Consider the following 71642-nt stretch of genomic DNA (forward strand, 5'->3'; position numbering starts at 1 on the left):
GTGCTGCACAGCAAGAAGAAAAATACTTCAGCAATCAGGATGGAATTGTTTCAAATGCATATGGTTTGTTTGGGTTAAATACCTACTTTTTCTTTAGAATGATTTATGCTGGCTTTGAAAATTTGGAAATGTTTTTGATGTATTCATTTGTTGTTGTGTTTCTTTACATAAGGACATAGGATGCTTCCTTAAGCTGATCTTGTTTGTATAATCAAAATACACTAGCATAGCCTATTTAAGTCATGGCATATGTGGGTGCAATTTGTGTAATCACTGCCTTGTCATTGCATCCATATTTGCTTGACTTGATGGAGAAAGAAATAACCCTCCAATAACCCATAGGTTGTTTGTTTTGATTGCACATTGGTTCATACAATCAAAATGTAGACCCATTGAGTCAAATCATGGGTCCATATAGCTCAGTATTGTATGACTGGCAACAGCTGTCCATGGTTTAGGTGGGTATTTTCTCAGCCCTGCCTGTGGGTGCCAGAAATTGAACCTGAGTTTATCTGCCTGCATAGCATCTGAGTTACAACCCTTCCTCTTTACTTAAAGCTCTTAAGCTGCACTGTGGGGTGACTTTAATACCCCAGACACACATGTGTACTGTAATTTCTACATGGGTAGCCCTATTAACTCATTCTTTACAGCAGTGTCACCAAATGATCAAAGGTGTCCTCAAATTTCAGCTTCCTTACTTTAAATTTCTTTAATACAGCTTGGTCTTATTTTAAAGGTTAAGATTCTATGCTAAACCCTCAAGCAAGCAGAATAAAAAATGCATTAAGGGAAGGCCATGCTGTGATCTTTTTAAAGTTAGTAGGCCAAACTATTGTTATGCAGAGAGAAGTCAATGACCCTGCTATTGTTATGCAAATTTTCTCAGTTTGCATAGCCTCAGGAAGGAGCAATTCTTACATTACTTTTACCTGCTGAAAGCCATTCTTGATTGCAGTCCCTTGAGGAGAAATTTCAGCCAAAATACAGGTGTTTAGGATTTTGCATTTTTACAGCTACAGACACATTTTCCTGGGGTTATACAGATACCTCAGAAGCAGCACTTGTTGGAGGTGTTGTTGCTGTTTTAAGAGGGACTGAGAAAAGGGCATAGGAGTATAATACTTGAGAAAAAAAGCTGCAACCCTAGATTGGTAGCAGGTGTTTCCCTGAACAGATTGCTCTCTTTAAGTTTCTAGTCAAGTGCCTGCAGAGGTCCTTTTTGGTATGGGACTAGCAAGGTTAAGTTGTATTATGCTACATATTTGTGACTATACTTATGAATAGATTTAGGGAAAATGGAATCAGGCTTTTAATTGTTCTTCTTCAATCATGGCATCCTGTGGTAAGTACCTTGTTATACTAGGTTTACTTCTAGTACACTTGTATAATAATTTTGTCTCTTCCTTCCTCTTTGGTGAATAATAGAAGCTGAGGAAACTGCAATACAGCATACCTTTACCTTTATCTGAAGTGCATTAGATAATCATATATATGTAACTACATAGTCAAAAGCATGTTTACTCAAAAAAAAAAAAAAAATCCCACTGCATTTAAAGGGCCTTTCAGGGAGCCTTGTGTGGTTAGGATTGTATTTAAATACTATTATGATATAGTTATGGACTAATGATCCTAATAGGAAGTCACATGTTTGATTATCTAGTAAGAGCTTTACATTCCTATGTATGCTTACTCAGCAGTAAGCTCAACAATGTTTGATGATGCTTAATCTGAACAAGCTGCACATAACCTTACAGCCATAATACAAAAATTTGTTTTCCTGAAAGCAATGGAAGGTAATGTAAGGCAACATTTCCAGAAATAAGGGGTAAGGCTGCAACCCACAAACCATATTCTTCAGGGTAGGCTTGTGTGATTCATATTATCATTCTGGAGCGAATGGGTGGTTGACTCTGGTTCAAGAATTTTAATTTATATCTGATATTGTGGGGCTGGACAAAAGATAAGTTGGGATATACTGGTGATCACCAGGTGGTTTGCACTTGATCTGTAAGGGTTCCTGACTCCCAATTGTCTAACCATAGCACCAACCCTAAATAATGTTGCTGAAAATGGACTAGGAGGAGAAAATGGGAGTGGACTTTTGTAAACATGGTTCTAATGCTGATCATAAATTCATGGGTTCAGGAGTACCCTGTTCCCTAATTCTTGGCACTTATTACTTTGAACCATGTTTTACACCTGGCTGCGATTGGTGAACCACAAAGGTGGTTGCAGCAGACTTCAAAGGTACTTCCAATTGATGGTGTTTAAGATCATAGAATAGAGTTGGAAGGGGCCATGAGGCCATCAGGTCCAACCCCCTGCTGTTGCAGGATGGTCAGGTTATACATTATAAAGAAGTAAATTTTATTGCTCTTCTGTTCTTTTGTTACATGTCTTCGAGTATGTATTTCTATTGTAGAAATATTAGATTTTCACCAGATCACTCAAACAGTATTTTGGGATAAAATAGTATTCCCTAGAGAGTATATTTAATTTACTTTGATTGCTACATAGACTGAACTTGTAACTGTATGAATGTGGTTAGTATCAAGTGACACACTGTTCTAACCGTGCCTACAGCAGTCTTCTTCCATTTTTAAAACTTTATTTGAAGATTATGCACTATTGCACTGACAAAAACTGATGAATGCACAAAAAATCCTAAAGCAAAATGTGGTGCAACTGAAGTTCTGTACCAAATCTTAGAGGTGATGATGACTAGAAGCTGGCTAGGAACCTTTCCATATCTTTGTCTGTAAATTTGCTTAGATAAACTTTAAAATATGATGATGCCCTCCTCAGCCTAAGTTTAAGTTCAGAATACATGGGTTCACTACCCTGAAAGACTGAGTACTTCCTTTCTAGTCTAGTATAAGACAATATCCTGTCTTTTGCTGCATTGTCCAGGCAGCTTCTATGTTGGGTAGAAGAGAAGTGTAATAAATAAAATTATCCTAATTATTTAGTATTATATTATATAATAGCCTGACCTATATACATGATGCTTTCAAAAGGGCATGTATGACATGTCCCCTTACAATCTGTAATGCACAGAAGAAAGCAACAGAGAGGGAAAATATACACATTCATATAAGGAGGATCAAGGACATGGAGAGTATTGAAGGTAATAAGTGTTTCTTCTAATTGTTTCCCATGAATGTGTGAGCCAGTGTGGTGTAGTGGTTAAGAGCATGGAACTGGGACTCAGACAATCTGGGTTCTAGTCCCCACTCGGCCATGGAGCCAACTGGGTGACTTTGGGCCAGTCAAAGACTCTCAGCCCAACCTATCTCACAGGGTTGCTGTTGTGGGGATAAGATGGGGGAGGAGAATGATGTAAGCTGCCTTGAGCCCTTTGTTGGAAAGGCAGGATATAAATCGAAAAATAAATAAAAAGAGCGTGCTGTGCCAACTGTTGTGAATATCATACAAAGGATAACATCTGATAGAACACTGCTGCTAATGTGCAATTATCACAAAGGATTACATAAAAGCAATGATGTACAAATATTTGAACTTTGTTGTGTTCAAACTACTAGCACTGAATGAGCACTCTAGTGCTGGGTTTGAAAAATTGATAGTACCATATTGTACAGCCACTAAGTTAAAATTACGGATTGGCGTTGGAACTGAAGTAGGAGAAGAATTGCTTGCAGAAAATGTCAGACAATTACCAGTAGATTCCTTTGATGCAACTATATTTCACACAGTCAACACACTAGCAATCTTAGTACCATCTAAGAGATGGACCATAACTCCTGTCATTCCTCTCCAGTGGTTATGCTGATGGGAGTTGTAGGCTAAATTTTTTGGAGGGCCACAAGTTGTTCTAGGCAAAAACTCAGTCACATTTCCCCCAGTATGAAGTATTCTGCACCCACCTGTGAACATGTAACAACACTCAAGAAATATGCAATCTTTGCATAAAGATTGCACAGCAATTGGGCAGATTCTCCATGTAATACAGAAATATAAAGGAATAAACAGAAGAAAACTGTTTGCAGAACAACCACTGCCACTGTGTATGTGAACAACAGCCATTGGTGTGTTGCCGAGCTGCATCAGGGAAAAGGACAGGATTAAAAGCGTCTACTTGGCATTGCATAGAAATATGTTTGGATTGTACTACTGAGATCCTTTGCTTGCTTGCTAGTTGCGGAAGTCGCATCTAACCTATCGCGACCCCATGGACAACATTCCTCCACCATCCCCCAGAGTCCACTTAAGCTCATGCTGACTGCTTCAGTGACTCTAGCCACCTCATCCTCTGCCATCCCCTTCTTCTTTTGCCATCTATTGTTCCCAGCATTAGGCTCTTCTCCAGTGAGTCCTTCATTCTCATTAGGTTGCCAAAGTAGTTTAGTTTCATCTTCAGTATCTGGCCTTCTAAAGGGTTGATCAGGGTTGATCTCCTCTAGGACTGACCAGTTTGATTGCCTTGTGGTCCAGGGGACTCGCCGGAGTCTCCTCCAGCACCACAATTCGAAGGCCTCAATTCTTCAGTGCTCAGCCTTCCTTGTGGTCCAACTTTCACAGCCATACATTGCAACTGGGAAAACCATAGCCTTGACTATACGAACCTTTGTCAGCGGTGTGATGTCTCTGCTTTTTAGTATGCTGTCTAGATTTTCCATAGCTTTCCTCCCCAGGAGCAAGCATCTTTTAATTTCATGGCTGCAGTCACCGTCTGTGGTGATCTTGGAGCCCAGGAAAATAAAATCTATCACAACCTCCATTTCTTCCCCATCTATTTGCCAGGAAGTGAGAGAACCAGATGCCATGATCTTAGTTTTCTTGATGTTGAGTTTCAAGCCAACTTTTATGCTCTCCTCCTTCACCTGCATCAAGAGGCTCTTTAGTTCCTCTTCACTTTCTGCCATTAGAGTGGTATCATCTGCTTATCTGAGGCTGTTATTTCTTCCGGTAATCTTAATTTCAATTTGTGATTATATTGGCCCCTTTATCATTGCCTTTATTAGTGAGGTGGGTTTCCTGTGCATGGGCATTCTGAGAACAAAAATAGAGAGAGCAATGTTGAAAGAAAGTCTCTGAAGATAGAAAGCAAAAACTGATATTAATCGCAAAAACCAATTAAAAGAACCTCCCTCCATCCCCAAATAGCAGAGACTGAGTGCTGTATATACTGGCTGCTTAAATGCTGTTAGCAAACATTCAAACTGGCAAAAGCTGTCTCAGTTTAAAAGAATTGTGAAGAACTAGCCTTAGGGAATGGCATCCTGGTACATTTATTTTCCAAGCAAAACTACGCTCAAGTATTCTTTAAACTGCAAGCTGGCCTTTCCACTCAAAATTGTAAAAATGAGGGAGGGGGCTGAGGCAAGAGAATAGTGACCATCTGTTCCCACTGTGCCCTTTATGATCATAGCTTTTCTGCTAACTCTCCTTTTTCTTCTGAGGAAGAGTGTAGTAAACCTCAAAATGATTCATTGCTATGAATGGTATTTAAAATACAACTTATTTTAGTTGCATTTTGTTCTAAACAAGTCCTCAGCCGTTGTGGATGCTTGTGAATTGTACTGACTTGCTTTGGACTAGAACAATGTTAATTACATTTGGAATTTGGGAATTCATTTCTGAGAAATCTGTTTCCTATAGACGTTATGATTTCACTCCTGAGTGAAATTTCCATATAAATTAATCTTTGTGGATACAGGGTATGTTTATAGCATAGCTGTTTAGACTTTGCTTTAAGAAGCTCCAATCATCATTTGCACATTGGCTATATGGCTTGTAATCAGGGTTGTATGCTTTTATTATCAATGTATGTTACAAATATTTTTGTTTATTGGTGGCTGTTACCGTTTTTATTGTTTTTATATTTGCCTATAAATTCTAACTCTATAAACTGCCCAGATAGCCCTTCTGTCTAGGGGGCAGTATATAAATGTAATAAATTTTAATTGCAATGTAGCTCCTAAATGAATGTACCTATGTAGTCAAATTCAGTCCAGTGGCTTGTTTAGATTGGGTCACCTCACCTGAATAATGCATGGTTAGCCAGCCAAGGATCTTTATTATTATTATTATTATATTTCTATGCCGTCCCTTGCCGAAACCTCGGGGCGGCTTACAACACAATAAAATACATTGAAATACAATAGAACATAATAAATTACCATTAAATACAAAAATACAAAAAATACATTGAGTTACAAATATAAAATTAAAATTATCAGTATAAAATAAGTAAATCAAAATATAGGAGGAGAAAAGAGAAGGAAGAAGAAGTTGCCCTGGCCAGATCATATGTTTTAACAATTAAAATGATGTTTAAATAAAAAGGTCTTTACCTGGCACCGAAAAACCAGTAACGACGGTGCCAGGCGGACCTCTTTGGGGAGTGAATTCCATAGGTTGGGCGCCACCGCAGAGAAAGCCCTCCTCCGAGTACTTACTCTCCTAATTTCTTTCATGGAGGGTTCCCGGAGAAGGGACTCTCCCGCAGATCTCAAAGGGCGGTCGGGCATATACGGACGCAAGCGCTCGTTCAGGTAGCCAGGACCCAAGCCGTTTAGGGATTTATAGGTCATAATCAACACCTTGAATTGGGCCCGGGCTTCAATGGGAAGCCAGTGAAGCTGACGGAGGACTGGAGTCATGTGAACATAACGCCCCGTCCCCATCAGCAACCTGGCAGCTCTATTTTGCTCCAATTGAAGTGTTCGGACTGTCTTCAGGGGAAGCCCCTTTACTTTAGTGAAGGTATGTGCTGCACTGGTGTGTTAACATTGCACACAGGGGAGCTGAGGCCCACTTAAACATGATGTAGGTAGAAGTGTACCAGTGCCATTATCAGAAGTTCCTTCTTGCTTATCTGCATCATATTTAAATCAAGCCTTAACCTTAAGAGCATAAGTGATCAGGCTATGGGTCCATCTAGTCCAGCATTCTGTTCCCAGAGTAGCAAACCAGCTGTCTGTGGAAAATCCTCAAGTAAGACATATGTGTGAGAGCGGCCCCCTGTCCATGTTCCTCAGCAACTGATGTAAATAGCACATTGCCTCCAATCCGAGAGGCAAGACACAGCCATAACTATTAGTTGCCACTGATAACTAATCTCAAGAAAGCTGCCTCACTTGGCATAATTAATTTTTATTTTGGTTTTATTTTTTATTTAATGATTTTTGTGTTCTGTCTTTTGAGAGTTTTAATTTTTGTGAACCATCCAGAGTTTTGGGTATGGGGCGATATAGAAATGTAATATATAATCTTTTTCAGGATGGATTTCTTCAAGGTGGGGTTAAAAGTGTGTTTGATGCTGCACACGTATGGGCATTTACACGGCAATATCAGCGGAGTGATGACTCTTTAGAGACGTTAATAGCACAAGGTGTATTTTTTAAATAGTGCAGGAGTAGAACATTCAAAGGTATGTTGATAACCTAGATGCTTGCAGGCTACACCTTTAATATAGAATAGTTTCAAATGGTAGAATTCGTACGTGGGTGCTCGTGGAGTCAAAAGTGTATGCGCGCGCGCATCCGTAAACTGCAGAAGGCAGAGGTTCCGCTTTGCAAGAGCGTTCAATAGGACTTGAGAACCCACGCTTCACTTAAGCGGATGAGATTCTGTGTTCAATATGTAACCCAAATTGTTTTTACTGTAAAATATGTATCACGTGCTTCAGTGCAGCACACTTCCAAGTCTTCGACTGCTGGGGCCATGCAGCCCCATCTTAGAAGGGCAGCCTCAATATATCCAGAATTCTGATTTGCTCCTTGGCAACTTTTGGTGCGCTGACTGTTTACGGTAAAGCTGTGCGAGAACTAGTACTTACGGTAGCGAGGCTGGGGGGGCGGGGGAGAGGGATGCGAGGGTATATTAGGCGCGCGGCGGGGGCGGGGTGAACACAGCGTTTACGTGCTCGAGCCCGTGAGGCGCGTTCACCGTCCCTGCCTCGCGAGCCTTGGTGAAAGGATTTGGCGCCAGGCGGGTCTCTTTCTGCAGCTGCCGCAGACGCACGAATCACCTACGCCCAGACCGCATCGAGTTTTTTCCGCCGTCGCCGCTGCCGCCATGAGCTGCTCGCCGGTGAACGTGAAAAAGTTGAAAGTGTCGGAGCTTAAGGAGGAGCTGAAGAAGCGGCGCCTCTCTGATAAGGGCCTGAAGGCCGAACTCATGGAACGGCTGCAGGCCGCGCTCGACCAGGAGGAGGCCGGTGGGGGAGGCCTAGGCAGCGCCGAGCCCGGCAACGGCAACGCAGAAGAGATGGGGGAAGCCGCTCCAGGCGGTGGGGGCTCCCAGGAGCAGCTGCCTCTGGGAGGGGAAGGCTCTGACCAGGCCGCGGCCTGCGATGACGATGAGGAAGCCGAATTCGGCGCCTGCCAAGGGGAAGAGGAAGAGGAGGAGGGCATGGAGTTAGGCGAGGAGAACGGCGAAGGGGTGGCCGCTGGCGAGGAGGAAGCGGCCGACGATCTGGAGGACGATGAGAACGGCGATGACCAGGGTTTCCAGGAGGGTGAAGATGAGGAGGAAGATGCCGCCGCCGCTGCCACTAGCAGCGGGAACGCTAACGGCCACGGCGCCCAGCAACAAGGCGCTGCGGCGAAAGAGGTGCCCGGAAAAGGCGCTGGCGGCGCCTCGGAGGCCTCGGCCTCGACACCTGCACCCGCGGCCCAGCCGGGCCCTAAACAGCTTTCGCCCGCGCAGCAGCAGCAGCAGCAGCAAAAAGCTGGAGGGCCTGCTCGCCCTGGGGGTGAGTCGTGCGTGGGACCCGGATGGGCGGCGGCAGTTGGAAGCCCAGGAGCGGGGTCAGGGTGCGCCGCCATCTTTTTTTCCCTGGCGGCGGCGGGGGAAAGCTCCTCCGGGGATTTCCAAGGCCTTGCGCGCCGCGTGTCGCGGAGGGGGAGGGGCGCTTGCGCCATTTCGTGAACGTAGTGAGGAAGGGGCGCGTGAGGGGGGGAGGGGTGGCTCGCAGGAGCCGCTGGGGCGCGCTGTGGAACGTGCGAGGAGCGTTTGTGCTGTTCTGCGTCACATCCGCCCATGGGGCGCTGTGGGCTCGAGTTCAAATACTGAGTACAATGGAGGCGGAGGAATCGCTTTCCCGGAGCCTAGGCCTGGCGCCGCAGTTCGAATCTTGGAGCGGGGAAGGCGGAGCAACCAGCCATTCTGATGAACGTGGGTACAGATGCAAGCCGAGACTTAACCTCTGTTCCTAGTTGGCTAAATCGAACGCGGTCGATGGTGTCGCATATATATTAGTGCTTAGGCTGTTTGCAGGACTGAAATTTTTAGTATCGTGGGGATCGTTAATGTAAATGCAGGATACTTTGCTCATAAATCGTACATGTTCTGTTATATACTGTTTCCAACTTACCTTATTTTTCCTCCGAAAATGCTAAGGAGAAGCTAAAACTGAACAAAAGCCTGGTGAGAAAAAAAGGGGAGTGAAAAGGCCACGTGAAGATCATGGACGAGGGTATTTTGAGTACATTGAAGAAAACAAATACAGCAGGTAATTTGGTGTTTAAATTTTTAGTTATGCAAAATTGAAAGATACTGTGGTACCAATTCATTTTTTTTATTAATTAGGGCAAAATCTCCACAACCACCTGTTGAAGAGGAGGATGAACACTTTGATGATACTGTGGTTTGTCTTGATACTTGTAAGTAGAGAAAGTACTTTTGTTTCTTAATACTTCTTTGAGGCACTTGTTTGGATATGCTCTCCCATAAGAGGAATGGTGCGTGCTTTAGTTTGCAACTTTAATATTTTAATGTGAGTCAGACTTATTTTTAATCAAAATAAAGCAGATATATGTTTAAGCAGTGTGTGATAAAAAGGTGATGCATAAAGCCTTGAATCTTAAGAGTAGTAATCATCTGATTTTAAAAGTTGGAAACTAATAGTTTTGAAGAAGTCTGTTTTAGATCTTACCTTTTAAAAGGTTATAAAACAATTTAGTTTCTATGAATTCAGTGGGTATAAGGTACAACTGTTACATGTTTAAATATTTATATGGAGAGCCTTATTGGTGCATTTCTACTATAATGTTTTTAAATTTAAAGGACAATTGAATAGTATGTTTTCATTTTATATTTACATCATAACGGGAGAGTACAAATCATAAACTCTGTAATATTAGATTTTTTCTAATATTAGATTATTGCTAGGGCGTTAGTTTTGACATTACCCAAGCTGAATGGATATATCAGCAAGTATGTTACTACATGTTGTGTAACAGTAGTAGAAATGGAAATTTTCAGTGGAAAAATACCTTAGTGGAATTTTCTGTCCCATAATATAGTGGGTGGTGAGTGTGGATGTGAATCAAAAAATAGGAGAAGCTGATAAGGAATCATTTTAGAAAGGTGTTCTGTGCTTAAGTTGGTCACGTTTGTATTAACCTATGGTGACACAGACTGCACACATCCTATATGTAGTTGTTTCAGATTGATTTATATATTCAAAGATTTAGGTTGTGGTTCAAGAAAAGTCTAGTTCTTTTTTTTCCAGAAAGACTTGAATTCATAACACTGCTATAAGGAACAAGGAGACTAAAAGTAACTTAGATCTTAGTTCTGTACTCCAGGGCTCAAGCTAGCTATTTTGACATATTTGCACTATTAATAAGGAATCTGTGCACCTCTTTTGCACAGTTTGCTTTACAGAGCAGTTTAAGAATTTCAATTGGTCAGTTTTAATTCATGCGCACTTCTAGGTGCACCCAGGATTATAGCTGTGAAACAGTGACTTTTGGTATGCAGAACATCAAGCCTGTACTAATTAGCCTGTTTTGTTCCCTAGGCCTAAACATCTTTGTGTTAAAACCCTTATCTAGATTTCATGAAAATAAATTGTACCCACCACATGGAAACAACTGCCACTGAAGTTCTTTGAGATAGTAGGGAATTACAATAATAAATTTCCTTACTTTAAAATATGAAGAGGAGAATGGGCAAATTGTACTTTCTTTTCATGGCATTTGATGTTACCTATTACGTAGAATACAAAGATTGGTATAAATACATAAAGGGGAAAAGCCAACTAACTTAAGATTTTGAAATTGCTTTCAAATAGTTTACAATAGCAGTTTCTGCTTGTGATAGATGAACTTTATACTTCATGTCTACAAAGTGATACAGTTTGGCAAAGCATTTGGGGGTACTGTTTGCATTGGTCTATCTTGCTCTGATGTGCTCAAAGACTTTGTATAAAGCAGTAATCTGTCCAGTTGGTGAGACATTTGAAGTGCATGGTTGCTGTATGTATCGTGCACTGTCATTCTAAAGCCTTTCTTAAATCTTTAGAGGCAGATTGTACCGTGCTTGCCTTCTGTTTAGATCATACTTTGTAAAGCACAGGCATATTTTAAAGCACATGTGGGCACGTTTCAAGCTCGTGTCATCTTTATTTACAAGAACAAACCAAATTAAGTTGCAAAATAGTGGCGGAGGAATGCATTATGTAGTGTTTTTTATTTAGCATGTTGAATTAGGGCTGGGGAGACCTGAATATAAATCCTCTCTGCATGGCTGAACCAGTTCCTAACTCTCAGCCTGTCTAGAAGGTTGTGAAGATATAATAGGGAGAGAATCATATACACTGCCTTAAGCTATTTGGGAGGAAGGGTAGTATAACAATGTAAGGACATTAAAATTATTATGGGAAAAGACATTTGTTTTGGGTCATTAGCTATAGATTGGGCTGACTTCATTATGCACATCCACATACATGTTATTGATAAGGAATTCTAATAAAACTTTAAAGCTGGGTAGCATAGTTGTAAAGAAATTGCTACTGTGTGTTTGTACAAGTGAGGAAAATGAAAGCTGGGAGATAGATGCTATAGCAGGCAAGTTAACATTGGGTTTTATTTGCAGTGTTGCTTCCTGTTAAGGTACTGGAAGTCAAAATCCTTGCTGACCAGTCACATTGCAAATCATGTCAGTTGTTCTCACTTCACCATCTGCCTGTGTCTCAACCATTTTGACCGTACAAAAGATATAATTAATGAAATTAACCTTTTATAGAAGTGCATGGAACTGAATACCTTTTGCAGCCAGACTTAATAGAAAACATGTTGATTCTAGAGTGAATAAAGACGTATCTTGCATAAAAGTTGATTTCATTTATTTGCCTGAATTACAGTATAAGATCTTTTTAATTTGATTATGATGTTTTCTCCAGTGATACAGTTCTAGCAGTAATAACACTAAGCTAAAATAAAGCTTTGTGTGCCTACTTGGTTCTTGCAAGTGCTACATATTTTTCAGTGGAACGTATAGGTTTCAACTGTGGGGTTTTCCTTTTTTGGGGACAGATAATTGCGATCTACATTTTAAAATTTCAAGAGACCGTTTTAGTGCTTCCTCATTGACTATGGAAAGTTTTGCCTTTCTTTGGGCTGGAGGGAGAGCCTCCTATGGAGTTTCCAAAGGAAAAGTCTGCTTTGAGATGAAGGTAAGTCAAATTAATATTAGCAGTTGTTTAGTAGTGTTTCTAAAAACTGTTTCATCTGAAATAAAGCTTAGGAAGGATAAAAGCTGAGTAGAAACTTTGCATAGTTCTGAAAGTACTCTGATCAATACATGCAGCTTATATGAATTGGGTTCATTTTCATATTTAAAGAGTAATGAAAACCATCGGGCAGTGGCAAAATAACAATGTTTGCCCAAATTTATTTTAAGTTGACCAAATAGGTCTGTTGAGGAGAAAAATTGTGTGGTCATATATTTTAATAGCAAACTAATTGTCCCAAGTGTGGATTGTTACCTATACAGGAGGAGAGGCATCAATAAGCTTGAATTATCCTCAAAACTTTGCAATACAACATTTATTTAGGGAAAAAAGCATAACTGGGATTAAATGGGGTATATTTAAATATGGTTGCATGAAGACTGCATTCAGTGGGGACAGAATGCTTGCTGATGTGTGTTGAGTGTTATTGAAAGGGGGAGTAGAATAAATAGCCTGGAAAAGGCTCAGATTTTTCACTGCTGCATCTGTAGTCAGTTTTTTTTCTCTTTCCTCATGAAAAATAGGTAACTGAAAAAATCCCTGTTAAACATCTGTACACAAAAGATATTGACATACATGAAGTGAGAGTCGGCTGGTCGCTGAACACAAGTGGAATGTTGCTTGGTAAAGTGTTTTTCTTGTGGAAGTAGTAATTTGTGCCACAATTTTAAATTTTGTGTGCTTATTCCTGTGTCATTCTGATACTAATTTTATAGTAAGTTAGGTTTAATAGTTATATTGAAAGGAAGCTTTGTGAAGCGAATTCAGAAAAGCTCTACTTCTACCACTGTTTCCTTCTTGATGATTGCCATTATGAGATAGGGAACCCAAGACCAATGGAAAACAGTTAGAATAAATGTTTTCTGCCTAGAGTATCTACTATATGGGGGTGGGGGTGTAAATCTCCTGTTAAATGCATGTTTCTCGGGATAGAATAGCAGTGCACATTCATTTAGTGATAGTACCTTCATTTTTGAAATGCTCAGCCATTCTCATTAATGCATCTGTTTGAACCCAATTCAGGCGAGAATGGGCCTGAAACAAATATTGGGGCCATGCTGGCATTGTATGTTTGTCTTAATAGTGGTTCAGAATTTGGTGTAGCATTTTGTGAAACCACTTTGTTTTAGAAGTATTGGGACTTGTCCATCTGAACTAGCTACTGACATAAAGAATGAATGATCACACAACTCCATGTTCTGCTTGAGTGTTCATTTCCTTATTAATTTCCTGTATACCTACAGTACTAAGGTTTTGTGGGAGAAGAAATAATTTACATAAGCACCTATATAAGTACTCCACAGTTTAATTGCAATTGTGCATGTTTTTCAGGTGAGGAGGAATTTTCTTACGGATATTCCTTAAAAGGCATAAAGACATGCAATTGTGAGATTGAGGACTTTGGTGAGAAATTTGATGAAAATGATGTGATCGGATGCTTTGCTGTAAGTCTTCATTTATTTCATTATCTCAGTTAAGAAGCTTTACTGTTCACTGTTGTGGCTTTTTTAGTCTACAGTTCAAACAATTGCAACTTTTTGTGACTGCTAAATGGCTTTCATGGTCACATCTTAATTACTGATCTCACTAGTTCAGGATTTGTTTTTAATATGTGAAGGTGTTTTACAACTTGTTCTGTTAATGAAAAACATTTTGTACAACAGAATTTTGATGGTGATGAAGTGGAGCTCTCCTACTCAAAAAATGGACAAGAACTTGGAATTGCCTTCAAGATCAGCAAGGAAGTCCTTTCTGGAAGGCCTCTTTTCCCACATGTTCTCTGCCATAACTGTGCAGTTGAATTCAACTTTGGCCAGAAGGATGAGCCCTACTTCCCCATACCAGAAGGGTATACTTTGATTCAGAATGTTCCCTTGGAGGATAGAGTTAGAGGACCCAAGGGACCAGAACACAAGAAAGACTGTGAAGTAAGTATGAGTCCTTTCAGAATATCAAAGCATACTAATTTGAGTGTTTTGTTTTGATGTATGCATTAATGTGTTAGAATGCCAACTTGCCCCATTGTGCCTTGAAGGAGTTATTGGTTATAGTTTAAACCACTTGACCAAAGTAGCACAAATGACAGGCATGTCTGCTTTGCATTTTGGCTGTAGAGGAAAGTTGTTTGTATTTTAAGGCCCCACTTAACTAGGAACATGGATAAATCCCCATTAGGTGGTGATGATGATTGGCTTGCCTGGGGCTGGGAAGACTACATGGGTCACTAAACACGCAGCAGAAAATCCTGGAAAGTACAACATCCTTGGAACAAATACTATTATGGACAAAATGATGGTGAGTTATGACTACTGCAAAAAGGTAATTTGTAGCACAGTCCTATATATGTCAACTCTGTTAGCGTAGCAGTTGTATGACATTTGGAATGTTTCAAGTGTAATTAAAATTGACAATCTTTAACCCATTTAAGGCTTATAAGTTGTTAGTCTTCCCTTTCCCCTCCAACTTTGATTGCTTCTACTATCTGAAATGCCCATTTTTAAATTTTAAAAAATTCATAATGGATGCTTACTCAGATCCTTTTACTTAGTTACATTGCAGTTTTGAAACTTCCAATAAAAATTAGATAAACCTGATCAGGTGTTTAAACATTACGCTGTTCAGGTGAGACAACTGTTTTTATTATTTTGCATGCCATTCCAAAAGTAGATAGCATCTTTGATTATTGAAAACTTTGCAACAGGGTAGTTAGAGGATTGAAACATTGCATGAAGAAAAGCACTTCTCTGAAAGGTGGGATGTATTGACTTTCTTGTTTAAGAAAGGGGCACAATTTAAAGCTACTTAAAAACCTTTTAATGGGGGGCAAAGAAGTATAGATAGAAAATTGGAAAGAAATTACGGCCATGCATGTTAACTCTGATTCTTATAGGTTGCAGGTTTTAAGCGGCAGATGGCTGATACTGGAAAACTTAACACACTCTTGCAAAGAGCACCACAGTGTCTTGGCAAGTTTATTGAGATTGCTGCTCGTAAGAAACGGAACTTTATTCTGGATCAGGTATGGGGGCTAGAGTTCATTGTATAACAAAATGCAATTAATTGCAATTTGTGTAAGGGGTTTAGATTCTAAACGTCAGTGGGAGATGCAGTATATAGTTGAGGCATAAAGATGAAATTGAAGCAAATGTACTCAGGTCTGTAATGTACTTGAAATCAGGGGGAGAATGGTTACCCTAGAATCTAGGGCCTAACATGTAGATAAATTCTACTTGTAAACTTCATTGCATTATACATGTGGAGGTGAAATCTAAGCACACTAATTTAACTTAGCTCTAACAATGACAGCTACGTGTAGTAAGTTACTGCATTTTTTTCAGACAAATGTGTCTGCAGCTGCGCAGAGGAGAAAAATGTGCCTGTTTGCAGGCTTCCAGCGCAAAGCAGTTGTTGTTTGCCCAAAAGATGAAGACTACAAGCAAAGAACACAAAAGAAGGCAGAGGTGGAGGGAAAAGATCTTCCAGAGCATGCAGTGCTCAAAATGAAAGGCATGGAACATAATCTATACTGTGTTCTAGGATGTTGAGTATCTGTTTAAAGGAATAATGTAAAATCTAAAGATTCAAAATTTCTTGCCTTGAAACAGTTAATGCCTCTTTAAAAAACAAAACTGGAAGACTTCTGTAACTTTGTAAGACAACACTATATTGTGTTCCCTCTGCTGCAGCCCTTAACACTACTCAGTCATGATATGCTTCATGCAGATGCACAAAGCTGTCTTGGCATAAAGTGCCCTAGAAACGAAGCTTAAACGTGTTTAGCAGACATGTGTTCCCGGTACAACTTAATAGGGAGAATATGTCAAGTTTTCAACAATCTTGTTCCTAAGTATCATGAGTGACCATTACTTGTCTTACATTTCTTTTATATAGGAGGGGAACTTTGGCTTATTCTAATAGTTTCAAAAATAAATACTAAATATTCAGGACTCTCTATTTTGTAGGAAATTTTACTCTGCCAGAGGTGTCAGAATGTTTTGATGAAATAATCTACGTAGAGTTGCAAAAAGAAGAAGCCCAGAAGCTTCTGGAGCAGTACAAAGAAGAAAGCAAGAAGGCCCTTCCTCCAGAAAAAAAACAAAACACTGGTTCAAAGAAAAGTAATAAAAAAAGCGGTAAAAACCAGTTTAACAGAGGTGGACAGAGAGGACGTGGTGGATTTAACATGCGTGGAAACTTCAGAGGAGGAGGTAGACTGTGTTGCTCAAGTTTGCCTCAATATTTTTTATTTTGCAGGAAAAGGACAACAGGTCCAAAGAAGAGAAGGGCTGTGGAGTTATTAGACTTTCATTAACTGAAGCTGTGTCACAGTTTTTTAGAAAATCCTGTGCATTGAGAGCTTTTTGAAAATAAACACTTGAAGGCATGTTTTTGAGGGGAAAGGACAGTGATAGTCACCCACCTGAGCTTTCAGTAAAACACATAGCCCCTTTCTCCAGCCATTGTGACTATCATATTGAAAGTGTGTGAATAGCACCTGGTAAAACTCGCAGGGGGTAGCTGAGCACATTTCCAGTGAGCTGGGGCTTGTCACTCCCACAAGACCTTAAGGTTAGATTACGAATTTTGCAGTTGCCTTTCTCAATGCTTACATAGAGCTTGTTTTGAGCTGAGATTTGAATTCTGGCTTCCATGTTCATCCTCTTAAAGAGAACTGGCACTTGGACAGAGACTGATTACTGAAGCCAGGTTTAGTTGTTTTCTGAAAACCTCAGGGTAATGTAAAGAAATCTATCATAGAACCACCTGTGCTGTTACTCTAACAAACCTTTCCCTACAGTCCCTGGAAATCGTGGTGGATATAACAGGAGAGGTGGCAATATGCCCCAACGTGGAGGTGGAGGAGGTGGTGGCAGTGGCGGAGCAATAGGCTATCCATACCCTCGTGGTCCTGTCTTTCCAGCCAGAGGTGGTGGTGGTGGAGGCGGATATTCAAACAGAGGAAATTACAACAGAGGTGGAATGCCCAACAGAGGGAACTATAACCAGGTAATGTATTGTTGTAGCCAGAAAGATAATAGTTCTATTTGAATTGTATGTTTACATGTTTTTGGCAGTTGATTTAAGCCCTGCCTGTGCTTGCATGTATACATGTGACAGTAGGAAAGGTACTTTAGCATTCCTGAAGCTCTTAACATGATCCATATCTAACAAATATTACACAAATAAGCCTTAAGTTAATATCTTACTAAATTTAAAAACACTCTAAATTATACTTGGCACTGCTTTTATGTGGGGTTCCCAGTGGACTTCCACCTGAAGAACTTGTGTGCTTGCCATTGGCAGTGGGACAACCTCAAGCAATTTCAGGCAATCTGTTAAGCTTCAGTATAAAAGTTCTGAAGCTAAATGAAGCTTTCTTCAAAAGCATTTATAGGTTAAGGAGGAGATAATTTTAAATATAGTGACTAATGAAATTCTACAACCTAGTCACAGGTTCCTTATACACTTCACTGAATATCCCAGTTGGACTTGTGAAATTTTGTATGCAGTCATTCAATAAATCACTTGAAAAAGAATTCGCATTATTTACACGAAGTCTTGCCTAAGCTTCTTGCATATGTTTGGAAGCAGTATTAACCTTTGTCACAAAACTTTGTATTGACCAGAAAAATGTTGAAGGAAAAGATAGCTTTAACTTCCTTAGAATGATGCCCAAGTAGTTAAGTATTATAAGGATTTTTAATAGAAGTTGATGTATTAATCAACTATCAGTGGAAGCTGATAAAAACTGAAATTTGCTTAATTGTTAGACAGTACCATGGTAAGCCTTTGGCCAGTGTTTTCTCCAGTGTTCAGTGATTAACTGATATAAATCCTTTTGTTTTGTTGCAGAACTTCAGAGGAAGGGGAAACAATCGTGGCTACAAAAATCAATCTCAGGGCTACAACCAGTGGCAGCAGGGTGTAAGTAGATATTCTCATTTTGTAGATAATTCTGTGCATGCCTAAAAAGTTTTTGCAGGACTTCAGTTACACCTTTATGTAGGAAAAAAGAGTTGATCTATAACTGTTCAGCACTGAGTCATAGGTTAACATTGGAACATCAGATTTCCATGGTCTTCTCATCACATGCATCAGAGCTTTCTGTAATTTTTGTGCTACAAAACATTAGTATGCACTTAATCATTAAAAATATACTTGACAAAATATCTACCTTTGTTCTTTTGCAGCAATTCTGGGGTCAGAAGCCATGGAGTCAGCATTATCACCAAGGATACTATTGAATTCCCAAATAAAATGAACTGATCCATATTTCTTCAAAACCTTCACAAGAAGTCGACTGTTTTCTTTCGTAGGCTAACTTTTTAAACATTCCACAAGAGGAAGTGCCTGCAGGTTCCTTTTTTAGAAGCTTTGTGGGTTTTGATTTTTTTTTTGTACATTTTTAATTGCAGTTTTAAAGTGAATCTTAAGAGAACCTCAGCGTTGTGCACGATAAGCGAATGTGTCAGTATTTCAGGGTTCTACATTTTATCTGTAAAATGTGACTTTTTTTTACCACAACAAAAGTAAAATGTTGCTTTGTATCTGGTGTCCTCTTATTAAAGATTTTCTTTCTCTTCTTTCCCCCTTCCAAATTTCTAAGAAACAGTCGCGAGTCATCACAACAGAAAAGTTAGCAACCAGGCTTTTTGTGCCCCCCATAAATATTAATACAATGTAAATAATGCTCATTAACACTCCATCTTCCACTCCATCCTCTCTATGCAGTTTCTAGGTATGGAAGAGGGAAAGGAAATCAAAATAGTCTTTTGGCAATAAACTAGGGTGTATTTTTGTTTTTTAATTTGGCAAATGGTTTTTGAGGGGGGCAAAGCAAACCTAAAGCTAAATAGTGAAGGTGGAGTGCATGTAAAACCTGGTTGCAATTGTCTGTGGAGGCTCAACTTGTGAAGGTATGCACCATCAACTTTTTCCATTTGTTCTGCATTTTGATTCTGAAAAAGCTGGCTCTGCCCATTTCTTATTAAACAAACTTGTTGTAAATCCAGTTGTCTAATGGGATCTATATGAAGTTAGCTGTGTGTCTGTAACCCTTTCCCCACAAATACTGTGTATTTAGTGTGCTTGTAGTAGTAAACTCCACCATTTTGTAAACAAATGAAATTGTGATTCACCCATTTTATATCTAATTTTTAATCATGTTAGTTCTCAGATGGGTGTGTCTCCGTAGCCTGCTGATTTACTTCTCTAAAGAAAAGTGGGTGGAGAAATTAACTTTAGCCGTTTGTTTGCAATAAAATAAAATCATTTTACTCTTGTTTTGGGATTCTCACCACATTGGTCTAAAATCCCTTTAATGACTGAAAAGCAGGATGCACAAATGTAGTGAGGTGTATTTACACACTACATATATGCTTTCACACAAGCAAAAAAGTTGCTACAATATTTAAGCAGTGTAACTCCTGACAGGCCATCTGGAATTGTATGCTCCTGTAGGACTCCAGTGACGCTTAAAGAAATTTCTGATTTTCATGAAATAGATGGAAAAACACTTGTTATACAGCAATTTTAACAAAAGGATGTTCACTACTGTTCCTTTAGTATGGTTTGGTGCTGAGCCCAATAGTGGCTTGTCTTACATTCATTAGAATTCAGCAGAGGTCAGATTTGAGCATCATAGCAAGTTGTCTTTGATGAATCAAATTCTATATTGGATGGGTATTCTGCAGAGAATTGAGTTTCTTGTAGATACCATTTAGAACAAAACGACTGAATCTCAGGCAATTCTGCTCCTGGTAATTTGATAATGACATAGTTGTAAACATGTTTTAATTCTGGCATTTTAAAGTTGCAAAGTTAAGTATCATGATTAAGAAACTTGCAGCCAGCAAAGCAACAAATTCCTGACTACCTGATAAGTAAACCTGATTAGCTTTTCATGGATTTGTTTCCAGGGTAAGGAGGTATCTGTCTGCTTATTTATTAAATTTCTGACCCACCCCATTAGCCACAAAACTCCCTGAGTGGGTTAGTTCTTTAAACTTTTGGTTTCTCTGCTAGCCAGAATGGTATTCAAAGTAGAAATCACTTTATGAAACAAACATGGATTTTTCGTATACTGATTGGACCTAATTCATTAAAAGACATCTACAACTTAATTCGCTATAGTAGTAATGTTGGTACCAGATGCTCAGATTTGGCGGCTTATTGCCACAGATTTTAAAGCCTTTGAACCTCTTTGTCTAAACACTGCTGATTGACATGAATGTGCACTGATGAAACAACTTGGACTTTCAGGAAGTTGATTTGCAGTTTAAGCTAGAGTAGTTAAGTCACACCTATTTGTACATTAAGACCTACTTGGGATGAAAGGAGTTCTAGTGCAATGACCACTTAAAAGTGCTGTACAAAGTACACTTTCTTGTGGTTTGTTGTCATGCCTTTAATTTTTTACCATCATTTTCTGTTTGCACATGGCCAGTGGGAGGCCTTGATCATGCCAGCTGCAATATGTAGAACTGAGGGAAATAGTATCTTTTGTAGATTCTTTAATAAATTTATCTGGGTTTTCAGGAAGGAAACAAGCATGCTGGTTTTGAAATCAAGAAAGTTGCCTCTACTGAAGTAGAGGGGATATTTAGCTATGGAAGACTTAAATCCAGGTTTAAACTGCCATAAATATCTATTGAATATCAACAGTGTAAAAAAGTTAAAAGCCATGCAATCACAAGTTACACTGCTAGGCAGCATGAAAATGCTATACCTCACATTACGATGTTTCGCCTCATGCAACAGAACAGGAACATAATTTAGAAGAGCAATTTGATGCAAAATGTGTAGAATGAAGGATGCAGAGGTAGTTGGGGCTTTTTCTTACCAATCTTAAGTTTCTCATTGTTTGAAAATACCATCCTAAAAAGGTCAAGTTCACAATACTACAGCAGCTTTTATAAATTTGCATGTGAATGAGGAGCTTTTGCTGTACCAATGGTGCAATATGCAACATGATTAAAATTTTATTTTGATTGGTAAAATGTATTTTTAAAATGTAGTTAGTTGATTTTTCTTTGCACAAAAGAGGTGAAATTGTTTAGGGCTAGCACAAGTACTGTTGTGGATAGTGTTTAGGACATGAGAGAAAAGTAGGCTACATACATCAAATCCTGTGACACATCTGGACTAGATATAATGGTATCTAAACATAGTAACTGCAGTAAGAGCTATGTAGTCAAAAATACCTTGTTAACAAAAGCTGTCTTGTTCCAATTACCTGTCCCAGGAAAAAACATGGCCCAAAAATTACCTGCCTTATGTACATCTAAGGTGATGGTTTTCCATCAAATGCTATTAACTACAAGATACTTATTTTTTTAGTATAAGGCATCCTTCTCCAAGCAAACACCCTCTAAATGTATTGCAGTTTCCAGTAACCCCCAGCCAACAAGTTGGGAATTGTAATCTTAGCATATTTGGAGGCAAAAGGCTGGGAAAACCTTTTATTATGAATAGTGCCATCCATATCGTAAAGTAATAGATTTACTAAATAACAAAGATACTTTTCCTGACTGGGTATCAGTTACTGTTGCAAGAAGCATTACATTAGGTTGTACCATTAATTGATTTGACCTTGTATTTACTCATTTGCATGAGCCAATTGACATGAATTTTATTAGTGGGGTTGGGTTCAATAGAAATAAGTTATTAGGTTATTGTGCTTTTCAAAATATTTGGTAGATGCTGGGTGAGCAGATAGACCTATTTTTTATGGAAAAATGCAAAGCTTGAAGGGAGTAGGCAAAGAAGGCCCAGACTCAGGAAGAGCTTTATCCGTCAAATAACTTCAATCTGTTTGGTTTTCCCACTATTACATGCAGACAAGTAAGAGAGAAACTTTGATTTTAGGCCGCCTGAATGATTATGGTACTATGGTAAAAGGAAAAAATGTAAGCCTTGCAAAAGGAACAATGGTCTTTGCATAAATCAGGTTTAATTCTTGTCAAAGCTTTTTCTACTGCATGTTTACTTAAAAGTCCTCCTGAGTTCATTAAAGGTTACTCTCAAGCAAGTAACAAAATACTGTGGCACCTTAGAACTCACATTTATTCCAGCATAAAGCTTTGATGGTCTTTGCCTTTGTTATGCACTTGAAATTGCACCTAACAAGTGTAATTCCTTAATTTAAAGTGGAAAGGACAAGGCATTTTATACCCAAGCATATTAACCCCTCCCCCCCCGCAGAATCAGTAAATTCACAATACAAAAAGATTTAAAATGATTAATATATTAAATGGATGTATTAGTCAACTGAATGTTTAAAAAAAAGTTGAAATGAGAAATAGAATACTTGTTTCAGATATTTATCCAGATCTCTTGTTGAATAATAGAAAATGCTCAGGAACAGTAAAGTAAACCTGAAGATTGTTATTGGGAGCATTAGGCCCAAAAGCAGCTTGTGTAAACAAATTTATGTAACTCGTGTTTGCTACAGCAGAAGGTCTGTAATCCAGCATTTTTTAGCAGCCAAACAAGTACTTGAGAAAAAAGACACAAGTACAATAGCACTTATGTCTTACAGAAACTTGTATACAACTTGTATTCTCTGAGGACACTTAGAGCATTCCTTGATCTTAGTCTATGTTTCTCCTGTCTTGAAGGTAGCTAGCCACTGTGAACTGGAATTGTGGCAGTGTGTCTTAATTACCATTCTGTTTTATAGTTAGTACTTCACACAACAAAGTGAAAAGTACTTGATATTCTATCATACCAATTTCTACAGCTGGTGGAAATTTAGGAAGTGTCAAAAGGAGTAGAGAAAATGGTGGTTTTTTCAAATGAGATTGATGCAAAGTAGTGTCAAACCTAAAACTAAAGGAATTTGGTAAAAATTATGCAGTGATACTCAAAACATTTCAATGGGCTTACTCCCACATATGTAGGTATCGGACTATAGCCTTTAAAATGGGTTGGGAACATGTGGCTTTCTATGCTGATTACAGTTGCTTGTGAAGTAAGGCCCAAAAACCCTGGAGGTGTACAGGTTTTAAAGCCAATGCCATACTTTCACTAGATTTTGTTAATACTGCCCCCACTCCCATATATTAATGCATTATTATCAAAGGCTAATTTGTATTCGTTGCAAATTTTCAATACCATGCAAATTCCAAAATACATCCAACTAGTACTTTAAGCGGTGGAGCCATTCTGAAGTAGTAATCTTGTCACCCACAAGTACCATTACTTTTACACAGTCAAAGATGAAACATGAGTGGGTCAAGAAGACAGCCCACTGCTAGTAGACACGTTTGCCTAATACTCAGCAGTAAAGAGACTTTATGGTTTTACAAATTAATTAGCATAGCAAAGTTACAGATAATCACTTAAACCTTGTTGCAAAAAACTAGGAACGGCTTCCTTCACTGTTTGTCACTGTCTTCTTCCCTGGATCAAATGGAGTACTTTCAAACAAAATCTTGTTTCTTACAGCTTCTTGAAGCATACGTTGCTGAATCCTTAGTTTTGCATTATTGTATCTACAATAAAACCTTTGAAAAAAGAAGTGCTTTAGAAAAAACCTTGTTCAGAAGTCATATCCAGAAACGTAAAAAGAAGATGCAAAAATTTTAAGACAATTCTGAGAAGAAGGATGGAACAGGAAGTGGATTCAGAGTTCATCTTCTATGAACAGATGGCCTCCTTCCATCCAGAGATTTCTGATCCAAGAAATATTTCTCTTGGCAGAAGTGGGAAGAATGTAAACTTTACTGAGTCTCCCCCTGCAGTTCCTCTATCTCTCATAATCTAATCTGGAGGGTTGGTGGAGCATCTACAATAGTGAGGAGAGGTAATGTTGGAGTCAGCAGAGAGAAAGAGATTGCACCCTCCTGGTTCTGAGGCTCTTCACTCAGAACACTCCTAGCAGAAAAGAAGCCCCATATTTCTAAACATTTTGGCTGAGGCAGCCAGAAAGCAGGGTTCACTTTTAACCTCTTTAGTTGCATACAAATGCAGAGATAGGGCTGCTCTCAACCCCTTCCTTTCAACAGAAGGCTTCAAGAAGCACAGGTGTAACTACTCTTACTTGCTATCCCATTTTCCTCTTGCCATTTTAAAAAGTAATAGTTGCCTTGAGCTGACCTAAAAATAACTTTAAATAAAAACAACAAATTAACAAGATAGATATGGTAAAGCTAGAGTACCTTATAATTTGCAACAGTGAAAATAGTAGATACAAATTTCCATTATGTGGTATCACCTTGTGATTTTTTTAAAGTTTTTGGCAAAACTACTAGAGACGGGTGCAAGAGATGCACATGGGCCTCCTGCCATATTCTAAGGACTAGCATGGCATGCTGGGACATGGTAAGATCTAACACAAATCTATTCATGAAGTGTGCATGATGGCAAGACAATCCAGTAGTACTACTTTGTCATAATTATAAAAACATACACACCAACATCCTAATGTTGTCAGAACAAAACCTCCCATTCCGAAGTGACAAGATCGTCTCACTCTGCCTGAGGAGGGGAAAGAGAAGGTTATTCATATTTAAGGTAGACAAAATAGTTAGCAGGAAGAAACAAAACTCACAGAAAACAAGGGCACAGATTTCAGAAGTATTTGCATACCTATTTCTGAAATGAAAGCCAGCTTTGGATAATCTTAAGGACACTTACTATTGTTGTGCAAAGCCCAGTGGCTTGTAACCAACAGTGGCATTCCATCAATGGAATGGCCACCATTACAGTTTAATTTTCCTTCTCCCTGCAGATTTCTGAGTGTGGTGAAGGTCACCCACAGAGAGAAGGGGAAGAATCATGTGAATCACTGTCTATTTGCATAGCAGTTTAACCCTTTAAGATTACATTTTAAAATGAAACTACAGAAAACATGGAGGGAGGCTTTAGTTGGTTGGATGAGTAAACACATTGACATAAGATTGCCAAAGGGGGGGTAGTGGTAACAAATGAAGTCTGTGGTAAAACACAAAATGTAAATAACATAGCAACTGGCTGAGAGTTTATTTAATTTCAATTATTTGAACTAATGCCTCTTTAGTTATTAATTCAGCAGCCAGGGTACTCTGAAGTTTAAAGATCTGTCAATATTCAAAGTTTGCAAACAAATAGAGCTGAATACCTTTGCTGGGAAGGGGTTTAAGTGAAGGAAGTAGGGCACACTGTGAAATATTGATCAACTGTACCAGTGAGTGAATTAAAGTGATACAAGGGTGGCAAAAGAATAGAGCAATATGAAAGCATGAAGGGAGAGGGAAACACAAAACATTGTAGATAAAGTCTTCAACTTTTACTTACTAGTTGCCAAAAAGTGCCCAAGGCCCACAGCTAGAGCACCCAATGTTCCATAAAGCAATGATTCTCGAGCACAAGGGACATTTTTGATATCAAGTATTCCCAGCACCTTAAAAGACTTGAAAAGAAAAATGACATCAAAACTTTCTTATACAGTCAATGCACTTTTATTGTACCTTTTTTCCTAATGAACAACCGTCTACTTACTCAATAGGAATGCCAAATTCTAAATGTCATTTGATTTCTAGTTGTCTTGTGTGACTACTACCAAAGGCTGCTTATCAGTGGAGAAAATGGATTTCAGATCACCTGTCATCTGGATAGTTGGCTAACACACCTGCAAGGTTGTGAAAAGTATTCTCAGTGTGGAGATAAAGAAAGCTGAAACCACCTGTTTGTGTTTGAACATGGGAAGCAGTTGATGTTATCAACACATTGTGCTTTTGAGCCACATTTCTGGGTTGTGTTGTACCTACAGTCATGATTCCTAGCTTCTGAATGATAGGGTGCAGATATCCTAACCTGATCTACAAAGCACTCTGAAATTCCAGTTCATCTGGGATCAGAATATCTTAATGACATCATCCTCCTGTATGGTCCAATCCACTTCTTTAGACTTCCGGGGTTCTATTCCATATTCTCCCCCATTTCAGGTGCAGTGGTTGGCTATCCAAAACAAAGCCTGTACAGTAGTACACCTACTATGAGAAAATCTCTCCTAAAGGAGACACACTTCATTCTGAGGTCTGCATGGCAGGCTAAGACATGGCTGTTGAAGAGACTCCGCTGCCTATGGCTTTGAGCTTCTTTTGCTGCACACAAAATGTGGTATTTTGGTAAACTGATCTGGATAGTAATACATATGTCAGCTGTATTTTTTATTGTAAGTTACATGCTATGCATGCTTAGACAGAAAAAAAGGAGTGTTGCCTGGAGAATATTGAGAGTTGTAGTTATTGCTTTGTATCTAGCATGGTTGTTACTTGTTTCTGTATCTGCTGAAATGCACACTTGGTCTATATATTTGTAAATAAAAATATTAAAATGAGTTTCTTTTGACAGCAAAGGAGCCCATTAAAGGCTGATTTCTATCTCCCATCAGTCAGAAAGAGGGCTCATTAACAAGAGATTTAAAGTTACATTATAATGCAAATACTGAGCAGAACTCTGACTTCAGTTAAAAAAAGAATTTACTTAGAATATTTACTAAGATTTATTTAAAAAAACATTTTGACAATATTCAGTATGAGCTGAGCACAAAGCAGCTGAAGAATCAAAATTCAATAACTTCTTCTGTTATATAAAACTGTAAACATGTAGCAAAACATAAAATTATTAAATATTTTCTTGTTTCGTAATCAAACTATAAGATTTATAATGTTATGCATTAGGAAAGTAAAAAGTAATATCTGGTTACATGGTAAATCAACACTCATCAATATAAAAACTTTGTAATTTTGCAGTTAGGGAGTGCTCCTCGACTCAGGGGTGTCCCTGGCGTCCCAGGTGGCAGCAGTGGTGAGGAGTGATTTCCTTCAGCTTTGGCTGATCCACCAACTGTGGCCTTACCTGGATGAGCATAGCCTGGCAACAGTGACCCACGCTCTGCTAACTTCCTCGTTGAATTACTGTAACATGCTCTATGTGGGGCTGCCCTTGAAGACAGTCTGGATACTTCAATTGGTTCAGAATAGAGCTGTCAGGATGTTAACAGGGACCAGCCGGTTTTCACATATAACACCGGCCCTCCACTGGTTACACTGGCTACCAATTGAAGTCTGGGCCCAATTTAAGGTGCTGGTTATGACCTATAAAGCTCTAAATGTCTTGGGTCCAGGATACCTGAAGGAGCACCTTCTTCCTTATGTCCCTCCTGCCCCTTGAGATCTCAGGTGGAGCCCCTGCTCCGGGAGCCCTCCTTGAAGGATTAGGAGGGAGAGTACCCAGAGGAGGGGCTTTTCTGCGGTGGCGCCTCAACTATGGAATATGCTCCCCGGAGAGGTTTGCCTGGTGTTGACATTATATTCTTTTCGCTGTCAGGCAACCCCCTTTTTATTTTCCCGTTATTTTAATGTTTATTTTAACTGGGATTTTACTATATTAGTAGTTGGATGCTGTGGGGTTTGTTTTGTTCTACATATTTATTGTAAGCCGTCCAGAGACGCTCTGCAGGGGACGGGATAGAAAAGCTATTAATTAATTAGTAAGCAAGCTAGCTAGCTAGCTAGCAGTCTAACCCAACTAAGGTATACTTGTTTTTAACCCTTTTCAATCCCTTCATAAGTTTTTTGCTCATTTTTCCTACTGCGATCCCTTGCCCTCCACTCCAAAAAGTTACTGCATTTTACTGGCTTGCAGGATTCTTCCTTATGCTTTCACATATGGTGTTCACATAGTTCTGGCAACGTCATTTCTTTCAGTTTCTATCCGGAGGATAAGAAGTGGCGCAGAGGCCGAACCGGGCACGGGTCAGGGCTGGTTCGGACCTCACTGCAGTTGCAGGATCTAATCTAAGCGTGCCAGGATTCTCTACATTGGGCTTATCGCCCGCAGTCAGCCGCCACGATCGTTAAGCGGAACCTCCCCATTCAGAGGCAGTGTACCTCTGCACCAGCTGGTGGAGGGGAAACGGGCGAAACGGCCTCCGTCAGAGCCTTTTGAGGAAAGCCCGTTGGCTCTTGGGTGGCCGCTGGAGAAGCACAATTTTCAGCTCGATTCACTCGTTTGATACCATCAAGACGGCATTTACGTTGGTTTGACTGAAAAGAGGTCATTTTATTAGTAGCATTTATTATACTCAGCATTATTAGCCCCACAGGGCTGTCTCCCATTTCCTCGTATATTCAAAGGAGACTACGACCGAGGCTCCGTGCGCGCGGGCGGCCGGATCGCGGAGCTCGCACGACCGTCCTTGCCATTACCTTCTCCGAGCCCTCGGTCATTTCCTCATCCGCCATAATAACGCTCCACGCGGACGGCTTGGCTCGGCTCCCCCGCCCTCTCCTCGCCTCCTCTCCGTCCACAAACTACCACCAAAGAGCCGGAAGGCGGAGATGAGCAGAGAGTCCACAATAGAGACAGCCGCTCTAGCCACTCGCTTCTCCCGTCCGTCTTTTTCTATGTGACTCCGCCTTTATCTCTATGGTGCTCGGAGAGAGTACGGACGCCATTTTAGGTCTGGAGAGGAGATTTCGAGCAAGAATCCTTTGTTCAGTGAGATGGGTCATGAAGCAGCTCGCGCGCCTTGTGTGCGCGGGCGGGCGGGAGCGCGCGCTCTCGGCTTTCCCCGACAGCGGCCCTCGCGATAACTCCCCTCTCCTCGCGCGCCCGCGCGCCGACTCCCGCCGCAACGCTCCAGTCGGCGGGTGTTGTTCGGGTACCCGCTGTGCAGTCGGGGGCGCGCCTGGAGCAGGAAATAGTGTGGTAATCCTGAGAGATTAAATAGTAACAGGCTGGGCCTGGCTGATGGTGCCCCTGGATAGACTTGTGGCGTTGCAGATTATTTATAGTGGGACTAATACAATGCAGTCCTATACGTGCCTAGTAAATTCCATCGAGTTCAGTAGGACTTAGTCCCGGGTACGTGTGTATAGGATTACGTCCTTAGTTTTGGCTGCTTAACTTAAACGCAGTTCTAAGCTTCTGAGTTCGCTGGATTTTAAATAGAGGGGAAGAGAGAAAATACTGGTGTGCAGTATAGTCCTGTGCATTTTTACTCAGAAGTAAATGCTGAGGCTTACTCCCAAGTAAGTAGGAATAGGAGCGTACCCTTAATGTTGAAGTTACATTCTGCGCATAAAATGCAGGCCACACAAGAGATGAGTAAGCTTCAGTTAAGTGTGTATAGAATGACAAGCTTAGTCACCGTTTTAGAATGAAAATTTAGGAGGAAATCGCAGACTTAGGCTGCCATCCTATGGATACTTGGGACAGCAGAGCCCTACAATTTCCAGTTTGCCTCAGACAGCCATTGAAGATCATTTTTCTGTCTTGATGCAGAGGATTAGCCAACAGCTGGATTGATTTCTGCTCACTGCTTTATAACTAAGCAAAATAAATACAAATTTTAAGTTGCACATATTTAAGTGGTCACATACTACTATAATCTGGGTCATCCCATGCAGATGATTGGTGGGAGATGAAGGACAGGTAAAAGGAAGTAGTTTTTCATGCACTGAATAGGTAAAATTGGAATTCACTGCCACAGGAAGTAATGATGGCCACCCATTTGGATAGCTTTAAAAGGGGAATGGACAAATTCATGGAGGAGGGGGATATTAATGGCTACCAGTCTAGCTGACTATATGTTAACTTCCATTATCAGTGATGGCATGCACCAGTTGCTGAAGTGTGAGCAGGAGGAAGCCTTGTACCCATCGTGCTTGAATGATCCTGTGGACAGGACAGTTGACTTGCCACTATGTGGACTATTGCTCTGATCCAGCATGGCTTTTCTCATGTTCTTAAGTTGATGAAGCAAAGAAAATAATGCTTGAACACCCATTTTTGGTGTTATAGAATCCAGCAGTTGCCCAGGGCTGTTGTCAGCCAGAAACAAACACAGGTTTTATTATCTAATGTCTTCATTCCCATATGTAAAGATTTTTTAATTGTTCACTAAAAATCATGGTGTTCCATGAAGCAGGCAGTAACAATCTTAAACCCAAGATTAAGATCAAGAATGACAGTTTTATTACAGAACAAAAATTATTAATTTTCAAGGTTGTAAGAGTAATTAAAGGTTGATTGAGCAAGTAGCATTCAGTTTGGAGCAGCAATCCTTGGTTTTGTCAAAAGTGAGTGGGCTACATATGGGGCTGGCTCTGGGTCCGTCCCCCCCATGAATTTGACAGTGGTAGCTGTAAATTAACAATTTTAGCACTTGGAGTTCTGGAACTTGTCCATCCCTACCCTGAGGGAAGATGGGGAAAGGTTAATGCTAATTATGGAGAAGGGAGAGCCTCTTGGTTGCTTCTCACTGTATTTCCTTTACCGGAGACTGAGTTTTGGTGAATGGTCTTCTCTAGGTAGAGTTATAGTTGAGCAATAGCCTTCCAATTTTGTAAGAATGGATTGTTTGGTGGTCCAGGAGATATTCTTTGTTTGTTTGTTTAAAAATTCTGTACCCCGTCCACCACTAACATCTCAGGATGGCTTACTGTATATATAGTTAAGATATAGAGTTAATTTTTTTGTAATCCATTATGGATTAAGACTTCTGCATCATTTTATCCCAGAGTTGTTTTGATAGCTACCTGATCTTTATGATACCGTTCAGATATGCTCCTCAACAAACACTTGAGCCTTCCAGTATCAGATGTTTTTGATCTGAGATCATGTGGCCCTGAAATTGCATGCAGGTGACTCTGAACACTTACGCAGGAATGTGTGATTTCTGGAGGAAGTGGGCTACACCAGAGCTTATTTAGATATGTCATAGCAAGGAGGGTGGGTGCTTATATAAGCAAGTATCAGTGTGCTTTCCTTTACTTTTGTGCTGCAAGAAAAACACTTTGCCCCTTTACAGTCTTGAGCATCTCATGCACATCAAGTGGTAGCAATGAAAGTTAAATCCACTTCAGTTCTAGGTTGCAACACAACATAGTGTGGCAAAATCAAAGGTGGGGGATGATTCTGACTGAACATCAGGAAAGACTGCCTGGCTGTTAACAGCAACACAGTAATGGAAACAGTTACCAAGGGAGTTTGTGGGCTATCCTACACTGGAGGTATATGCAGCTGGACAGCCATCTGAGAGGGATGGTTTAACTTAAGAGCCCTGCAAAGAGAGGCGAGTTGGACCTGATGGCTTCTTTGGCCCCTTCCAACTATGCTATTTTGTGTTATGATTACTTTTGCAAGGCACTGTATGTAGCAGCATGGACTGTGTGGTTTCTTAATGATAGACAGATAAGAGTGAGTGCTGGTAGAGCAGGGAAAGAGGAATTTCTAAAGAAGCAGTGGATAACAAGTTTGTCCTTGTCCCCAGGACTCCAGGGTTGGTGTAACAATGGAATGGGGGCATGGATATGTGGAGCTCTCTCAGGACTCTACCTGCCACGTTCCTGGGAAAGGCTTGAACACAGGCACTAACAAGCCATGCATTCTGGTAGATCCCAGGCAGAACTGAGTCTATCATAATAAAAGAGGATGTGTGACTATCAGTGCTATAGTGACAAGGCCATGAAATCTGAATACTTGAAACCTGGTACACCTGCTAAGGAGACTAGCCATATATGCTTTGGATTTATTTAGTTTTAAAAATGCATTAATGCAAATGTATGTGCATAAAGCCTGTGGCAGCACCTTCAGTCCTTGGGTGGCAATTTCCCTGATTAGCTTTGTAGTCCATAGTTTGAAGTGGGGTATGGTGGGGAGTCCTCTGAGGGAGATCAAAGTTTGAGCTATACCTCTGTCACTTTGTCCTGCTATGGAGAAGCTCCTGGTTGAAGCTCCATCAGAGAGGGTGTTCAAGGATAGGCTGGACATGCACATGGTAGACATGTCATGAGCGGAGCTGACTGGAGCCGGGAAGTCAGACTTGATGGCCGCGAGGTCCCTTCTGACTTGTTCTGTTTCTATGGTCAAAATGAAGCTCTGGCAGTATGTCTATGTACACCAGTTTCTGGGGAATTTGGGCAGGAGGGGGCTGTTGCATTCATATCTTGATTGCAGGTGCTTCAAGCAGCCGGTGGGCCACCGTGCAAACAGAATGCTGGACTAGATGGAGAACTGGTCTGCTCCAGCAGGGATCTTCTCATGTTCTTACTCCTTTGAAAGTTTGTTTCAAATTGACCCTACCACTAAGAAGAGCTCAGTCTGGAGCATTGAAGACTTTCAAATTGGGAGCCCAGCAAGGCAGAGGTTTGCATTTTCTCACCCACTAATTCTTATGAAAATTGTGTGTGCTTTAACTGTTACATTTTTATTTTATTTATTTATTTATTAAAACATTTTTATGCCGCCCCATTCGCCGAAGCCTCGGGGCGGCTTACAATTTTTGATAGTGCATTTCCACCCGACCCTTTTTCCTCTTATGAGAAACCCAAGGCAAGTTACATAGCTCCGTTTTACCTTCACAACAATACCCTTGTGAGGAAAGTTAGGCTGAGAGTGAGTGAGTGGCCCTAAGTCATCCAGTGAGCTTCATGGCCCAGTGACGACTCGAACTGGCTCTCCTGGGTCCCCAGTGTAGCACTTCACTTACCATACCACACTGGCTCTGCATTCCAACTTGCAAGAAAATGTAATGTGTAAAAATCAAGGGGTGTGTGTGAATGCTTCTACAAGGCAGTCCATGTAGCAGTATGAGCAGTGTAGCCATAAGGCATGGGGGCCAAAATTCCTCATGGGTCATGTACTGGATCCCACCTAGCACTAGTATTGGGGCCAGAACTCCCAGAGGGCAGGGCTATCCTCTTCCACCCTCCTCTCCCTCCCTGCCCAGATGGCTCTTCTCTAGGGTCTGAACCAATCCCTTGTCAAGATAGAGCTTCTGGAATTAGGCTAAGGGCTGCATGTGACCTTAAGGTTACAATGAGTAGGTCACTATTTACTGGTATAACCCACTGCCATTAGTTTGGGTGGGGGGTCTGTCCAGGGACTAAGAGGACTTTAGAACTAAAGCCCCCCCCCCCAAAAAAAACCCAAGTCTTTTTCCTGATTTGGCATTTGAAGTCTGACATCAGGAAAGTAAAGGCTGTGGATGTTTCCATAAGGAATGGGAGCCAAGGTTTGGTCTTTCAATGGAAGACCTCTTTACCTGATTTTCTGAATGAGTCAGTGGGTGTATGTACATCTTCCCAGGAGTACATGCACCCAGTGATCTTTAGGAACCATAGGATTGCATGCTAAAACCTGAACATTTCAATCATAAGTAGGTCATGATAGTTTTTTGTTCTGAGGATAATACTGTGGCTTTCTTTTGGTTTTTTATTTTATAACCATAGCTGAATTTGTTTCAGTCATTGGCCTGTTATTTGTTGATATCATCTGACATGTATTTCAGTAGATGTTTGTGATCTTTAAAAAAGTGTTTTTTTGTCCAGAAAACCTTGTTTATGGGGTAATGCATGCAGTAAATTACCAGCATTTTGAATATTTTAAAGAGTTTCTCTCTAGTCTATACTTTTTGGTGTCTTGAACTATTGTTTTGGAAAAGCAAGGTAAATGTGTTACCATAAAACATGTAATAAAATATTACTAATATTTATTCTTTTATATATAACTTGGGATAGTTTTTTAAATGAAAGATTTAGCTCCATATGCCATCTGGTGGTTGCATAGGAAGTTGCCGTAGGTTTCTAGAAGTGTGCTTTGCCTCTTCATGTTGCTCAGGTTGAATCCTGACATGCATCATGTTAGAGATGAATCTGCCGTAAAAGTACATTCATTCCATTTGAGCAGATATAGAGTATTCTCCCAGATACTGAAATCAGAAAACAATATTTTTCCAGTTTGTAGCCATAGGAGCTGTACACAAGATTCATCCCTTGATACGTATAAAGCCGTCTTCGTATTTTTCCAAGTTAAAAAAACAATTTTGGATCCAGGTAAATACTTGATAAATTATGAGAGAAGTTTCTAGTGGGTCTTCTCCTACAACTTGCTTGTAGTAAAAAGCATTTCAAGGTGCTTTGCGCATGTATCCTGCCTTCTTTCTCAAGCTGCTGTATAAGAACTTGTATCACCACCATCATTAAAAGGACAAACCCTGGCTCCAGCCTTACACTTTAAACCAAAGAACAAGGTAGGAAGAGCAGGGTGCCTTTTGGCTAATGATGCAGTATAAAAATCAAATAAATAAGATTAGGTTACAGACAGAAGGAGAATCAGAAATTATGGAGTACAAAGCAGGCACGGGGAACTGTTCTTCAGCTGAGGGCTACAATCCCTCATAGGTCATGTACTGGGTTCCACCTACCACAGGTGTGTGATGCCAAACCCTTGGGCAGGACTTTCCTGCATGACACTTTCCTCCCCTTCCCTCCCTAGCAGATTGCCACAAAACAAGCGAGATGGCTCTTTCCAGGGGACTGAACTGATCGCTTGTCAAGAGAGAACTTAGACATTAGTACAAGGGCTGCATGTGATGATTCTAGAGGTTGCTCCTTGTTACCAGAAAGAATGTCTCCTTCCATATGTGCCTGCCCCCGCTTAAGCTCTGGGGCAGAGGTCCTTCTCCAGGAGCCCTCCTTGAAGGAGATTAGGAGCGTGACAACCTGGAGGTGCCCCAATTGTGGAATATGTTCCCCAGAGAGGTTTACCTGGCACCGTCAGTTTATTATTTTTGACAGCGGGCTAAAATCTTTTTATTTTCCCAATAACAGGTTTGACTGTTATTTTAACATGGATTTTATTGTTGACTAGTTAAGCATTTGATTAGGATGCTGTGTTTTATTTTATTTTTGTCTTACTGTTAAACCTGAGACTACAGTAAGAGACGGTTGAAAAAGTTTTAAATAAAGAAGAGAGGGGCTGACAGACCAAATTTAAATGCCACTGAATCAAACAAGGTCAAAAGAGTGCAGCCTGTTTCCAATTGCAACCTCCTAGGTATCTTTCAAAGTTTGCAAGAAGGGCAATTTGTTGTTTATCCACCAAATCTGGCATTCAAGAGACATACCACTTCCAAAAGGAGACTACTAGACAGTGTTGATAATATATAATAAATGCCACAGTAGTAGTTTGAGGTGCACCGAAGAGCATTAAGTAAGTTGAACCAAATGCGTACAAATGTCTGTGCAATTTTACTCCTTGTTTAAAGGCAATATGTGTATATGGTGTGTTAAAAGAACTCCTGGGGTACTGGGTGCTCAACCTCTTAAAAAGTCTCAGAGAAGAAAGAATTTCCCCTTTGTTTCTATCTCCCTATTTTCAAGTTTTATTTTTCATAGATATGTTCTTATGTGTTGAGTTTTTTCTCTGAAGAATGGCTTAAAATACCAATAACTGCCTGTACGGGTGTCCTTTTTAGTCCCCACTTTTGCTTTTGCATTTGTGTTGCTGTCTAGGAAAACCCATGAATCTGCCATTCACTTTCTTGATGTTTTCTTTTAACTGAGGATTTCCCCCCTGACAGTTCTATAATATTCAAATAAATAATTTTAGACATTCTTTAAAGGGTCTTACTACTTGAAGTTGTCGAGTGCTTTCACACTCTGTGAATAAGAAAATGCCATTAACAGTAGGACCTCTGTATCCATGGGGGATACATTCCAAGCCCTCAGCAGATGCCTGAAACCATGGTTAGTAGCAACCACTATACAGTTGGCCCTCTACATTCATGGGGGTTAGGGGCACAGGACCCCTATGGAGGTGGAAAGCCTGTGACTATCTCTAGCCCCTCCCCCCAACCTTAACTCTTAACACTGTTGACCATACATGTACTGGTAGCTGCATTACAATTCCATCTTTCAGTTTGAATAACCTTCAACTTAAAACAAGGCCTCATGCAATCCCAGGGAACTCATCCTGCACCATGTCCCGAGCCTTATACATGGCTGCATACCCTGTCCTGAGTCCAGTGCCCACTCCGCCCTCACCCAGGGGGGTGGCACAGCAGTGACCAGGAAGGAGAGTGTTCCCCATACAGTTGTCCGTGGAGTAATAGGGAGTAGGCCATATTAGGCTGCAGAACTCAAAACAATTTCAATTTTTTTTGGACTGTGGGCAACTGCCATTAAGTGAAACCATGGTAATTGAAACAGGGAATACAGGGGTTTTTCTGTAGTTGCAGTTGGTTACATTCTTAATAATTAGGCTTCTATTAAAACTTCTACTAACCTCTTAACACTGCTTTGGGTTGAACTAAACAAATGTTGATGGATTAAAGCAGAACATATTCATTGGTGAAGACACAACTGTTTAAGAATGATCATAATTCTCTTTTATGAAGGCTGATGACATCAGTATTGCTTTAGTGACTTCATAGTAAACTAAAGTCTGGTCCAGAAATGCTAAAAATTGCATAAAATGTCTGCTGTATGTCAGGAAATAGACAACTGGATCAAAAATGATGTGTAGCAGTGAAGGTTTACTATGTGTTAAGATCAGAAGTAGATAGCACGACGAAAGGTGATTTGAGTGCATCTTGGCTTTGTGCATAAAAAGCAGGGACCTCCATCCTTCTGAGATGCTCTAGCTTCATAGGACTCAGTTATTTGTATGGAAAGCTGATTAATAAGCTTGTCCCTATGCCATATATGCAGCAGTCCCATCGTATATTGCAATTTACAGGATTACAATATCTGTATATGTAACAGTTCATGATTTTGTGTGGAATTACTTGAGCATATGTAAACTATACTAACAAGATTGCAAAATAATGTTTGTGCAGGCAAATTTATTTTACAGTAAAACTTTGGTAAAGGGAAGCAGAGAGAATAATGAGATCATACAGGGAGACCATAGGATTCTTTTGTAGTCCCAGTTTTGGAGATCTTGCCATTCTGGTGCTGGGATTCCAAATGCTGAGCCCTTGTCATAGCTGGAATGACCATGCCAGCTGCTCACACTCTTGAGGTCTCAATTGGGTTTTTTGGGGATGGGGGTGGGGGAGGTCATGCCAGGGGAATGGTGAGAAGACTGGCGCTAAAGACATGTGTTGACTTTAATCAGTGCTCCAGCCTCCTTCCCTCTTACTTCCCATTAGTAAGTCTAGATGGTTGTGTAGGGAAGGTGTGGTGGAAAGCACCACCATGTCTTGTTCTGTCATTGAATGCGTGTAAATCTCTGAGTTTTCAGACTTACTTGAATCTGGGGTGGGTGTGATGCAATTGAACGCTAAACCTAGAGAACTATATTTGAGTTAGCCCCATTGAGTTCAACAGGACTTATCAGTACCTTAAAGGAGACAAAAGACAAAATTATAAGTAACTATGGAACGGGGGCAAGAAGTAGAAAGGGTAAACTTCACTGTGGAAAATAGAGAAAGAGAAACCTTAGGAAGAAGTCCTGTCTGAATCTTGAGGGCCATGTATGCAGTGAATGGCAATAAAGTAGATTGGAATTAACTCGTAGCTCTCTAGAAGATTTGCAGCAGTAGATCAGCTCCCAGGATTTTTAGAAGCTATTGTATGATTGACAATACCCATTTATGAGGAAGATAATTGAGAGGATTGAGACTGGACAACTGTAGGCATGCTTGGATGTAACTGATTATCTTGATCCATTGCACTGGGGACCAGACCAACCTTGGTTGCCCTGTTGGATGATCTGTATCAGTAGACAGATGGGGGAAAAGTAATCCTGCTCCTTCTACTCAGAGCCTGGGTTCACATGAGTCTCCAGCGAGGTGCTCCTGGTGCTGACACTTTTTTCATTTTAGTGCCAGGCCAAAACCTTTTTTATTCTCCCAGCATTGTAAAAGTTAGTATTGGTTTTAATATTGATTTTATATATTATTGTGATTCTGTGTCTTATTTATGTTATTGCCACTCTGAGACACTGTAAAAGGTGGGATATTCTTTTCATAAACAAACAAACATATCACAAAGAACAACCCTACAAGGTTACCATGGAGTGTGTGTTTTTTTTTACCTCATTGTGCCTGGCAGATGGTCAGGCTCAAGGTGGTAACTCTCCTTCCTACTGCCATCTCCTTTGGTCTCAGCCCTTCAGCTGGTATCCCAGAAAACACCCCAGGGAGCAATGAGTTTCCTTAGTTTGGCAGGTGCAATTGTGATCTGAATACAGCTTGCCATGGCTATTCAGCGGTCTCTGCTGCACAAAAGGAGGCTGAAGTACAGCAGAAAAGACTAGAAAGGTGGGCAGGCACCCTCAGCTCCTGCTCCAGAGGAGACCACAGGAGTAGCAAGGTGGGTGCCTGATCCTTAGTCAGGCAAAAGGGAGGGGAATCAGCTGGGTAGTTTTGTGCAAAGGAACCATACTGCTCAGCTGATTTCTCCGCCTGCCCCCATTCTCCCACTTGCGAGAGAGGAATCCCCAACCTGGCATCCACCTGAGCTCCGTTCCCACAAATAGCAGTGATAAAAGGGAGGGTGTTCTCCCTCTCCTTCCACCCGCTTGAAAGAGATAGGTCCCCAACCCATGCCCTGCAAAATGGGTGCTGGTTTTGGTACTCCACAATTGCCAGTGGGAGAATGGGGGGTGAATGGGGGAATCAGCTGAGCAGAGCTTCCCCCAACCAGGTACTGTCACCCAGCCAATTCTCAGTCTCCCACTTGCCCCCCACACAAGGGCCTTCTCTGAGGCATACATGCAGGGAGCAGTGGGGGAATCAGCTGAGCAGTGCTGCTCCTTTCTGCTGTGCTGATCACCCACCCTTGCCCAGTGACAGATCTACTGTGTCACTGAACACAGAGAAGAAAGGCCGCCTGCTGCTGAATGCCCCTCCCAATGTGTTTTCAATAAGCCAAGACTAATGTCTGAAAAAGCCACCTGGCACATTCACATTTGCTGATAATGATTGCATTGGCTTATAAAGAAGCAGCTTCTGGTTTTGTTCATTTCTCATTCTGAAGACTGTGAAGGAATTAAAAACAAAAGCCAAACCTCAACAGGAGGAGGAGTTTGGATATCATGTGAAAACAAGGTCATGACAGAAGTTGCCTATAGGCAACAACTATGCGGGCTAATTACTGTGATTTTTTTTTCATACCATGCATGGCTTTATGAGACAGAAACAAGATGTCCCCTTTCAACACTGAAATTAAAATGTGCTCTACAAATCCTAGACAATGGTAGCATGGATGTAGGCCAGGTGGAAAGACAATTAGTTAACAGTGTTGACAACAGCATCTCATAGAGACTTAATGTAAAAGATGCATTTGAGATATGTGCCACTTTTTGGCTCTACAGTCGGTTTCCTTTTTGCTGGAAACAGTTTAGTATAATAAATGGTCCTACAGTAAATTTTCCTCCACTCAAGTACATTCTAGCAGTCTTCTTTGGCAATCCCAGACATAACTTTTATTAAACTTTGATCAAAATATGTAGCACCAAGTGAGGGAAACTTGCACAGTATAGTGTTTTTTTAATTAGCAGAAATAAGTTTGATGGCTAAATAGACTTCTCTCTCTGTCAGTGAATAGGATGAGAAAAGAATGAATTCCTTATGTTCCTTAAGGGAGAGTTTTTTCACACCCCAAATGCCAAACAGCAGAATTGTCCAGCTCTGTATGTCACATTGAAACAGATGCTTGCCTTTCAGGGGGTTTCCATTAGTGTTTCTCCAAAGCTGTCCCTCTGGTTGTGTCCACAACTCTGACATATAGTCTGGTTGCTATGTTCTCTGTATCCAGTATCAGGCTGGTTGGAATAGCATCTCTTTGGTGCATCTGGAACCTTTATTTGGGAGATTATTGGATCCTCTTAACATCCCTTCTGGTCTTTACACTCCTTTGTTTCCGTATGTGACATGGACTTGAATCTTTACATGCCCTTCCCCGCTATTTTGTAGCCACTTAGGTCATTTGGTTACTTTTAAGTACTGTGTCTAGTCTTCACTATATCCTGCCCAGTCTCTTACAAATCCTATAGTCAGATTTTCACTAAACTCTTCTCCTTTGTGCTGTTCTCCCTCCTTCCTCTTCTCCTGATTCTCACTTTTGCTCTTGCTCACCTTCTCTTCTTGCTTCCGCTGTTCTTACTCTGGTCAGAACTTACATGACATGAAGCCCTTGCTTCTACAAGTCACTCCAGAAGCCCAAGCCAGCACCTCCACTGGCCTTAGTAGTGCTAGGGAAATGTTAGCTGAACTCCCAACAACTGCTAACGATGGATTCCTGAGAGACAGAGATTCATCTTTCCACTATTTAACCATAAGCTTGTGTAATAATCCCAGTTTCTGCCTCTTGGCATTAAAAATAATCCTTGTTTGCGGGAGCAGCATGTCACCTAACCGTCAAGGTCTGAGCTATTTCTTCTGCCTTATCTTTTGTTTTCCTTCTTACAGGCAGACTAGAATATGTGCATACCCAGTGCTGTGATGGGACATGAAGGACAGCCACAAGAAAGGCTTCATGCAATGTGACGATTTGTGATATATTCTCTCACAGAGCTTTATTCTAAAATAGACTGAATATATTTACATGTCAGATTATTTGCTATATTTGAGGTCAAGAAGAAAGACAGGTTGCTTACCTGTTGCTGGTGTTCTTCATGTGGTCGTCTGTGCATTCACACATAGGGACAGCAGCCTGTTGTTGGGAAGCTTTCATAACTAAGTGTTCAAGTGGGTGGGAGCCTCTTCCTTCCCTTCCTGTTCTAGGAGAGCATGAGGAGAGGCTGCTGCCCATCCCCTCAGTCCCTATGGAGACTGCCATGGGTCTTTGGACTGAGATAGGGAGAGGTCACCGACCTCTAGTACTCCTGGTAAGTGAGGGAGTAATTCTCAGAAGGATGACACCAAGAGGGGCCAGAGGGCAGATTGTGTGAATTCTTGGACAAGATCAACTCCATGTCCAACACTTAATCCTCCAGGCTGCACTAAGGAGATGGTATTCTTGATTGCTGGGGCTTGACATTGATAGTGTTGGCAACCACTGTCAGCTTGATGCCAGGGCCTAGTGTCATGACCCAGTGCCAAGGGCTGATGTGTACCAGGTGGTCTGTTCTCGTGTCACCTCAGTGTCAAGGGTCGGTGATGGTAGTTCTCGGTGTTGACATCCCAGCGTCAGTGCTCTGGTACTCAGGGTTGGCGCTGACTTGGTATTAGGAGTCTCAGGCATTGTTGCTGGGTGTCTTGGACCTTTCTGCTGCCTCCAAGCTCTACTTCTGGCACAGCAGCTGGGTACTCCCTTGGCTTCAGAGATTGTGGTATGTCATTGGCCAAAGGGAATCAGATTCTTGGTGATGCCGGTCAATGGGGGCTCATGCAGTGGCTCCTCTTTTGTGGAGGACTTCCTGACAGTCACCAGGTGAATAGCCCTGACAAAATGATTGCAGTTTGTTTGGGGCTTCTCATGCTGCCAAGGTGGAGGGATGGTATCATCCCTGCCTGGAAGAGTTGGTGACCTGGAGGGTCTTCTTTCAGAGTTTGGCCTTTGGGAAATCAGCCTGATGTCTCTGGGTCTGCTTTGTGAGGGCCTGGCAGTGAGGACAGGTTTTCACAGTGTGTCTCTCACCCAGGCAGATGGAATGGCTGTCAGAGGGGAAAAGCCTGCTACTGCAGATAGCACAGCTCTGGAAAGTCACTGAGGATGCCATTGTGGTGGATGGGAAAGGCAGAGGAAAGCAAAGCAGCACAGGCAACTCAGGAAGAGATGTGAGAAGTGGTGCATAGGAGAGTGGGTAGAAAAATCTATTTTTGTAAGGGTTTTTTTTTTTTTTTGTTTTGTTTTTTTAAGGCAGAGAGTGAAAATGGGTTTGCAAGAAGAGGAACAAAAGAGACTTTGGGGGAAAGATGAGAAAGAGAATGCTGAATACTCGAGAGGAGAGAAGCCCTTCCCAACTTAAGCATGATGACGGTTGAAAAGGAACTGAGGGGATGGAAAGGAGCCTCTCCCCCTACTATCTTGGTACAAGAGAGAGGGGCTCCTGCCCAACTGAACAGTTAGGTATAGAAGCTTCCTGACAATAGGCTGCGCAGGCACAAAGCCCATGTGTGTGATGCACAGAAACCACGAAAAAGAGCATCCCATTCATCCTCAGTGAGCAGTATTTGCTTTGTTTTAGCATGGCATTCCTGACGCACCATGGAGGGACACGTACTCAGTGGCAGGCTATAATCTGTAGTCATAAATCCCAGGTTCAGTCTCTCGCATCTAGACTTATAAGAGGATCATAGCAGGGCCAGGAAGGGCTGGTATGCCACCCTGAAGAATTGGCAACAGGTTGTACTTGATGATCGTTTGATACTATCCATATGAATTTGTTGCATTTCATTTGGGATTTGACATTTCTTTTTCACTTCAGTATGCTATCTCTCCTACTTGATTCAAAGTATAAAAACCAATGCCATGGGGTAAACATTTGGTTTTTCTTATAGCTCCACAAGAAGCCTACAGCAAGGGGTTTTTTTTCTTTAAACCAAAGGATCCCGGCTTTTTTCCTTTACTTTTTGATTCATTTTTAATACATTATGCCAAGTGAAATGCCAAGTGAAATGTCTTGGCTCATCTAAATTATAAGCATAGACTGAAAACTGCAACAACACATAGAAGCTGAATTAAAACTTACTACTGAAATTGGAAAGAAAAAATACATTCCATTTATTGTATAAAAATTATCTTTAATAAATGGATGGATTCAAGTTTGACATGTTAAAGTAACAAAAGTCAAAATGCGCTTGCTTTTTTGTACAAATAACCATGTTTTACAGTAAACTCATCCTTAGTTTACAAAAAAGTGTGTCAGTGAAAATTCTGTCCTTAACCACCTAAAAGCAAACATTTTCTAACAGTTGTGATTAAAATTGTATTGCATGTTTTCCAAAGGAAATGCACTGCATTCTTATATCAAAGCCAGTTTATGGTACACACAAGCAGAACACAGCATTTGTTTTTGGCTTTCTGAATATGTATACCATCTTATTCAAAATGGTTTTAGTAAAACAAAACAGCAAAGCACAATAACTATCTTAACAGAAGAATAAGTATTACAAATTGGACAGATCAGAGAACCCTGAATGTATTTCTTCTACCCGTTTTTTGTTTTTGTTGGAAAAACTCCACAGTGTTCCGTATCTTCCTAGCTGAGAACAGTGCACAGGTTTTTAATGTGCACTGTAGCTACTGGCTGGCATTGTACTCCCTGGTGAGTAATAATGCTGGTGAAAAGGCAGCTTAAACTATTGCTATGAGAGCAGACTTTGGCAGGAATCAAGTGGAAACTGAGTGCAGCACATGTGGTAAGATAGAAAATTACCACAACTTCTCTAGAAGTCATATCAGCTTCAGGGTTCAGATACTAGGTTTGTTCATTAGGAAACTTCTATTACTAAAATGGCTTTAAACGAATAATGAGAATTCCATCAATCTAGAATGCACAAGTAAGGATGCAATTCTATGCATGTCTAGACAGAAAAGGGCTTACAACTTCCCTCATTCCTTAGCCAGCAAGGCTGGCTAGGGAATGCTGGGATTTGTAGGACTTTTTGCTTTCAAAACGTACCCATGATTGTGCGCTAAGTTATTAAAAATGCTTTTACTGTGCCACATGTCTTCACATTGTTTACATACTGTAGTTGTAGACATAAAAGCATAGAAGTGTTGCACACTGCATGACTGTTACCAGAACAAAAACTATTGTTTAACAGAAACTTGATGACATTTAACATAGTTCCTGTCATTTGTCCAAACAATCAAGACAAGCTGCAGAATCATCCTAGTCCAGCAATTCTTTGTGGACAGAACAGCACTCAAAAAGGCTTCAATGAAGGTGATAACTTCCTGTGTGCCAAGAAATACATGCATCACACTGCCCCATCCAGTGAAAACAGAGGGGACAGTTTCTTACTGAAGAATGCTATGTGCATATTCAGACTCAACATGCAAAATCCAATTCCCAGTTCAGCTGTAGCACAGAGAAGCCACTCCTTTTCATTTTACTAGGAAATGTCTTCACTTGTATGATTCAGCAATCATAAAAAAGGGAATCACAATTCAGAAAGTAAGTTAAAGAACAAAGAATGTAGAGCAAAATACTGGGAGAGTTTTTTGAACTTGCATCTGAAATAGGTTGTGCTGGCTACGAATAAAAACATAATGGCACTGTTAAGATATTTTAGTTTCCTGCTAAAGAGACTGGGCAAAATAAGGGACACTCAAATACTTAACAATTTGGAGAATTATTGCTGATTTTTAACAGGATGATGTTACTTACCTGAGTATTGTTTGCAATAATTTATGTCTCCAGTGAAGAAGAGTATAAAACTACTTTAAAGAGAAACTTAAGTGTTTAGAAAAACAATTAAAGCCATCTTGATGAAAACAATAGCATTTTTGCTGTATTCAGTGAGATTACTTTTGTAAATTAGCATGCCAAAGCATAAAGTTGATTTATGAAAAAATTAACCTGCCCTAACTTCTTGAGGCTTGTCCAAAATATGCACTAAAATAATTGACAATTTAGCTGAAGGGATGTGCGCATTCTAATCTGTCAATTTTAGTCAGCAAACCCTGCATATAAATAACACATGGAAGAGTTATTTATATGTTCTTCACCAGTGCAGAGCTCAGTAAGACCTTGGTTTATACATAATGGTTTATACATAATTTCTCATTGGCCACATTCCATTCAGCTGGAAGAACCTTAAGGCATATATAATAAAACATTCTTAATCCAATTTCAGTTTGCCAGTACTACTAAATCCCTCTCTTCCAATGAGACTTGCTAGCAATTAGGAAGAGGACACTAAATACATGGCATTCCACTGGCTGCTTGGTAACTGTGGTTGATCTTCTACAGTTCACATCATATGTATTGCTATCAGTGTAACATAATTGAAGAAACAGTGGCAACTAAAGAGACATATGAGTAACCTACACTCTTTAGTTCTACTAAGAACACAGTGAGCTGGAGAAATGCTTTGCTTTTCTTGTGGATATTGAATCCAGCTGTTGAACAAACTAATAATATCATAGTTGCCATTTCTCTTACTGGTCCTAGTAAAGGGTCCTTCTACTGAACAGCAGATTACATCTTGTACTGGCTACAGAATTTACAAGGCCAAAGGGAATTCAAACATTAGCCAAACAACCTTCTCAGTCTAAATTATCTTGTCTAAAAGTAACTATAATTATTTCTGTATGCCATCCACATTAACTCTACAATTTCTGGTTTCAATGATGTATGATGTAAAACAGGCACCGTTATCTGATCTTAATAAAACAAACGCACAAATAAAAACCCTGTTGATGTCCAAAAAGATTTTTCACATCTTCAAGTCAGTTAAATCAGGGACAAAAAATATTCAAGATCTGGCACCAGAGAGAATGCTCCTGAATTTGTAATAAAATATTAATTTGCTCTTTGTAAGTGGATAAAAACTTAGAAGTCATATTTTTCAGAACAGATATTCTCAGTTACATACTACGATAACTTCCTTTCTTTCCAAGACAGATTTCTTTGTATTGATCATTATGTACCCTGTTTACATATAGTATTCAATAAATTCTCTATGTCAGTATCAGCAACAGTTGGAAGTGAAATATTCCAATCTACCTAATTCCAAGATGGTGTCAAGGAGAGCAGACCAGGAGTATATTTTGACTGATGCTGATGAAGTTATGCAGAGCTAACTGAGCAGATTAATATTTCAACTTTCAATGGCAGGTGTCCCTGTGGGACTTGTAAACAGCAGCACACAATACTGTAAACAAACAGTTTTAACTTCTGCTCAGTTAGTCTAAATCTGTTGATGAGATGAAAATGAAGGTAGCAACTCCACTTAGGTTCTCCCCATTTCTCCCAGAAACCGTTTCCACTACATATAAAATCCTGAGCAGAATACCATGAGCTTGAGCTGGAGAACCAATTGCATACCAAAGACAAACTCATATGTCCATTTGAAGTTCTTAATGGAGTCAGTTACTAACAAAGTTTCCAAAGAGATCAATGTAGCAATATTTTGGCCTAAACCTATATTTTAGCATGATGTCCAGTTCTTGCCCCTGATGTTGAACTTGGCAGGGAAGCTGATGCTGCAGCATCTTCTGCTTCTTCCAGTTCTTCCTGAAGCTCTTGGCTTACACTAGACTGAAGGGCTGCAGGTGTAAGCCATTCTTTTGGTAGGCAACTTTGGAGAAAGGGGATACAGGAACTGAAATAGGCAAGGCGATTCACCCAACGAGGAATTTCTTTTCCACAGAGAATCTAAATGAAGTTCCACAAGTTATCCAATGTTTTCATTATATGTAGGTTTGTAGCTGAGATATCCAGAATCGAGACACCCAGCATGCCAGTTACAGTAAGGGCAAATCTTTGTTGGCATTGCTTCGTCGATACTGGCAACACCAACTCTTATTTTCAGACAACAAGGCCCTTTTGACTATTTTGCAAACAACTGAAAGTTTGATATTCTAAATTGGACATTCTTTTTTAATCTGATTGGGATTGTAAAAACAGAAAATGTTGTACAGCCAGTCATGGAGGGAGAAGTGCCCCCACCCTTTTTGGCCTAAACACACATTGTGTCTGGGCAGCACAATCCAACGTGGCTCCTGAACCCTTTGAATTGGAAGGATTACAAGCATCCAATGAAGGGTGGAAGAAGTACAAAAGTGAAGATTGCATCCTTCTGCCCTGCAAGACTTAGATGGTTGATTCTTTTTCTAAGTCTTGTCCTGGTGCACAAGGCGAGAATGCTGAGGTGCCTGGGGGATACTACCAATACTGGCAGAGCCTGCCTCCCCCCCGCCACCCCACCCTGCAAAAACACTAGCTCCAAGGTCACTCTTGTGCCTGCTCCAAGGTTGCTCCTGCCTCAGAGAATGTCTCCAAGGTTAGAACTGGGACTCCAGATCCTCCTATGGCCATCAGGGCTCCATGTTGATGAACTATTAATGTAGTCCCAAAGTTCAAAGTATCAAGTGAAAGTTACATTATCAATTCCTCCTGCATTTAAATATAGGGTTACAAAATGGAGCAGTATATTTCATTGTCCAAACTATACCAATGGAAATAATTACACGAACTACAGAAAGGTATAGCCATTAGTTGCACTTGAGGCCACACATGGCAAACAGCTCATAAGGAACCTCTTCCCTTCACCTGAAAGTTTAATGATCTAAATTTCTTCTCTAGAGATGAAAATGAGATGCATTTCTACTACCATCCTAAATTATTAGGATTTTCAGAAACTGTAGACTGTAAACATATGAACAACACATGGAGTATATTCCTGGCACAAACAAACAGTGAAATGATTCTAAAAGAAGGGTAAATAACTGACCATGCTGTAGGACTCATACTTGCCTCTGATAAAGCTGAAGAAAAGTGATTGCAGTTTTTGTGCATTAAGTGATAAGCATTTCCTTTAAATTCTTTTCCAAGTTCTTCTACAATTTTTTCTATATCCTCCTCCATGAAGTCAGTGCTTCCTAGAACAACTGCTTCTCTAAAACAAAAAAAATGAAAATAAGGTGCTTGCAATTCAGACTGGGTATCTTCTCACTCCCTCTTTAATACATTTGCACTTCCAAAGTCCATGTGTAGTTTAAAAATCTTTATGTGACTGCTATGGTGCTTCATTCCAAGAGTCCCTACTCCCTTCCTTTCTTACACTATTCTTTCTCTTGTGCAAGGTAGTCTCCGTAAAGCAATGTTGGTGTATTTTTAAAGGTAAAGGTTTCCCCTTGACATTAAGTCCAGTCATGCCTGACTCTAGGGGGCGGTGCTCATCTCCCTTTCCTAGTCGAGGGAGCCAGCGTTTGTCCGCAGACAGTCTCCGTGGTCATGTGGCCGGCATGACTAAACACCGAAGTGCATGGAACACTGTTACCTGCCCACCGAAGTGGTACCTTTTTATCTACTTGCATTTGCATGCTTTCGAACTGCAAAGTTGGCAGGACCTGGGACAGAGCAATGGGAACTCACCCCGTTGTGCAGATTTGAACCAGCGACCTTTCGATCAACCAGCCCAGCAGCACAGCGGTTTAAACCCCTGTGCCACCTGCAGTCCCCCCCGGTGTATTTTTTAGCCAAATGCAATTGTTAACAGTTCTGTCATCTATGTACGCCTGTCCCCTTGCTTCAGCAAACTTCTTACCAATGGTATTTTGCTCATTATTATTGCAGCTAAACTTTTGTGCAACCCATGCTACTTTTCACTAGATGAAAATATACTACTCAAAAGTAGCAGGTTGTTCTCAATAGAGTTTTGAATCCTGATCATAGCATATTTCAGGTCACACCTACAATTAAGAGTTGCTTACTTAAATTTAAATGTTTCTCCTAATTCAGATGCATTTCCTGGAGAAATTTCAAATATTCCAGAAAATGGGTATGGATGGCCACCATAAGCAAATTCTGAAAGAAAAAAAAAAATCAGAGTTATAGGTAGAATGCATAAAGCCAGTTGTTATCAAGTAGCTTACTTCCTAACTTGTTAATTTTACAGACATACTTAAAAGTGATCTGTTGCAGATCAAATATGAAGTACTGCCATGGAGTAGCTTATAAGCACAATTTTAGTCAAACTTAAATCTTGGTACACATATATGAAATATACACATTCCATTTCATTGTTTCTAGTTTAACATGCAATTTAAAATATGCTATTTAAGCCACCATTTGCAAATGCACTTATAGCTAAACATGAATGAACAACCAGAATGCTTCTAATTGTGTTTGTTACTGAAATAGAAGAAAAAACACAGAAAGTAAAACACAGTTCTTTTCCTTGTCCTCCCCTTGAAATGTACCTTCTAACAACAAATTAAGCTCCTTAAATGAAAGTGAATTACGCACCTCTGCCATATATCTCTATTCCTGAATGGAATACTCCAATTCCAAGAGACGAAGTGTATTCATTCATCCAGTACTAAAAAAGAAAATGGGAAACTTAACTAATTAACTGTGAGTACATTTCATATACCAAGGAAACTTTATGGCTTGAATCCAGATACCTGTACGTAGCAGTAGGAGAGAAAATTTTGATTATCTTCACAGTCCCTTTTACTCCTTGAAAATCTGTTGCTAAGGGGTTGGAACAGAACTGGACTTGATGCAGAAAACTATAGGAGGAAAGACAACTTGATAAAAATACTTCCTTCCCTCTGTAAACAGAATGGTTACATTGGCTTCAAGCCAGTATTGCCATTTTTGAAATTAATGCCAACTTTTGACAGTCAGTGAAGGATTTTTCATTAAATGGTTGCGTAGATAATTTAAATATGTAAATTTAATTAGAACTGCATTTGACTTCCCCAAATTAACTGCAAATCACACAAAACGTAAGTAAATAATAGAGATGCTGAACCATTAAAATAGCCTTCCCATGTCTCGCACCCCCCAAATGTGTTGACCTACAACTCCCATCACCCCAATTAGTCCCCGTTGGCTAGCAGATATAGGATCTCAAAAGATAAAGCTATAGGAAATGCTATAGAAAAGGAAGAAAAGCTCTGGGAGTTCCTATTTAGGAAAAAAAATACAAGTTTGTAAAATTATGACTGATTTGGGGAGCAGAAATTCTCCCTCATGCTGTGAAAATCTGGGGGCATGCAATAAACAAAATGGTTAATCCTAAAACATATCAAAGGAAGTACTTCTTTATGCAATGCATACTTAACATATGAACTCACAAAATCTACCAATGGGCAGAGCTTAGACAGCTTTTTTAAAAAAACAGAGGCAAAACTTATTGTAAACTTATTCATAAACATCAGTTCCTAGAGAGTTTAGCAATTGTATGCTCAGATGCAATATACCTTTGAGGATTAGTCAGGGGGGATGGTTCTCCTTTCACATTTTGCTTGAAAGCTTAGAGTAGCACGTAGCCAGCTGATGCTCAGAAGAGAATGTTAGACTTTTTATCCAGAAAGGAAATGCATTTATTACTTTTAGTTTCACTCTCAAAAAGAAAGCAGGCAGGGGCCTATACAAATGTGGACTTCACTTTGAGTATGTGTGTTTTACTTCTTGGGGAAGAACTGAAGGACACAGTTGGATCAAGTATTTCTGACTGAGAAGACACCAAATTCCGCTTACCAGCTGGACACAAGATAACTTTTCTAGGGTTGAAAGAGATGAAAGCTCTTTCTTACTAGCCTGAAAAAGACCTTTTAGGTACTGAGATACTTGATTTGAATCATCAAGTTTTAATTTAAAGTTCAGTTCAAGATCAGGGCAGTTCAGAAAAGTTAAGTGTTGGTTTACTTCACTGAAAATGACCTCAGTTTATTGGTTAAGATCTGTTTCAATTCCTTGACAAATAGGAACTGAGCTTATTTCTCATATGTAATGAGATGCAAAAATAAAGCATAAGGAGAGGTCTTGCCCCATTCTAAACACACCTGCTTAAAAAAATCGTATCAGTTTCAGTTAGACTGCCTAGTTTAAAAGTTTCCTTAGGATTGCAGCCAAGATCTTGTAATTCCAGGACTTAAGAGTTTGAAGTGAAAGGCAAGTCCGATGCTGCACAACACATGGAACTGGAACATGGAACATCAGAAGTATAAACCAAAGCTAACTGGAAACCATGAAGCAAGAAATGGAATAGATAAACAACACAGTGCCTGGTGTGAGTGAATTCAGGTGGACTGGAATGGGACCTTTTCAGTCAGACAAACACAAAGTGTTTTACTCTGGAAATTAAAAACTCAGAAGAAATGGAGTAGCTCTAATACTGAGGCAAGTTGTAGCACAGGAAGTGTCATGTGTTACAATGCAGAATCTGCCTGAATAAAATCAATCTGAATTAGTGGAAAACCTATAATCTTAACTGTCATTCAAGTCTGTGCTCCAACAAAAGATGCTGAAAAGAAGAATCTGAAAACTTTTACGCAGGTGTTCAAGAAAAAATCGATCACATACCAAAATAAGACATACTGATAATCTTATGTGATTGGAATGCAAAAGTAGGAAACAAAGCAGAAATACATGTTGAAGGAAAATTTGGCCTGGGGTCAATAACAAAGCAGGAGAATGACTCGCACAATTCTGTGAAGCCAAACATCTGCACAAATACAGACAGTTCTGGGTTATGAACAAGTTCCATTCTGGAGAAAATGGAAATTTGTCTTTAAGTCAAATATGTATGCAAGTCGGGTCATGTACAGTTGGACCTCCACATTTGCAAGTCTTAGGGGCACAGGACCCGCATGAAAGTGGAAAAATCACAAGTATCCCTAGGCCCCCATCCTCCCAACCCACCAGTGTCTCCTCTTTGCAGCAAGGAAATGCTGGAGAGTTCTCTCTCTGGATGGACAGGGCAGGAAGGTCGGCTTTAGAGGCCTCCGTCTCTACCCTGTCACTTCCTCTCTCTCTATGGTGGTGATGATTTCCTACAGTAATTTCTTTTTAATTACTAAGCTTTATGGCGGTTTGTTTGTAAGTGTGGGTAGGTTGTAACTCAGGGACTGCCTGTACATTCTTCAAGCATCCTCTCAGAGGACTGTATACATTGATAATACCAGATAGCCAATACTGAAATCAAATAGATTTTGTCACTGGAAGCAGGAGATGAAGAAGCTGTAATATTGCTGCCAAACACGACTGGGAGCAGGTTGCTACAGTAACCATGAACTCTTAAAAAATGGTAGTCCATGCACTGGTAACCTCACAGTTGGACTACTGTAATGTGCTTTACATGGGCTGACCTTGAAAACGGTTTGGGAAACTTCAGTTGGTACATAACATGGCACCCAGTCAGCCTGTCTACTAATTGGGATAGGCCACTGCGAACTTATAAGCCATGTCCTTTGTCAATGGCATTGGTTACCAGTTGAACTCTGGTCCTGCTTCAAAGTGCTCACATTGATGTGTAAAGCCCTAAACATCTTAGGCCCCGGATATCCAAAGGAAAGCCTCCTCCCATATACACACATCTGGACCCAATGTTCATCACCAGGGGCCACTGCTAAAAGCCACTGCTAAAAGCCACAAGCCACTGCTAAAAGAAGCAAGGAGGGTGGAGAAGGGCCTTCTCAGCTGTGATGCCCCGTCTATGGAGCCGACTCTTCAGGGAAGCGTGCTGGCAGCAACACTCTATGCCTTTCGGCACCAGGTCAAAACCTTTTTATTCTCCCATTATTTTAATTGTTTAATAGATGGTTATGATTTTATATTGGTTTTTATTCAGATGGTGATTGGTTGGTTGCTATAGATTAGTGTTTTGTGTTGTATATTATTATTATTTTAAGTTTCCTGCTAATCATTATAATTTTTGAATTGTTATGATTATAATGGATGTGTCATTGTTATGCTTCATGCTGACAACCATTCTGAGAGTGTTGGCTATAGAATGGTCTATAAAAACATTAAACAAATAAATCAGAGTCAAGCTGAAAAAGATTGTTCATAGAAACAGTGTGTCAAAATACAACAGTACAGTAATGTTCCTGAGATATTTAAAATCCATGAAATGAACAGATTTGCATTACTCAACTTAACTGATCATGAGCCAGAAGAGCTGTGGACTGAAACCAGAGACATGCCAAAAGACAATTCCTGTAGCAAAAGAAAAAAGAAAAGCCTAGACAGATGACAGAAGAAACACTCACAATTACCAAGGACAGGTGAGGAGCAAAAGCAAAACAGAAATAGGGCAGACTCCTGAATGCAACTTTTATGTGACTATCATGCAGAGACAAAAAGAATTATTACAATGACCAGTGCAAAGATATGGAGAAAAGCAAAAAAAAAAAAAAAAGAGGGAAAACAAGAGAACTCTTTCAGAAGGTCCAAGAAACCGAAGGGAAATTCAAACCCAGATTAGAAATGCTTGAAGATGAACAAGGGAACAGACTATTCAACCATGAAAAAAATAAAAGGTGGAAACAGTATACAGAATTAACTATATGAAAGAGATGAAAGGATGACAGGCTCATGCGAACAAGAATCCTATGAAGAAAAACCTGCAGAGTTAGAAAGTGACAAAAAGGCTTCTCGGAAAGCACTTGGAAGGAATAAAGCACATGGAATAGACAGGGTACTAACAGAACTAGTCCAGGCTGCAGACTGAATTGGTCCAAATCCTAATAAGCAAGGATACTTGCCAGCAAGTATGGAAAACAAAACAATGGCCTTCTACGAGGGTGGAGGGCCTGCTGTAGGGCTCTGCTCCAAGAGACTGATGGTTTTTTTAACAACTGTGACTGGTAATCTTGCCAAAGCCCTCAGTGAATGGGGAAAATGGCTCATGCAGTAAATATGATTGCCCCTAAAAATCCTCTTTCTGCAAGTAGGGCCAAGTTTACTCCAAGTAGGTCTGAGGATTTGGTGAGGCAGAAATGGCAGGAGATGGTATATGTAGAGTGGCAGAACAATTATGACGACTCAATCAAATGCAGGCTAGCTCTTCTCACAGTCATCTGTGCATGATGATGATGATGATGATGATGATGACAGAAAACCGCTGAATCTGTTCAGAGTCATCCAGTATTATTTTTTGAGCAATCAGAGGGCTTTTATATCCTGGTACTTGTGCGGGAGAGGACCACCACTTGGAAGCATTATGGGAACAAGTGGGGACATCCTTGCACCTCTACTGATTGTGTTGCACTAGCAGGACCTGCTACCAGTTCAACAGGAAGCCAGTTCTTCCTAGAGCAATCCTGGACATGAGCTAAAACACTAATTTCCAGAACAGGAGAAAGTCAGTGCAGCTTCCTTCTGTGAACTTCACTGACTTGGTTCCATTCTGGAAACCAGCACTTTAGCTGGTTTCCAGCTGCTATTTAAGAAGCACTGGGCACCACTCTAGTATGAGCAGCAGTGGATACTGTTCACTGGGCATTGCTCATTACAATCTACTTCCGAGACATTATGGAGATAAAGTCACTCACGTATTTTCTAGAACACGCTGCAGTTAGAAAAGGGAGTGTAGATATGGTAGGCATGTCATAAGCAGAGTCGACTGGAGCCGGGCATCAGACTGGATGGGCTGGGAGGCCCCTTCTGACTCATTCTGTTTCTATGTTTCTATATGCTTCCAATCCCTGTCTGTCCAGTTGTGTTAGACATGTTACAATTTGTGCAGCCCAAGGGTGTTGATAAAATCTCCAGAGCAAAAGCTTACCCATATGTACTTGACTAACAGCCCTCCTGTCTAATAAAATCTGCCATCAGTAGACTGGACAAGGGTGTCAGGAACTGTAAATGCACACTTGTGAGAAAAACGCCCCATACTTGGTAACTTCCACCTAGTATCAAATGTTTCATTCTTGGGCAAAGTGCTCAAGCATGTGATCACCTCTGAAGTCCAGAAATGTCCGGATGATGCAAATTATGTACATTCATTTCAGTTCCACTTCAAAATCAGTTCTGGGACTGAAGTAGCCTTGGTCACCCTGGTAGATGATCTATGCTAGGAATTATTTATTAAATTTATATTCCACCTTTTTCTTACAAAGAACTCAAAACAACTTGCATCATTCTCCCCTTCCTGCTCTCAAACTTACTCCCACAATGACAACCCTGTGAGGTAGGTTGGGCTGAGAATCTGTGACTGGCCCAAAGTTACCCACTTGGCTCCATGGTTGACCCAGGACTAGAATCCACATCTCCTCCAAGCTCTTAACCACTGGCTCTCAGCATGATTTAGACAAGAACTGTGACTCTGTTAGTTCTGCTGCATCTGTTTCAAAATATTCAACCATGGCTTCTGGACCCTCTGGCTGAGATGGGACTTTATGATGTGGTGTTATGGTGATGATTTCTATTCCTTCTGGAGGGACAATTCAATGTGGTGGTATCAGAGGACTTCTGTTTGATCTGCTAGCCATTGGCTTATGATATTTTACAGCTGTTTAAGGGTTTTCACTTTCTATGGCCACCCAACAGATAAATCTGCAAGGATACCTTCCAGCCTTCATTTGTCTTGGACACCCAAAAACAAAGCTTTACCCTCTGGTCAAGTGCCCACTGAGTCTAGAATCTGGTCCTACATGTCCAGGAATGAGCTAATATACTCCATAAATCACTAAATATTGTAATCTGGTGACTGGATGGAAAACATTCCTACCTCTCACACAATTTCCTAAGCAATTGGCCAGGCCTAACTGGATTAGTATCGCATAGTGTTAAAAATTATTATGCAGCTATTCTGATACATAGAATTAACTGGTTTGCCCAAGTTACAAATTAATATTAACTAGCCACAATTCTCCAGAGTTCAATGAGAAAATTGAGTTAGTTTAAAAGTGGAAACAGATCCTTCTGATCTTCTTCCTACAGCAGTGCCATAGAAAGAATGAACATGACAGTCTAGCATTATGTCCTACCCAAACCTAAACTGACTATGAGATAAAGCTGTGGTTGGTGGATTTTCTTTGTACTTTTCAGTTTCTCCAACTAGATCAGTTAACCTGGCTACTCTTCTTTAGCAGATTATTTCCCTCCACAAGTATGGCACAGTTTGCCTTCTTAAATAAAGTTGCCCAATCCTACATGTTGTCAGCAAGCAGAATGGACATATACCAGAACATTTTTCACCAAAGTGACACACCTACACTGTACTTCCATAATTCTCACTGCAACCTGTAGGTATGCCATAGCTCTATCCTATAGTGCTTTATTAAGTTGGTACTGTTGGTCCAGAATTTATTAACTAATCAGTGTTGGAAACATAATTAGGTTTCATTCATTCTATTGATTTAGTCAACAAAATTCACAATAAAATGTATGCATCAGTTAATATAGAGGTAATGTTCAAAACAGACAGGCCATATTAATATTGAGAACCAAACTTACATTAAGAACACAATTCTATGCATGCTTAGACAGAAAAAGAAAATCTTATAACTCCCAGCAAGTGGTTCCACAGTGGTTGAGAAATTCTAAGAGTTGTAAAGAGATTTTTGTTGATCAAACCTGTAAAGATTACACCCATAATTAGATAAAAATGTAGCTTTTCATTGTTCCTAGCATGTCAGATAAGAATCCAAGCCTGCTTTCAATCTCAGAATACTAGCTACCACAGAGTTGTCTGCACCATAAATTGTCCTTAAATAATTAACTTCTTCAATACTTGGATTGCAATTCATAAAACATAAAGAATCAGAGGAAGGAATTTAGCAGTAGTATATGTTAGTTTAAACTTAGGAGAATTTTACACTTCATTTTCATCTGTGCAGAGTCTTTGTACAAAAGATAAAGAGGTGAACATTTCAGCCCACACATATATTTATCTGCTCACAAACTATTATTAATGGATGGCTAATTTTATTGCCAATAAGGCATCCAAGCATTTTTGAATTTGTTCCCAAATGCCTCCATGCAGATCCATACTATACCTTAAATACATTTCTCAAAACAAACACAGTTTTCTAGCTTTGCAAATCTGTATATTTCTGTCCTGGACAGTTGCTTCTTACTATACAGATTATAGCTGATGAATAAGTAAACATTTACCACAATTAAGCAAGCATGAGTCAGTTTCTAAACAATGTATCTGAACTTGTTCCCAGTTAATCTAAAACAATATTGCTACATTAAGTTAGAATTTAAAGCAGTCTCTTCTGCACATAGCACGAGTGGCACAAGGTTTTATGAACACTTGAGTAGAAGATACCTTGAGTTGCATCAGATAAACCAGGATAATGCTGATGCAAGGTTAACCCCCACTCTTCAGTCATGATAACTCATAGCCCGTGCATGTTTAGAATTTGCTCTTTAGCAGCATGTTTAGGATTATGACCCCTGTCTTGTTTGTTATTAGGTTTGTCGAATGAGCACTTAACAAACCTTTATTTCTCCAGTTCGCATTCTTTTTTTTTCTTGGTAAGCAGATTCCTCAGTGAAGTCATGCAAACAATATTGTTATTGTTAGTTATATTCCTTGTTGTTGTTGTTAGTTGCAAAGTCGTGTCCAACCCATCGCGACCCCATGGACAACCTTCCTCCAGGCCTTCCTGCCCTCCACCATCCCCCGGAGTCCACTTAAGCTCACCCCAACTGCTTCAGTGACTCCATCTAGCCACCTCATCCTTTGCCGTCCCCTTCTTCTTTTGCTGTCAATTGTTCCCAGCATTAGGCTCTTCTCCAGTGAGTCCTTCATTCTCATTAGGTTGCCAAAGTATTTGAGTTTCATCTTCAGTATCTGGCCTTCTAAAGAGCAGTCAGGGTTGATCTCCTCTAAAACTAACTGGTTTGATCTCCTTGCAGTCCAAGGGACTCGCAGGACCATATTCCTATACCACCCAATAGCTGAAGCTCCCTGGGCAGGTCACAGCAGGAGATGAAATACATTAAAATTCAACACAAAATGCAAAATAAAAATAAAAACATCACAAAAATACAATACAGCATTTAAAGTCAAGTTTGAAACCAAAGTGTAAAAAACTGCGGTTTTTATGATGGCACGTTCCACCACTGGGGTGGGCCCAACATCACTGTCAGCAGAACAAGACTTCTCTAGCCTCTCTTGCAGCTGCCCAAATTTCTTCTGGAAAGGGCCTTCCTTACAGGGGATGCTACTGGGGGTAGATAGGGAAATCCTGTTCCACTGTAAGCATTTATTCTGCTGATAGAACAATGACACTAAATCCAACAATTATCAGCTTTTCTTCTTGTGCGTAAAGACACAGACATACTGAACAGTTCTGTGGATAGGTCTTGCTGCATTTCTGCTATAGTGACTGAGTTGTAAGCATAACCCACCCACCAAATTCACTTACTTAACTGTAGAATGTTGTGAAGGGTATTAATAAATCCTAATAGCCACTTTGGAAAGAGCAGGACTTGAAGAGTTTTGCCAAAGATTTGTAGGTCATATCAAGTGTCCACTATACCTAATTTATTTGTGAAGAAGGCAAATGTTGCATATGGAACACAATTAACACTCCAATCTTATAAAGAATCCTCCAGGAAAGCATAAACAACACAGTGGATTTGAGGAAAATCAACATATTATAATAGGAAGGGTAAAGTGTTTTTGTTTTTGGGAGGTACTTCCTGTAAGTCTTGAACCTACACATGCAAAGATTATTTACATTCTTCAATGTGGGAGCAACTATAGCATGAATGTGTTAATCCCAACATGTTAGGGGTAATGGGTAGCTTCAGGATGCATGCTAATAGGTTAAGAATATATACCAGCCCATGCATTCTTATTTCACCAGAGCAAGAATGTAATTAATGGGTCTTTGCAAAGTATGAGCCATGACACTATTACATTTGGATCCCAATTACACCAAAGAATGTAGAACTCCTAAGGTTGCAAGGCAACCTCCCACAGGAACATGGTTGTCATCCACTCTTCCAAGACTGTTGCAACAAGCAGGCATCCAAGTTTCGCTGGTGCAGGAGTGGAACATGTCAGAGCAGCTGAAGCTACATTTCCCAACTCAGCAGCAGTTTAAAAGAGAAAGAGATAATCTGACAATCCTAACCCAGTGTCAAGAGAGATAAAAGTCAGGGGAAAACAGGAGCAGGCGTTTGTTTGTTTATTCATTACTATGTTTCATCCTGTATCCAGGTAGCTTTGGGTACCATACCCAAACAGTTCTATAGATGAGCTGGAGAGATAGTAAATGCCCACAGGACAATCCAGCAAACTTCAGTGCTGAGAGGGAAGTTGAACCATGGCCTGCATAGTCCCAGTCCAGCACCTTAGCTTCTCTACCAGAGGTGGTCTGTAGACTACTAGTAGTCCACAACCTCCACTGAGGTAGTCTATAAGAAAGGGTGACAACTCCTCTACTTCCAAACAGAGGAGCAGGATGAAAGCTAAACCTGACAAACACTATACTGGACTGCAGAATCCCAATTACAAAAAAGATGCACATGAATCATATTAGAAAAGCATGCCTACGGTTCAGCCCATGGAAATCATTCTGTCATCAGCACAGTTGGATTTTACCCATTAATATACACTGAAAATTCTTTACAACATCACTGTACAATCTAGTGTCAACATTTTATCTACAAAGAACAGACTGTTTTGGCCTGGTTTTACCTAAGAGGATCAACAAATCAGTGTCTGTTTCTTGCTTGGGTGAAGCATCACAAGGTTGAAAGTTACAGCTGTTCCTTACTAACTTCCTTCCTAGAGCAATTAAAGGTATTGAAACTGTCTCTAGAGTCAGGATGTGGCGATACCACTATTTAGTCACAGGCAGCCCCATGAATTTCTATCTTTCAGCTGCTGCTTAATTGTTCACCAAGAGCATTAGGACTTAGCATATATTCTGTCAATAAAATGTGCAGTTATTATCTCATACCATTCTGGGACTAACAAATTCAATTGAATTTAGCCAGTCATTTTTTTCTTTATGCTTCTACAAAAACTTGCATCTGATTAATAAATGCAGTCATTTAAAACCTTCAGCAGTTGGACTCAATGTGCAACAGATTGCATAAGTAGCATGAAAATTGACATCGATATCATTAAGCAGCAGCAACAGGGTGCCAGTTACTCAAAAACTTTACATTCTAACCAGGTATTGCATCCTTGTTTTTTATGGGCAAATTTGACTATATTTTTCTGTTTTCAACAATTTTCTTTAATGCAATGTAGGGCTGCCTGTGTAGTGCAGCAGTTAAGAGTGCTGGATTCAAAGTGGGAGATCCAAGCTCTAGTCCTAGTTTGGCCATAAAGCTCAGTGGATGACTTTGGGCCAGTCACTGTCTCAGCCTAACCTGCTTCACAGGCTTATTGTGAGAATAAAATGTATAGAAAGAAAATCATGTCTGCTGCCTTGGACTCCAGGGAGGAAAATTGGAAAATAAATGTAACAAATACATGAATTGTATGTATGTATTTAGTTATTTAGGAAACTTCTATGCTGCCCCATTCGCCAAAGCCTCGGGGCCGCTCACAACAATCCAAGCTTTTTCATTAAGTTTCTTATTGATATTTTCATGTAGTATATTTAAAGCGCATTTATGTTCCGTTTCTTTTAAGGAGTTCAAGGTGGTGAATGCTATTCTTGCTCATCAATTCCCCTCCCACCACCCACAACAACTCTGGGAAGTTGGCTGAGTGAAGAAATAATGACAGGCCCAGAGACACCCAGTGAACTTCACAGTTGAACATTAGGGTCTTTTCATCCCTGGTTCACACTATTAAAACAGCTTAAATCACAGTGGGCTACACTGCATGTCAGGTGAGGTTTGCATCTTCAGTACTCAACCTGTAGTGTTGTGTGAACCTAGGGACCATGGGTTATTTGAGGGCTGTTAAACCACTGCATAATCCCCAACCCAGGTTTGTACAACATAATGGGACAAGGTAATGAACATTTAAAATGTCCACTTGCACATGTCAACATGTGCCATAGCACACCATGGTAGGTTGTTGTTCAATCATAAGAACCAGCCTCTAAGTCTTATGCTGTAAACAGCATGCCATTCTGGCTTTTCCTAATTGTTAAGCAACAGTTGTGCAGCACTGAAGAGGTATTAGATACATTTGGATTAGGGTGATGTTTGTGTCATTTGTGGTTTCACAAAGTAAGAGATGACAAAACTTTAGCCCAAAGTGGCAAGGAGTAAAATATCTCAGCACATAGACTAGTATAATTTAGACTGTAAAGTTGCATGATTATGCAAGTACTGACCTGTTTTAAAAGAGGTTTCTATTTGTGTCTGTTCCTTTTAAGCTTTTTAACAAGTTTTCCTTTTGGGGAGTCTTTCCGGGGCAAAAAGCAGGCAAGGTTTTCAAGGCTATTCACAATACTGAAAGTTTGAGGATGCTTTCCAGGCCAACTCTTCTTGATCCTTATTAAAACTGTCTTTCTTTAGATGTGTGTGTGGCATTATGGAAATTAATCTTGTAAAGTGTGTTAGCTGGTTGGGCACTGGCAGTAGCCTTTTTTTTTTTTTTTTACACACCTGTTGCGAAAACTCTCCAGCCCAATTCCACCAACCCAGTACCTTGCTCCGAAATTGTTAAAGCACCTTTTAGCCAAATTACTATTTAAATTGGAAAGGCAAACGATACTCGCAAGAACTTCGGAGGGGGAGACAAGAATCATGTTGTTCAACAATGTATGGGACTGGGAGGTGAAGCATGTAAAGGCTACCTACGGCTTTTGAGAAGAGAAGAGGAGAGAGAAGGCGGAAGAGTCCTTTTCATCCCCGAAAAGCAGCTAGCAGCGCCGGGGGGCGGGCGGGAGAGGTGACCGGCTCAAACCTGGCGACTGGAGGGCGAGGGCAAGTGCTGGGTCCCCAGCAGGCCCCGCCCGGGAGGGAAGCCTCATGGCTGGTCACCCGTTTACTCACCATGTCGTAGACGTTGAGAACCACCAGTTGGTTCGCCATTCTCACCCCGCGCGGTGCCACGGAGGCGTTAAAGCGGGGCCCCCTCTAATGCCTCGGACGGCGGCGGCCTCAGGGCGCTCACGGCCGGGACCCCGGGCGGACGCCGCCTCCCCGTCCTGCCTCTTGCTGAGGGGCGGGAGGAGGCGGAGGGGGCTGCCGGCAGCATGGAGCCGCCTCCGCAGCGGGGAAGGGGGAGCCGGGGCTGAGCCCCCAGGAAGCGCTCCACCCGCGCACGGCAGGGAAAGAGAAGCGAGTTACGGCCGGCACCCGGGTGGGGCCCGGCCCGCTTCTCGTTCGTCTCCGGGCTGCAGCCGCGCTTCTCAGGCAGCGGGGACACCAGAAAACAGCCTCCTCTGAGGAGCACCTGCCGGGCCGCCTGAAGCCTCAGCGAACCGATTTGAAAAAGCACCGTCCCCGCTTGCCCGCATCTTCAACGGGGAGGTGAACGCCGATACTACAACTCCCAGCATGCAGCATGGGACGGATCCATTTCCCAGCAGGCCGTACTGTCGGACGCCAAGTACGAATCCCGCTTGCGGGCGTTCTACTTTGTCCAAGACGAAAAGTTGGAATGTCGGGGGAGTTCGCTGCAGCCTGGCCTGTTCTTAGGGAGCTGGGAGAAATTCGTTCTCGGAGTATGCTGAGAGTGCAGCTGGCATTCCCCTATTTTAGGAATGTGTGTGTGCGCGCGCGCCTAACCTTATGAATAAAGTGGAGGACATGGGGAAACAAGATGTTAGGGAACAGGGCAATTGCTTAAGGTTTCTCCCTGATAGTTCTTCCACCTGTTCGAGGCTTCTCCTTTAAAATGGTGATCGTTGGTATCTGGAGCTAATACACGAGGTAGGTTGCACATGCACACGCACATAGGCACGCATAGCAAGAGTGGCCAAGCGGAGGCTCGGGAGATGCATGCAGCTCTCTGAGCCTATTTTGCATCCCCCCACTCACCACATGGAGTGCCTGCTTGCCACCCATGGCTGCTGCCACTGCCCACAGGAGCCAACTTGCAGCTGTGAAACATCTGGCATGTGTGGCTCCTCCGTTGAGCAAGTCTGGTCACTCCTGATATCACCCTCTTGAAAATTTCACAGCTGTTCCCCAGCTAGGGCCTAATAGGGTTCAGATTGACTGGAAAACTGCAGTGAAATACTTTTGGGGGGCATCACTGAAAAGATGCAGAACACTCAATGCAAAATCTGTAAGCTAGGCATGGGAAAAAACTGCTTGTTAGATTTCACTTAAGTTGTTCACAGAAGCTGGGTTGCAGTCTCACCTTGGCATATTATATCGTATTGTCATTTGGTTGGTTATCTGATCCTGATCAAAGGTTGAGGTAACATTCCTTTACTGTACCCTCCCCCCCACCCCCGTGTTTGTCACCATAGTTCATCAAGTTAAACTGATCTTTAAAAGAAGTTGTCATTTTGAGAGATTCAGGCTGATACTTTTTTTTTGGGGGGGGGGGGGCTGTCCTGAGAACCACCACAACATGACTGTCATAGGAAATGCGGTCAACAGGTGAACATGGTGTCTGCTGGCGGCCATCAGTTTGTTTTGAAGTATTCTCAGGTGTTAGTAAAAAGATGTGTTAATTTTGTTCTTAAAAGAAGTGGAAGGAATGACAGAGTACAGTGGCAAGTGCCAAGAATGGTGTCCAAGTGTGTTCATGCTTGCAGACACCACATTCCCTACCCATGCCTTGGTCCACTCTGCCACTCTCCATGGGGAAAAGGGAGGACTGCAGTGCTTCCAAGTATATACACCTCTTCCTCTTTGAGGGTACAGTAGAACACAGTGTGTCCAGTGGCTGCTTTGTTTCATTCAGATCTGCAAAGCAAAAGTGCTCATTAGTAGTAGCTCATCAGCTGGTGTTTAGCCAGCAGTAGCAATAATTGGTGGGCCTATTTTTGTGGTGCCACTGGAGAATTTCCCCGCATGTGGGGGTAAGTGCTTCTTCTGGTTATGAAGGGTAATCTGCCATCCCTCCCTTGCGGGGAGAAGAGTATTTCAGCAATACAGTTTAGTCAGTATTCACATATGGCAGAGGAGCTGTGGGGGAGACGCAGGAGATCTGGACTGCAGGAGTGTTCTTCCAGTGTATCGGAGGAGTTTTATCTGTGTGTATATCAGGCCAGGGTCCACAAGTGTAGCAGAAGTTCTACCAGTGCCTAAAGCCCCTTAGCTGGCAGATCTTGATAACAGGATTGCACCCTAAAGTTTCATATTTTTCTACTATTGCTTGCAGTTTCATTTATCAGATACATTGCATGGCATTTATTAAAAAGTAAAGCAAGTATATTTTATAGCTGTACATTTTATTCATTAAATTGCTAAGCAAACATTTCTAGAAATGGCTTTTAGTTAGGCAGGCAATTGGATTCTGTTCTGAAGTTTTTACAAGAAAACATTTGTTTTCAGAATGGTAAAATCTGGAAGATTTAATATACATTACATAGATATTGACTTATACAGTAGACTAAATGGCATGAAGTGCTAACAATGTTACTAGCAAAGAGAGAGAGAGAGAGAAAAATTGCAGCCCAATCCTATGCAGTGTTACATGGATTTCAATGGGTTTAGTTGTACTTTACTCTGCAGTGAACTGAGCTGTTACTTGAGCTCCTGAATTCTTGCAGGAACCATTCCTTGTAATGATTTGTAAAGATGGTTAGACATTCTTGTACAATGGGCCCTTTAATTGTTTATATAGGCATAGAGTGCCATTTCTTATGCTAGTGCTTCTGGGATCAGGACAGAAAGTCCAGTAGGAAGCTTTAAGAAAGAATCTATGACATGTAAACCTCAATACAATTTAAAATATACAGCAACAACCAGAGGAGCCTCAAAATTGTTGTGTGGTATCTCTTAGAAACAGTAACAGTGTGGGTTATGAGGTTTTAATGAACAAGGCAGGGAACTATTTGTCCCACACTTATATTTAGTGGAATTAATTGAAAATTATTACAGTATTTCATATATATTGCTGCAAGAAAGACAAGTTATTTTTTTTTGCTTTCTTTTGGTGCATTAACATTTGCATGAAATGACATCAGGGGATCAACAAAAGTGAGTGTCCGAAATGTCCTCACATAGCTGAAGTAGCTGAACAGAAGGACTCCCAAAAACAGTGTCAATATCATCATAGACCAACCAGCAACCAGCAACCAGCTTGGTCTGAAAGAGAATCCAAACAGATTTATAGACAGAGATGTACACACACATGCATAAAGCCCCGATTTTTCATAACATATGTGATTTATAAATATATACAAAACAATGATAGTATAAAAACAGGGGAGAACAATTTTGGTATACATTTATTATAAGTTGCTCTGGGCCATGGTTATGTTAGTCTGTAGTTTTAAAAATGAGAGTCTTGTGGTACAGCTAGCAAATGAATTATGGTATAAACTTTCATTGAATAGAATGTGTCAACCAGTTGGTCCAGAGAGAGAGAAATGTGATCAGTGGGGTCAATTGGAAAGGAAAATGCAAAAATACAGATTGCCAGAGCTTGCTGTGTGGCTGCTAAAGAACATGTAGAATACCATAGGACTGCTTGGAAAGGCAGGTTGCTTACCTGTAATTGTCGGTCTTTGAGTGGTCATCTATCCATTCACACATACGAGCTCAGATTAACCTTCCCCATCCTCAAAGCCAGTGTGGAAAGAACCACACTCGCTGCATCTCCAGTTATAAGAGCATTGGAGGCATGCTTTTCAGGGCATTCTGGGAGGAGGGGTGGCGAGATGAAGGGAGAAGACAGGTGTCACCCAGGTACAATGTATCGTGGCAGGCCCTCAGCCTCCTTCCTTCCTGCTCTGAGGTTGGCATTTAGATAGCTGAAATGGGCTAAGGGATTTGCAGGGAGGAAGGGGCACAGAGGCAATCTTCACCTCTGTGTTCCTCTCATTTTGCAAAGGATGCTTGTAATCCCCTGATTCCAAAAGTTTATGGGCATCCCAGTTGGATTATGCCCTGAAACAATTACGTGAGCACTTATCTACAGGGTAATCAGTGACACTGCCCTCGAGTATTTGTATGGTTCTAGAGTATGCCAACATTTTTATGAGGAATTCAGAACAATCCTTTTTAGCTCCTCTACTAGAGTTATACTGAGAGCATCTTTATTATTTGGGCCCCCACGCAGGAGGAATTAAGAACTTTTACTCTACCATAATCCTGTATTCAGAATAGTCTGCACAGGAGGGTGACTTTCTAGACTGTCAACACATAATGGTCATACAGGGATCACCTTATATCAAGAACTTCCTGATTATTACATTTATGTACATGTTTTCTACTTGCCATAAATGGATTTTATGGTATGTTCTGGGTGCAAGACCCTATGATATAATTATATCTGTTCTGATTCATCAGACTCAAGGACAGCATCGAATATTTGCCTACCGCATCCGCTCAGTGGAGTAAATAAGCAGATAATAATCTACTGCAGGACAGACCTGGACGAGATAAGGTGCTACTTGTCTCTTAGAGCTCCCAACTGGAACCACACCAACATGCTGTCCGTGATCGGCAGCTTATCCTGGACAATCATATTTCTCTCTCAGAACTTTGGGTGGTAGAACCACCCTTCCCAACAGACAATTCCTTTATCTAAAACAGCTGTTCACTGACATGAACAGGCCATCGAACAGAGACACAGATGCAGAGACCAAACCTTATGCATATCCAAATTCTAACTGTCCTCACTTTTGTCAACCACAGCATCAAGAGTTTGTTTGCTCATCTTTCAATGTGATTATATATATATATACACACACACATATATAATCATCTGTCTGCAATGCCTCTCTGCTTTTGTGTATTAATTCCTACCCAAAAGAATAATGGACACACATCTGACATCTGAAAGAGCAATATTGAGAACCAATGGGACAATATTTTAGCATCCCAGGATATTCTGTTGTTGACCTGAACGTGGTCATTCTTCAGCCAAAAAACTTCAGAGGGTGACTACTGTTGCCAGGAAGTCAAGTTCTTTCATTTGTGGTCTGAGTCTAGATAATTGTTTATATTTCACTCCAGGTATTAATTATCAGTACCAGGATGCTTGTATTGTCATGACCGTTGCTGTGAACGGCCACTTGATTATTTTCCAAATATTTAAACTCTAATTGTAATAATCTGCATTTTTTGCATTTTATTTCCATTTGATCTCATTGTTTACAATTGTTTCTCATTCATCAATTTGCCAACAGATGCAGTCTAGACCCTAGACTGTGAAAACATAATAAATATGTTAAATCTCTATGTGCTGCAAGACTCTTTGCTGCTTTTATTGACAGTTTATTCCTTATACACTGAATTCCAAGTCCCCATATGCCTGCAACTGTACAATACTGAAAAAACCCATCCTGTTCAAGCATAGTATTAGTGAGCTTAACTTGATACTGTGATGGTTATAAGTAGCATATGCGATGTTGACATATGTCTTAGAATAGGGGTGTTAGTCCCAGGCAAATAATGCTCCCAAAAAGATGTCCATAGTGATCTCACCCATATTTATGCATAAGTAAGTCTCAGTACTGTTTTCTCAATGCGACTACTGTGGTGGTCAGGGAAGAACGGAGAAGGATGGCATTTGATCCACCACTCTGAGCGTGCATGCTGGATTTAAAGGCAAATGTCTCATTCTAGAATGTTCTAAATAAACTTTCCTATATCTGAGCCTGCAAAAGGAAGCTATTGTTTGTGTCCCGTTCCCTTCTGCTCCAAAATAAGCTATTTTCATGTTTAATATTTAGCATGTGCTACTGGCAATTACCTTTCAATGACACCAAATGTATGGACAGCAAACAGTACAGTCATGTTACAAAAACTGTAACAAAGAAAAGGTATGGATTATTATTTTGGTACGCTGTGTAATTATGTCAGATTAAAAAAGAGTAATTGAAATAGACTAAACAATAGAATACCCATATAAATGAGTCAAAATAGCTTTAACTCAGATTTAGGCAATCAGCATGATTTTATGTCTGACAGATGAGACACACCATTTTTAAAATACAAAAAATACAGAATACAAAAATATATCTCCCCCTGAACACACAAATCTTTGGAAATACAAATATAGCTATTTTTTGTTTTGGGAAAACAGAGTTCCACATTAAGGATGTTGTAAAGATTTGATTTCTGTCAGTTTTAGTACAAACTGAGCTGTGTCACATTTCCTGACTGAATGTGCAGACTGGAATTTAGTTTTCAAATGAGCTAAAATACACGTATAAATGTGTATTTCAATGCATCATTTTTCTGGATTTAATTTGGAGAAGATTAATGCAGAAATCAGATGGAAAAGACTTATTGATCAATTAATTGATTTGTCCATTTTAGCTGTTACGACAGACTCGATAATAAAGTTGTCAAAATAGCTTGAAATCAGCCGTTCCACTGATAGACCTGCTTTTCTGGTAGAGCTGCTCTTCTGCCTTCTGGTGACACTGGTTTTGCCGACTGTCTTAGCTTCTGCAATTTCAATAATAAATATGGATGACAATAGCTTTGAGCGCAAACTAGTTACAGAATAGTCTTTGCTCAGTTTTGGCTCTGATTGTTCATTTTTTCTGCTTGCTTCTACTGAGCTGATACTAATTCAGCCCTATCCCCCAAAATTATAAAATTAGAAAAAGCACACAATTGAATCCCAACTTAGCACTCATATCTAACATGTTTGATTATGTGAGGGAAGAACAGATAAACTAGAATAGTTTTATTAATAGTGCTGATAGCTGCAGATAACCCAATCTCTTTTCTCCTGAGAACAACTATATTTTGGAAGACTTCAAGCGATCTCTTCAGAGGACAAGCCTGGTTATAATGCCATTGGATGGAAACTAGGAATGTAGTCTAACCGGGTCATTTTAGCAAGGTAGAGCAGGATTCCTTCCAAAGTGGCCAGAACTGTGACCTCCAGCACTTCAGCGGGCTGCAGACTGCCAGAAATGGCTTCTTTTGCTTTCCATATATGGAAAATGTGTGCTGAACTGGCTTTCCTATCACTTCTCCCAATTGGCTATGCTTGCAAGTGCTGCTGAAAGTTGTAGTCCCTGAACATCTGGAGGACCAAACATTCCTCTCCACTGATACATGGCAAACCCCAAGGTGGAGTGAGCTGGGGCCAGAAAAGTTGTGTAAGTCAAGTGCTCTCTGCTCTTTTTCATCTGATTTCTTCAGAGTAGTAACATTTGAAGAGCTTGGGAGGTTTAAGAGAGGCACTGTTTGTGCTATTGCCTATGAACCTACTTGATTTCTTTATCTTTCCATAGTCATTTGTAAACCATTCTTCCTTATTCCAGGTGCCCAATCTCAAAACTTACTTTTTCATTCCATTCATTAATATCGTTCAGCTGTGCCTCCTCAGCCTTATGTTTCATTTATTTTTACTGTTTGTTCTTAAGTATATAGTTTTGTTTTTAGAGCTGCTGCTCAACATGGTATCTCACCTTATGTCCTGTGTTCACACATTTGTGTGGTATCTACTCATAAGTAGTTTCTGCACACCTCCAATCTTCCCTCCAAAGCGCTGCATACATCCCATTGGCCTGAATGGCTGAGACTCAGTCCCAGCGTGCAGTGCTTCCGCCTGCCTCTCCCCCACTGGACCACATACTCCCTTGGGCATGTTCTCAACCCGATGATGCCACTTTTCTTTCTTCTGCTGCTCCACAGAGCAGCCATCTACTTATTTGGGTAGGGCGGTTGCTCTGCAGGAGCAACAGAGCAGCACCGCCCTGGCTCCGCACTCTCTGTTCATGCGTAAGCACCTACATGTGCACACCCACTCCTCCTCCCTTGCTGCACTTAGGCCCAATATTCCCCCTTTGTGCCATGTTTGCATGCACTGCTTGGGCCACTTCCCCGTACAGTTTCACACAAGGGGGCAGTAGCACAGGTACTAGTGTCTGGGTCGGAGGGAGCACTCTCTGCCAGAACACTTTCCCAAGGATGCTTATGCGAGCATCTGCTTAGGAAAGTCCTCTGCACAGTGTGAGGACTGTGATTATCTTGCAGCTCGGACGGGGAGACAGAAGGGGGCACAGACTGTTCAGGGCAATTGACCTGATGTGTCCATGCGCAGGCTGGCAAGCGTCACATGAGGAATGCGTTTGCTCATCCAAGCTGCTGATCCAGTCCAGCACAACGACCAAGAAGAGCATCAGGCATGGCTGCATCCACAGGTGCTGCTGCTAGAGTCACCCCCTTTTTTCCCTACGGGTTAATGCTGCTCTGCCATCCTGCTGTTTGCCTCCCCAAGGCCCTTCCATCCTGCTCATCATTCTAGCCCAGCTGCCTCACCATTCAGCAAGGCCGTGTGGTGATAGACCAGCAGAACATTGTGGCAGAGCAGCAGGACATAGCGGGGCATGATAGGGCATTGCTGTGGTGGAGTAGCTGGGCACCAGACAGGTGTACACCAGCAGGGAGGAAAGGGAGCACAGGGACAGCAAAACAGAGTGCCGTTGCCCCATGCTCTAAGCAAGCAGTGGCATGGTCGGCTGTTGGGAATGGCGGCCTGTGTGCCTGCTCACTGTGCCCCTTTCCCCTGTGTGTTGCTGCCACTGCTGGCAACAGCCACTGGGGAGAGAGGCTGGCTGCCAGGAATGATGGCCTGTGTGTCCGCTTGCTGCATCCCATTGCCCTATGTATCGCTGCCACCACTGGCCGCAGTGAGCAGGGAGGGAGGCTGCCCACCAGGAATGGTGGCCAGGGAAGATTCCCAGTTGTGCAACTGGGGGTCTGTGGCAGCCTGTAGACTTCTCCTGGGCTCAGCTAACTTAGAGAGAGATGAGCGCTGGAAGAGGTTCAGCAGGGAGGTGCAAGCTGGGTCCTGGAGAGGCTGAGCACATCCCTAGTCTGAACCAAATCTTGGTGGTATACACCCTAATTGTAAAATGTCCTGTTGAGAATAGCCCAAGGAAAAAAAGCTCTTATTATGTTTTTTTCTTCCATTTACCCAGTATCAGATTACTAATTAAACAATTCTGAGGTAGAAAATTTTACATGCTAATGGTGGCTTTTTAAATTACTTCTGCTTACACACTATTCATAGCCAAAACAGACCCCAAAATAGCTACAATAAAATAATACAAAACAATAAAGAGAATAATTAAAGAGCCTGAGCATAGAAGTAACTTGCATAAAATGTTTAAGAAAGTCTTTATCAATCTTCTAAATACAGGGAGAGTGGAAGTCAGTCAGGTCTCTTACAGCAAGATGCCCCAGAGATGTTAGATCATTTGTCTAATCTGTTTCTAGTGCTTGATCAAATAAAGGTAGAATCTTATGGCCTCCCAACAGTATTTGGAGCCCCAGATCCCAGGGCCTGTGATCTCACAGCTGGTACTCCTAATGCCAAGTCTACCCACTTTGCAGCTGGCACAGAAATTTCCAGCAGTGCCTACGGGGCGACCTGTAATAGTCATTGCTTCTTATTTGAGAGCCAGTATAGAATATGAGAAAAGTGCTGGGATCTGGGCAGGCTGAGTTCTGGAGCTTTGAATCAGTCACAGACTCTCAGCCCCACCTACTTCATGGGACTGTTGTGAGAATAAGATGGAGAGTAAGAAGAAGAGGCTTAAGCATGTTCCTTGAGTTCCTTGAAGGAAGAAAAGCAGGATATAAATATAACAAATAAAACTGCACAGACTGTCTCCACCTAGTCATAAATTGGCTTTGGAGAACATGAAAAGGGATGTGGAAAGAGAGTGAGAAACGGAGGAGGATGGGGCCAATTCTTTACACCATTTCCACAGAACTTCCTAGCCTCCTTCCCTTGCCCACCAACAGGGTGGGTAAAAATAAATGATTTTTTTTACAAAATGGATTTTAAAATTTAAATTAGGTTTTGGATGGATTTTTTAAAAATAAAATGCTTTTTTGAGGAAAATCTAAAGAATGTATTGTATTTAAGAAAACATTATAGTCCAAAGGTTATTCATCATGAAATAAGGATTAGTTTTTAATTATGTAGCATGAGGCTGCATATTCATGTAATGTTAAATATGTTTGGTAAATGAATTCCATT

The 71642-nt window shown here is 40.9% G+C and overlaps 3 protein-coding genes across 3 annotated transcripts; 1 reads left to right on the top strand and 2 right to left on the bottom strand.

Moving 5' to 3' along the window:
* The first annotated feature begins 7893 nt into the window (after positions 1-7893).
* On the top strand, positions 7894-19769 carry HNRNPU (heterogeneous nuclear ribonucleoprotein U). Its single transcript, XM_044419377.1, has 14 exons — positions 7894-8722; positions 9370-9481; positions 9559-9632; positions 12291-12430; positions 13012-13111; positions 13820-13932; positions 14152-14415; positions 14663-14782; positions 15378-15506; positions 15826-15994; positions 16450-16695; positions 17286-17494; positions 18341-18412; positions 18679-19769. Exons 1-14 carry the CDS (start codon positions 8044-8046, stop codon positions 18730-18732), a joined length of 2481 nt encoding a protein of 826 aa, XP_044275312.1. The 5' UTR covers positions 7894-8043; the 3' UTR covers positions 18733-19769.
* A 2505-nt stretch (positions 19770-22274) lies between these two features.
* Positions 22275-28831, bottom strand: LOC123017810 (cytochrome c oxidase assembly protein COX20, mitochondrial). Its single transcript, XM_044419403.1, has 4 exons — positions 28684-28831; positions 25766-25880; positions 24904-24967; positions 22275-23994 (listed from the first exon to the last, which is right to left on the bottom strand). The coding sequence occupies exons 1-4, from the start codon at positions 28717-28719 to the stop codon at positions 23850-23852; spliced, it is 360 nt and encodes a 119-aa protein (XP_044275338.1). The 5' UTR covers positions 28720-28831; the 3' UTR covers positions 22275-23849.
* Positions 28832-42939: 14108 nt separating this feature from the next.
* On the bottom strand, positions 42940-61670 carry DESI2 (desumoylating isopeptidase 2). Its single transcript, XM_044419390.1, has 5 exons — positions 61553-61670; positions 49136-49208; positions 48601-48694; positions 47642-47783; positions 42940-46540 (listed from the first exon to the last, which is right to left on the bottom strand). Exons 1-5 carry the CDS (start codon positions 61589-61591, stop codon positions 46307-46309), a joined length of 582 nt encoding a protein of 193 aa, XP_044275325.1. The 5' UTR covers positions 61592-61670; the 3' UTR covers positions 42940-46306.
* Between the last annotated feature and the right edge of the window lie 9972 nt (positions 61671-71642).

The sequence above is a fragment of the Varanus komodoensis genome, unplaced genomic scaffold (genome assembly GCF_004798865.1).
Source record: "Varanus komodoensis strain SLA01 unplaced genomic scaffold, ASM479886v1 scaffold1, whole genome shotgun sequence".
Classification (NCBI taxonomy): Eukaryota; Metazoa; Chordata; class Lepidosauria; order Squamata; family Varanidae; genus Varanus; species Varanus komodoensis.

Coding starts and splice junctions, on each gene's coding strand:
- HNRNPU (XM_044419377.1), top strand. CDS start 8,044: ATGAGCTGCTCGCCGGTGAACGTGAAAAAGTTGAAAGTGTCGGAGCTT. Junction 14,783..15,377: donor CTATTATGGACAAAATGATG/GTGAGTTATGAC, acceptor TGATTCTTATAG/GTTGCAGGTTTTAAGCGGCA. Junction 16,696..17,285: donor TGGAAACTTCAGAGGAGGAG/GTAGACTGTGTT, acceptor CTTTCCCTACAG/TCCCTGGAAATCGTGGTGGA.
- LOC123017810 (XM_044419403.1), bottom strand. CDS start 28,719: ATGGCGGATGAGGAAATGACCGAGGGCTCGGAGAAG. Junction 25,881..28,683: donor TGACCGAGGGCTCGGAGAAG/GTAATGGCAAGG, acceptor TTTCTTTTCAAG/TCTTTTAAGGTGCTGGGAAT. Junction 24,968..25,765: donor TGGGCACTTTTTGGCAACTA/GTAAGTAAAAGT, acceptor TCCCCTCCTCAG/GCAGAGTGAGACGATCTTGT.
- DESI2 (XM_044419390.1), bottom strand. CDS start 61,591: ATGGCGAACCAACTGGTGGTTCTCAACGTCTACGACATG. Junction 49,209..61,552: donor TTCTCAACGTCTACGACATG/GTGAGTAAACGG, acceptor TTTCTTTTTTAG/TACTGGATGAATGAATACAC. Junction 48,695..49,135: donor AATAGAGATATATGGCAGAG/GTGCGTAATTCA, acceptor TTTTTCTTTCAG/AATTTGCTTATGGTGGCCAT.